Source organism: Pristiophorus japonicus, chromosome 13 (assembly GCF_044704955.1).
Source record: "Pristiophorus japonicus isolate sPriJap1 chromosome 13, sPriJap1.hap1, whole genome shotgun sequence".
NCBI classification, from domain to species: domain Eukaryota; kingdom Metazoa; phylum Chordata; class Chondrichthyes; family Pristiophoridae; genus Pristiophorus; species Pristiophorus japonicus.
Genome location: NC_091989.1, coordinates 110,622,315 through 110,693,668, shown reverse-complemented (window position 1 = coordinate 110,693,668; position 71,354 = coordinate 110,622,315). Strand labels below are relative to the sequence as shown.

The 71,354-nt window shown below is 44.2% G+C and overlaps 3 protein-coding genes across 21 annotated transcripts in view; 1 reads left to right on the top strand and 2 right to left on the bottom strand.

The window, feature by feature from the left end:
- hsf4 (heat shock transcription factor 4) overlaps positions 1–9,620 on the bottom strand; it is an 88,504-nt gene extending 78,884 nt beyond the window's left edge. The window contains exon 1 of one of the 2 annotated variants that reach the window (XM_070897870.1): positions 8,991–9,620. In XM_070897870.1, coding sequence (XP_070753971.1) covers positions 8,991–9,098 — 108 coding nt within the window. In that variant the 5' untranslated portion in view covers positions 9,099–9,620. Of the gene's footprint in view, positions 1–6,335; positions 6,428–8,990 lie in introns of those variants that run through there. The other variant, XM_070897871.1, reaches the window with a different exon arrangement.
- Positions 9,621–11,668: 2,048 nt separating this feature from the next.
- On the bottom strand, positions 11,669–39,560 carry fbxl8 (F-box and leucine-rich repeat protein 8). Of its 10 annotated transcripts, none has more exons than XM_070897881.1 (5): positions 39,384–39,560; positions 30,083–30,148; positions 25,387–25,459; positions 24,534–24,691; positions 11,669–14,706 (listed from the first exon to the last, which is right to left on the bottom strand). In XM_070897881.1, the coding sequence occupies exons 4-5, from the start codon at positions 24,668–24,670 to the stop codon at positions 13,728–13,730; spliced, it is 1,116 nt and encodes a 371-aa protein (XP_070753982.1). In that variant the 5' UTR covers positions 24,671–24,691; positions 25,387–25,459; positions 30,083–30,148; positions 39,384–39,560; the 3' UTR covers positions 11,669–13,727. The 10 variants fall into 10 exon arrangements, with proteins under 10 accessions (XP_070753982.1, XP_070753975.1, XP_070753973.1 ...); XM_070897874.1 differs by having other exon boundaries at positions 24,534–24,746; positions 29,958–30,148; positions 39,384–39,559; XM_070897872.1 differs by having other exon boundaries at positions 24,534–24,746; positions 39,384–39,559.
- On the top strand, positions 39,051–65,210 carry tradd (tnfrsf1a-associated via death domain). 9 transcript variants are annotated; one of them, XM_070897885.1, is made up of 5 exons: positions 39,051–39,178; positions 53,142–53,286; positions 56,672–56,940; positions 58,959–59,211; positions 62,109–65,210. In XM_070897885.1, exons 2-5 carry the CDS (start codon positions 53,151–53,153, stop codon positions 62,402–62,404), a joined length of 954 nt encoding a protein of 317 aa, XP_070753986.1. In that variant the 5' UTR covers positions 39,051–39,178; positions 53,142–53,150; the 3' UTR covers positions 62,405–65,210. The 9 variants fall into 9 exon arrangements, with proteins under 9 accessions (XP_070753986.1, XP_070753984.1, XP_070753990.1 ...); XM_070897883.1 differs by lacking the exon at positions 39,051–39,178 and adding an exon at positions 39,521–39,594; XM_070897889.1 differs by lacking the exon at positions 39,051–39,178 and adding an exon at positions 39,559–39,599.
- Positions 65,211–71,354: the final 6,144 nt, after the last annotated feature.

Sequence of the window (71,354 nt, the reverse complement as noted above, 5' to 3'; positions counted from 1 at the left end):
GTTAAGTCAATAAATCTAGTGATTTGTGGGCTGGCATCAGAAACAAAATAACCATGAAAGTTGCCGGATTGTCGTAAAAGCACAAATAGTTCACTAATGTCCTTCAGGGAAGGGAACCTGCTACCCTCCATCTGGTCTGGCAACACATGACTCCAGCTCACATTATGTGGTTGGCTCTTAATGTATTCAGAACAATTAGCGATAGGAAATATATAGCGTTACACCCAGCTCCCAAAACCACATTTTAAAATATTTTTCATTTATGAAGTGCTTTTAGTATAAAGAAGTGTCTGAGACTGCTTCACAGATAGGCAAAAGGAAACAGATGTTAAACAAGAAAAAGAGAGATTAGCAGGCATAACTGAAATGTTGGTTGGAGATAGGTTTTGAGGTTTTAAAGGTGGAAAGGTTCAGGCAGGCAGTTGCAGGGAATAAGTCCAAGGCGGCTGATGTGCTGCCACGAATGGGGGTGTGGGGTTGGAGGGGAGAGAGATGGGAGCTGGGTAAGGATCATTAGCTGAGGCATTGGACAGAGCTACTGTTCATTCAGCAAGGCAAGAGTTATTGTCTGCATAAATGTAAAGATTCTGTTTGTTCAGCAGGGCTGGGGTTGTTTACTATGTAACTTAGAGTTGGGATAATCACTACATAACTATAGAGTTCTTGTTTAATCAGAAGGGTAAGAGTAACTTATCTAACTATACAGAGCTGCTGTTTATTTGGCAGGGTTAGAGTGCTCACTGTGTTTAATGTGGGGTTAGTCAGCAAATGTGGGGCCATAAAAGGAGAGGAGGTGTGGCGGCCCAGGAGCAACGTGGAGGTCACCTCAGGGAGCAGCACTAGCTGGTGCAGGAGGGAGACAACTTGGAGAAGGGCGACTGGATTGGACATCACCAAAATCCAGGTCGCTGATTGGAGTGTGGGCAGATACAGCAGGAGAGGTGACAAACAGCAGAGGGGCAGCGAGGTCGGGGTGAAGGAGTGGCGAGAGATTGTAGAGCAACGTGATCGGGGCCTAAAAGAGTCGAGGGCCCAGCACGCAGCACGGGCCAGCCCACACTGCAATATGTGTGTGCACTAGGTCCGTGTAGCAGTGTAGGTCCTAGTCGTCTTGGTTAATCCTTGCCACTGGAACAAGACCTAGCTCTGTCAAGCCCGTGTGGTGGCTGGTGTGCAACGGCCACCACACATTAAAAAAATCCAAGCACAGGCATCTTCCACCCTTCAACATGTAGTTCGGGACCTGGAATGTCAGGTCCTTCATTGAAACACCTGTGAACTCATCCTTTTTTGGTATGGGAGCAAGTTATCCTCGATACAAGGGACCGCCTAAGAGTCAGCAAATTATGGTAAATCTCTCAGGCCAAGCTGCAAGGGAGCAATTCCCCCACCTCCGCCCCTCAAGATGTCATGGTTCTTTCACTTCAGTGGAGATCATGATTATAGTAAATGATTTGTCACAGTGCAACATCCTGCAGCAAATATGATGGATTTTCGTCCCAGCCTTGGTTCAGCAGTCGCACTCTCACCTCTGAGTCAGAAGGTTGTGGGTTCAAGTCCCATGCCAGAGAGTTAAGCACACAATAAGAGGCCGACACTGCAGTGTAGTGCTGAGGAAGTGCTGCACTGTCGGAGGTTACATCTTTCGGATGAGACTTTAAACCGAGGCCCCGGCTATCTTCTCAGATGGACGTAAAAGATCCCATGACACAATTCAAACAAGAGCTGGGGAATTCTTCCCGGTATCCTAGCCAACATTTATCCCTCAACCAACATTAAAATAAAAACAGATGATCAGGTTGTTTAGCTCATGGTTGTTTGTGGGATCTTGCTGTATGTAAATTGGCTGCCACGTTTCCTGCATTACAACAGGGACTACACTTCAAAAGTACTTCATTGGCTGTAAAGTGCTTTAAGATGACCTGAGGGCATGAAAGGCACTATAGAAACAGAAGTTTGTCTTTCTGTCTGGATTTCCTAGTCAGCCCCTCCCCTCCCCGCAGTGCTTTAAAGTGCCGTCATTCTGAAAGGCATTTCCAGCTGATTTCTTTAACAAGCACTTAGCTCACCAGCACGGTTTAAAATTACAGTCTGAATGAAAGTGCTGATGTGTGGAACACAAGGGAGTGCACTGTAAAAGCAGCCATTACCATAATTGGCTGATCCAAAACACTCAGTACAGGGCTCCACTGCACCTTGCTTACTACCGCTTTAATTCAGACTCCAACTGTAAGTGTCACTGAGCTAAGTGCTTGCCAATTGTATTATTAGCTGCCCATTTCAAAAGTTTCTTCACTTTTAGATAGGTGGAAGACTAATTTAGCGACATGGTTTAAAGTTTTAACATGTCATCGAGATTTTAAAAAACTCACCTAGACAGCACAAAACGTATCCAGCACACCTGCCCGAGATTTTGACACTTTTTCCGTGCTCAATCACAATGTAGGACTGGTCCGTATTTAGTTCAATGGATTTGCCTCTAATCACACAAAACTCTTCCCGATACTGTGCAACTGAAGTTGGTACTATAAGTGTAGAGTAACTAACTGTTTCTTGGACTGAATCACTGGAATCCTTGCCAGCAACAGAGTGCAATTTTTGTCCTGCTTTATAAATGATTGGAAGTGTTACTGTGAAGCTTTACTGACTGCTTGGATAATCACTCTATGGGGATCCTGGAACTGCAGAGAAAAATCAAGTCAATGAAATGATTTTCTTTTTGTTTCAAAGGTAAAATATTTTCAGACTGGTTAAGCCAGGGTTTGGACATCAAATGGCTGATTTTTAAATGTGGTTTACAGCTCTTTTATTGAGGATGAAATTCTGACAGGAAACAATTCCTTATTATAATAACCTTCAGCCATTTCCAATCCTAAAAAAATTACCTTTCAATATATTTCCCTTCCAATGGTTAATCCCACTGAAGATGTCATGGGTTAAATCTCAGTCACACGCCTCACAATGTATAACTCATTGTTCACAGTGAAAACAGGAAAACACCATAATTAACATTGAACTTATTAAAGGCAATTTTTTAAATATAAGGGGCCCACTAGTTGGCATAGTTTTATGTTTTACTTTGAAACAAACTATAATCCATTCCTCACCTTTACAGATTATTGTTCCATAATCACAGGAGCTGAACCCACAGTAATTCGCCACTACATTGTTTGACACTTTGAGAATGTTGTGCGCTCAAGTCAGTGCTGGGAATGGGGCACTTTACCACTTTTGGGCCAATATTGGCATTTTAAATTCAAAGGCCAAGTATTACTTTGATGCAAAGCTCCCATTGCCCTGTCCCATCAGGCAGACAGTTCACATAGCTGTATTTTATCTCAGAAGCTCAATGGTGCTCACTAGACAATCAGGCTTTGTTTCATGGTGTGTCCAGTGATCAGCCTCCCTTGCTTATATTACAACCGTTTAACTGTGTGAGGATAGACTGAACTGTAAAATGAAGGCAGATGTTTTATACTTCGATCAGTGTGTGTGTCGGGGACTGAATTAGAGAATGAACGTCTATGATTTTACTACAGGTACCCTAGACTCAGAGATCAAACCGCCTCAGGAAACTCAATCATTTGCAAAGAAGGAACTATGTTTTATGAATGGATTATTTCGCGATGTGAAAGCAGCACATGCTCCTCTGAGTTTTCAGGAGTCGTGAAATGTTGCACAACGAGTTAAAAATGTGCATGCGTGTCATAAGAACATAAACAGGAGCAGGAATAGGCCATATGGCCCCTCGAGTCTGGCTGATCATCGACCTCAACTCCATTTTCCCACCCGATCTCCATATCCCTTGATTCCCCTAGAGTACAAAAATCTATCTATCTCAGCCTTGAATGTACTCAGAGACTCAGCATCCACAGCCCTCTGGGGCAGAGAATTCCAAAGATTCGCAACCCTGTGTGTGAAGAAATTCCTCCTCACCTCTTATCCTGAGACTGTGCCCCCGAGTTCTAGACACTCCAGCTAGGGGAAACAATCTCTCAGCATCTACCCTGTCAATCCCCTTCAGAATCTTGTGTTTCAATGAGATCACCTCTCATTCTTCTAAACTCCAGAGGGTATAGGCCCATTCTACACAATCTCTCATCATAGGACACCCTCTCATCCCAGGAATCAATCTAGTAAACCTTTGTTGCACCACCTCCAAGACAAGTATTGCCCACTCATTTAGTCTATCTATATCCCTTTGCAGACTCTTTGTGTTCTCCTCACAGCTTACTATCTCACCTAACTTTGTATTGTCAGCAAACATGGATACACTACACTCGGCCCCTTCATCTAGGTCATTAATATAGATCAACAGATCCACTATAACTCTTTTTCTTAAAAAAAGAAATATTCTTTTCTGCCCCAGTTTTCTCTCCCCTCTCCCGAAGGTGCTGACACTTGTAGGGGTGCAGTTCCATCAGACCTCCAGCACGACTATTTGCATTTATATAGTAACTTATCACATTGAAATGTCTCAAAGTAATTCACACAAAGAATTACACTTTGAAGTTATATCTGTTACGTAGGCAAATACAGCAACTATCTTGCATCACCAACGTCTCACGGCCACAAAGCGAATGATCGGTTATTCTGTTTTTAGGTAGTATGGGTTGAGCCAAGAAAGTTGGGTGGACCACCATGAAAACTAGCTGCTCTTTTTTATGTAAAAAGGTGCCGTACAGCCCATCTGAACAGACAAATGGGACTTTAGTTTAAGGTCTCTTTTGGAGGAAGGGACTTCTGGCAATGTAGCCCTTTCTCAGTACTGTGATAGAATGCCAGCCCAGGTGGTGGACTGATCAGAATTGTAAAAGCCTATGGTATCCAAGGGAAAGTGGCAAATTAGATCCAAAATTGGCTCAGTGGCAGGAAGCAAAGGGTATTAGTCAATGGGTGTTTTTGTGACTGAAAGGCTGTTTCCATTAGGGTTCCGTGGTACTCGATCCCTTGTTTTTTGTGGTATATAATCAATGATTTAGATCAATGTAGGAGATATGATTAAGAATGTTTGCAGATGATACAAAAATTGGCTGTGTGGTTGATAGTGAGGAGGAAAGCTGTAGACTGCAGGAAGATATCAATGGACTGGTCAGGTGGGCAGAACAGTGGCAAATGGAATTCAATCCGGAGAAGTGTGAGGTAATGCATTTGGGGAGGGCTAACAAGGCAAGGGAATACATACTAGATGGTAGGATACTGAGAAGTATAGAAGTGTAGAGGAATAGAGGGACCTTGGAGCGTATGTCCAGATTCCTGAAGGTAGCAGGGCAGGCTGATAAGTGGTTATGAAGACATATGGAATGCTTTCCTTTAATAGCTAAGGCATAGAATATAAGAGCAGGGAGGTTATGCTTGAACTGTATAAAACACTAGTTAAGCCACAGCTAGAATACTGCATACAGTCCTGGTCACCACACTACAGAAAATATGTGATTGCACGAGAGAGGGTACAGGGGAGATTTACGAGGATGTTGCCAGGACTGGAGAATTTTAGCTATGAGGAAAGATTGGATATTTTCTTTGGAATAAAAGACTGAGGGGAGACTTAATTGAGGTGTTGAAATTATGAGCGGCCTGGATAGAGTGGATAGGAAGGACCTATTTCCCTTCGCAGAAGGGTCAATAACCAGGGGGCATAGATTTAAAGTAATTGGTAGAAGAATTAGATGGGAGTTGAGAAGTTTTTCACCTGGGGGTGGTGGGGGTCTGGAACTCACTGCGTGAAAGGGTGGTAGGGACAGAAATTCCTCAACGCATTTAAAAATTACTTGGATGTGCACTTGAAGTGCCGTAACCTACAAAGCTATGGACCAAGAGCTGGAAAGTGGGATCAGGCTGCTTAGATCCTTTTCGGCCGGCATAGACATGATGGGCCGAATGGCTTCCTTCTGTGTGATAAATTTCTATGATTCGATCAGCCCCATCAGGATTTTATGTTTCTTTAAATCTTCTTTGCAGCATTTTAAAAAATCTATTTGGGTTCATGCAATCTGTTGTTACAGTTAAAAATCCCTGATGATGGGAAGATTAAGACAAACCAAAATAAAGATAAAGAAAAAGACTGAGAAATACTGACGGAAATAAGAAATGAGTAAAACAGGCATATAGAGGATGTAAAATTGACAGAAATAGTTGAGAAGAGATACAGAGGCAACAGTGAAAGTATGCAAGCGGCATAGAGAAAGAGGGAGGTTTGAATAGTGAAACACAAAGAATTAGAGAATGCAGGAGAGGTAGGAAAACCCATTTTTTTTAGAATTACTGTCCATGAGCAATAGCACACAAGATTAATTAGTTCAAACGAAAAATGTCTAACTCATCAGTTTGCTCACATTGTCGATCATCCACCGCTTGCTTTTGTAACTAACAAGTCGTAATGTAACATTAGAAAAGTTACATGTATTTACTGTCTAATCACACAAACATTTCAAAGCGCTTCATACAATTAATGTTTCTTGGAGTGCAGTGACTCGTTATGGAGACAAACCAATACTGCCAAACACTTTCGTTCTTGGAAAAACTGTAAATTTGTTTCTCAGCCTCCCACGTCGAGAACAGGCTTCTGATTGGTTGCAAAGTACCTCCTGTGACCAGTAGTTCAACCAATTACATTCTCCAAGCATGAAAATGAACACAATTACATCACAGACCTGACCTATTCTCGCTACTGCTGGGTATTCTGTGGCGAGTGACTCACTGCCTGACTCTCCAAAGCCTCTCCACCACCCACAAGGCACAAGTCAGGAGTGTACTGGTATACTCCCCACTTGCCTGGGTGGACGCATTTGAAATAACATTCAAGCAGCTCAACACCATCCAGGACAAAGCAGTCTGATTGATTGGCAGCCCATCCACTAGGTTAAACATCGACATTCTCCACCACCTCAAGGCTGCAGTGTGTTCTATTTACAGGATGCACTGCAGCATGTCACCAAGGTTTCTTCGGCAGCACTTCCTAAACCCATGACCTCCACCACCAACAAGGGCAACAGATGCATGAAATAACCATCACCTCCAAGTTCCACACCGTCTTGACATGGATATATATCGATCGCTGTTTCTTCACTGTCACGAAGTCAAAATCCTGGAACTCCCTAACTAACAGCATTGGGGGCGAGAGAGAGTCAGAGATGGTGACAGAAAGGGGGTGAGGTAGGGGGGATGAGAGAAGGGGTGAGAGAGAGGGTACGAGAGAGAGAATGAAAGATTGAATTCATGCCTGAATGAAGGAAGGACTGAATCAAGTCACCAATGTGGCGAAGGAATACCTTCTCCACACCTAGTTGACTTTCTCAAGGGCAACTAGGGATGGGCAACTACTGCTAACCTTGCCAGTGATGACTACATCCTACGAATTAATTAAAAAAAGGATACAAAGCCCTAACAACCGAGGCTGTAATAGCGAGAGGAAAGCTGTTCTCCTGCTATAGTGGTGCATCTGTTTCAGTCTTCCTCTTTCATTTTTATAGTTTGTGATCTGCTTCAATCTGGGCACTTTTTCTTTTTGAAGGTTTATTTTCTACCTGCACCTATTGCCTGAGGCAGAGAATCTCTCTCATCATCCCTGTGTATCCAAGCATCACTATCTTTTGGGTCAAGCTCTACAGCTCCAGTCAGTCAGTACCAGAGGAGTGAGCTGAGTCAGGCACGAGTCTGTGGTGAGGAGCAGGTGTGCCACCCTGGGATTGCTGCAGCAGTTGAGACCAGGACTAGAGCTGTGGGAACTAGAACCAGAAACATGGAAGAGTGGAGAGCACCCAGTGCTGTCACCACGCTGAGAGTCAGGGAGCGTGTGGGAGAGCACCGAAATGCTAAAGGCTCAAAAGGAAGAACAAACTTACATTTATATAGCACTTTTCGCATCGTCAGGGCGTCCCAAGCGCTTCTCAGCCAATTAAGTACTTTTGAAGTGTAGGCACTGTTGTAATGTAGGAAAACTATTGTCAACAAAGGCAGGGAGAGAATCATCTGCTGCCTTTGGCCTGCTGTGTGTGGGTGCGTTCTTCATGCCAGGCTGTAGGTTATCGGACTAGGCCCTGGTGCTGGGAGTGTACTTGGGGTTAAGGTTACCTATTTAAGATGAGGTGGGCAGAAATTGGGGCAATTAGAACGAAGGATGAGGATATTTGTGGGAAGGATTGCGATTTTTTTACTTGCTCGATTTCGTTGGTTAATTATGTGGCGTGGTTTGTTTTAGGGTAGACAGTGAGCTGAGTGAGACACTGTCACAGGGCCATATGCCACAGGATTTCCGGGGCAAGGGTGCGATTGGTGATTTTTGTGACTGAATCAGATATGACTATATTATGGTTCCTGGGATCTGGTTGATCCCTACTGACATGATTTGGGGAATCTATTGGTTCCTTGTTCTTGGATCCAATTGGTTAAAGGGACGGGTTGGAAGGAGAATGGTTGCTAGTTGTGTTTGATTGGTGAAAAGGATAAAGCTTTGCCACAACACCATCAGCACAAGGGCACGGCATTTGTTGCTCAAAATGACTGGTACATTGTACACTGCGTTGTAACATTGACTCGTCAACCCAGACTCGCACACGGCGCGGCTGCCCCGGGAACTAAAAAATAGACTTAGTCCAACAAAATATAACGCCGACCAGAGACCTGAAAGCCAAAAGGGATCGCGGATTTATCGCATTTTTACCCATATTAAAAATTCTCAACAACTTGAGCAGGAAAAATAAAATAATTCGCCTCTTGAACGTAGGCTGCGGTAAACTGGGCTACTTTCAACAATAAAGATTTTAAATTAGAGGTGGGTGGAACTTTCAATAACTGATTTTAAATCGACCCTGCGGGCTGGTCTGTTTAAGTAACTGCCCGTGGTTGGGATCGATCGCCTCCCCGGTCAGATAGATGTGCTGGTGTTATATTGGGATCCCGGGTCGGTCCAACACACTCGCTATTCTGAGCAAAAAGACTCCCGCCCTCTCTCTCCCTAATCCACACGTTCTCGGGTCCCAGAGACTCACCGCACTCCAGCAGATCAGATCGTTGGTCTCGGGATCTTCCACCAAAGTCCACAGCTTGGTGAGGAAGGCGGGCACGTTACTGCTGTATCCATCCATGACCCAATACATAGACTGCAACTAGATGGGTTCATCACCAACTCTCAGCTGGCTCCAAAACTGTCCCAGTGCATCAGCATCTGACACTGACCACGGCACCAGCAGTACATCATCTGACACTGACCTCCAGCATAATACCATCTAACACTGATCCCAAATACAATGCCACCTGACACTGACCCATTACACACCACCTGACCCCAGTATGACAACAGCAAGCCATCATCCCCTCGCTTGCACAGTCACTCGGCCAGAACAATGGCCAATGTTCACGCCCAAAACACTGCACAGAATGATGGGCCCACAAAGAATTGCAAGCAAATGCTGCGTTTCAGCTTCATCCAACCAACTGTGGGATCACAACAATAGACTGAGCAGAGGACAAATACAGTGGGTTTCGGCCAACGTTACCGTATTTCTGCTAAAATCACCAACACATGGAAACAATGATGAATTTTAAAAGCTCCCCTCAAACACGTTTTGGGGAAACCAGTTGAATGACTTTTCCCTCTAACTTCTTGTAACAGATTAACCTGGCCGCATGGGAACTCCTCTTACATTCAAAATTTCCAAACAGCTAATTCTATTTTTGTATTTTAACTATTTAATTGGATATGTTATTTAAACTATCCAAAGAGGCAGCCACATGTTCACAAAGTGAAACCCAATGGGAGCAGGTGAAATAGATTCTGCTTCAAACATCCATTCCATGGAAAAACCCTTCACTAAGGTACACAACATCTTTAACGCCGAAAGTCAGCATTCAGCACGCCAGATTACACCAATCCAGGCTGTGCGAGCCTTGATCTGCTTCATCTGGGCATGGGGAGTGCAGAGCGCAGCAGTTATAGTTAGGCCAGCCATTTGCCCGCTCTGATCCCGCTGCCTTCCCACCATATCCCAATCTTAACTTGCCCTTCTGAACGGGTGAGCGGGACACCCGCAGCAGTGGAGTCCCTCTTTAAATATGCATGATGGGGACCCCTACAGCAAGAGCGTCCCCGAATTCCTGCTCCTACAAACCAGTCAGGTAGTGGATCTGGCGGAGACTCTACAACCCTGGACTCCCTGCGTTCGCCAGCAGCTTCAGGACTCACACACCTGCCCACCCCACCCCTCCAAAAGTACAACCTGCAAAATCCACTGCAGAAACTCTCCAAGCTTTCTTGGACAACACCCTCCTGATCACCACCACCAAGGACACGGGCAGTAAGATAATGGGTACACCTTAAGTTCCCCTCCAAGTCACACGCTATCCCGACTTGGGACATATGTTGCAGCTCCTTCATAGTCATTGGGTCAAAATCCTGGAGTTTCCTACCTAACACCATCATGGGAGGATCATCAGCACAAGGTCTGTAGCGGTTCAAGAGGACCCACCACTGCCTTCTCAGGGCAACTAGGGATGGCAGTAAATTGCCAGCATTACCCACAACCCAGGAAAACATTTTTTTTTCATTCAAATTCCCGGGCTATAAATGACAATGACAAAGCACCGGAACTAATCTCCATGTTTTAGGAGATGATGAGGTCCCCTTGGAACACTTTCCATAATGTTTGGTATGTACTGCACCAGGAGGAATATTACTGCACGAGTTGGACTGAGGCAGAACATTACTGGTCGGGATGGCTGTCTGAACCTCTCTGAACTTTTATTGATAAGGACACAAATAAATGAAGAATATTAAAAAGACCACTTGGCCCATCACAGTGATAGTATTGGTGGATAAAACTTAAAAAAAACTTAAGAAACATTGTGTAATCCTGTATATCCCTCTTATTCCATTCAATAACTCACGTCTTCCTGAAATGCAGACAATCACATTTGGCCAATCTTGTGAACGAAAAGCATAAATATTACAAAATGTGAAAGACTATCGAATCCTCATGGGGTTAACGCCTGTGTGGACTGGGTTGGCAGTGTGCACGACATCATTGCTTTGAATAGCCAGCTCAGCAAAGCAAATTCTCTCTTGTGCAGTTTTCCTGCTTAAAGCTGGGATCCCCATCAACGAATAGCAGCATAAATACAAACTTCACGATTCATCCCAATAAAGTTTGTTTCAGTGTGGAGATGTTAATTCACCCAGCAGACACGACAACCAGTAAACGGGACACTACAACCACTGGAGTAAGTGCTCTACCTAATACAACAGAAGCTACAACTGTAGGAGGAAATTTTTCAATGTTCTTCTGAATGTTTTTATTCTAGTTTTATTCAAACTGAAGTATATTCGTAACTCGAGATATGTGGAGCATCTTCACAACCTTTAGTGACTGTAAAAGAAAAGTTATAATGATTCTGCCCTTATATAATGCAGCCTTGAGATTAAAATGTGCAATAGCTTAATCAATTGGGCTGCCAAAACAAAAAACTCAAATTTACACTCCGATTGGACCAATCCAAAATTTATGCTGCAACTAAAATAGCAATTCAGCACAGTTCAGCAAGGGATCTTTGCATAATAGGCACCAGGAATGTGACACATACCAAAACCTAAATGACTGGAAACTTAAGAAATGAGTGTCTTAAAAATTTTTTTGTAAATAAATATACTATACAAAAGTGTTGTATCCAGTAATGTATTAATGTAGGAGTGTTATATCATAGCATATAATATTTGTACCATCACTGACTGATAGGTACAGAGTTCCTCCTCAACAACAACTTGCATTTATATAGCACCTTTAACATAGTAAAATATCCCAAGGTGCTTCACAGGAGTGTTAACTAACACAATTTGACACTGAGCCACAGAAGTAGATATTAGGTGACCAAAAGTTGGTCAAAAAGGTAGCTTCTAAGGAGTGTCTTAAAAGAGGAGAGAGTGATGTAGAGAGGCAGAGAGGTTTAGGGAGGGAGCTTAAGGCCCGGGCACCGCCGCCAATGGTGGAGTTATAAAAATCGGGAATGCACAAGAGGCAAGAATTGGAGCAGCGCAATGATTTCGGAGGGCAGGAGGAGGTTACAGAGATAGGGAGGGACGAGCCCCTTATTCATGGATAGACACTTATCTACAAATGTATCAGAATGGTAAATAAACATTTCAGTTATTTTCAACAATTAAAGGGGACCTCACAGCATGATACATTTTCACTTCCTTCAAGGTTGTGAGAGACAAGGAGCAAGTAGAAAGGTGACCTGGGGAGATTCATGGTACGGGACTGCGGACATCCAAGATGAAAGAAAAGGCTGGTGGTGACGGAGTGAGGCAAGCCAACAGGTCATATCTCCGCTAGAGAAAATCGTTCATAGTTGCATTCCAAGGCTCCTGCTTGGCATCCTAACATACAAGACAATAGTACTTAAGTATAAATGATAAAAATAAAGTTTTTTTTTAATATAGAAAAAGGAGCCATTGTATTAAATCGTGCTATCAGGCGATTTGAATTTTTAACTTATCACAAAGTTATATAAAAGTCCAATTTATAGATTCTAGAGTTTTTGAACTTCCCTTACAGTTAACAGTGATAATTAGAAAAATATACAATGCGGAGATAGCCACAAAACTAAAATGATAGCACTCCTGTGCCATATGAGACTCTTCACACCTCCGTTGACATTCACAAATCAGATTATAACATTCGGTGTCTATGAAAAAGCAAAAACTTTTTTTTTAAATAAGTAAATGAAATCCCATTTCTGGACTCTGCTGATGGTGTGGTTCATTTGTGCGGACATAATCCTTGTATTTTGCAAAATGAAAATGAAGTTAATGAAAAAGGCAAAGATGATGACTATGCAGGGTGAGCGAGGACAGAGTCAAACACTGAACTGTAATACTGTAAACACCACACAAAAAGTGCAACTCTGACTGCACTTGGTATTAAAGTGTCTCTAAACTCTAGCATAGAGGACAAGTCAACTATCCAGCTGGCAACTCGAGCAGTGGTCAGTACTGTACTTTTGCTGCTACACAAAACCGACCACTGTCTGCGTTTTATACTGTCCTGTGCCTCTGCTCTCCTCTACTCCCACTGGAGGCTGCTTCGTAAAAAAAAGAGAACCTGGCTTCTCCACCTGCACAGAAAACTGGCTTTTTATTTTCCAAAATAATAATCATCCGGTGGGCATGCAGAGGAGTAGAGGAACTGGATACCTTACACGATTTAAAAAATATGCAAGTTATGGGCCTGCAAACAGAGGCTGTGCTGGCCTGGTGTGTTACGACTGCTCACATCAAGGTGCAACTTTTGGTCACCATAATTTCACATGATGATGCAAATACTCTGATGTACTTAATTGGTTCTAGTGCATTTAGAAAGGTAAAGAGAGTTCTGCTGGCTGAGCAGGATACGCACATAATGAATGGGCCTCCATCAGAGACACAACCATGTGTAAAGGGTGGAGGGGGGTTAGGAGACAATCGTTCACCCCATCAATCTCCCAATAGCTGCAGTATTGCACGGCTGTTAGTCGTGCGGGGGCCGGCAAGTTAATACTTGCCAGTGCCTTTTAATCTACCAGACCCTTCTGTTCACACTTCTTTCAAAACATACAGGTCTCTCCTCGGAGGGAGCCTCTGCAGAACAGATTCTGTGCTGCATACTTTTGAAGATAAGCTTTATAGAGCAGAATCAATAGAGGATTTCTTTACATGTCAGAAAACAACTATGGTCAGTCCAGCTTGGCTCCCAAATTCACTGTAGAACTTCTGGCAGCCAGGGGTGTGGTTCTTTGGATGTTTTCAGCGTATATTTGCAGAGTCTGGGGCAGTGAAGGAGGAAAGCTTGCACAATGTCCACCGACACCACACAATAACAGTGAATCTCCTCCAAAGACAGGCAGCAAGATGCCAGTCCCATCAAGGCCCTGTTCAGTTCATCTGAGGATGTTGTCTGCAGGACCACTCTTTTCAAAGTACTACTGTAGTTCTGGGAGATAAAGTTGACTTGTTCCACCATAAACGTGAAGGTGTTTAATTCTATACTGGCCACTGGGATAGCAGGCTGCAGGATTTGGGGTATTTTCTTAGCAGGGACTGTATGGTCCAGCTCGATGTCCACAGAGAGAGTTGGGTGTCTCTTTACCACAGCCTCCCACATCTCAGCCGGGATAGCTGGGTTATATTTGTCCATACGCTCACAGTGCAGCTGAAGGAGTTTCAATGGCGGACGTTTGGCATTCAGCAGCTCAGCAAAGACACTTCCTGTCAGGCTTGCATAAAACAATCCCAGAGCAGATAGCTTTGGGCAATATCTCAGGGCCACCTTAAGGGTTTCTGAAGTCACTTTACATACAAATGTCTTATTATTGATGAAAAGACTCTCCAAACATGGACTTCTGCTGGTGACAAGTTGGATGGTGCCATCATCCAAAGTGAATGGCATTCTCCGGAGGTCAATATGTCGGAGATGTAAACAGGAATTTGTTTCGAATAAATTTTTGACACTTTGCAGAATGTCTTGCCCAGAATAGAAGTAAGGATTTTCTCCAGTGCACACAATGGAGAGGGCCAACAGATCTGTTGCCGATTCAGCCATGTTGTGCAGAATTTGAACAAAATTCTTGCGATTTGCTTCCAAAGACTGATCACACAAAATCTTCAGATATTTGACATTACGCTGGAACTGGTGGAATACATGCACATTCTGGTCATCTTCCTCTCCGGAGTACAAGCTGTCACCAAAAACATAGCAAGCTGTTAGTACCAACATACCTCACAAACAAGGCACAATCCAGAGAAAAAACAGTGAATGGAATGTGCTCCTGCAATAAGCCAGGAATGCAACAAGATAGACTATGCACAACAGGGCTGACTGCTCCAGCGGTGCCTACTGTAAGCTAGGATCAAATTGGGGCTTAATAAGGATTTACTTATCTCAAAATTTTGTTTACAATAGACAGACAGCGATGTCATTTCAGAATCATACACAAGCACTGATCCGGCTTATTGTATGTGAATATGGAATAAAAATGGATTAAATGGGGCCACAGAAACAGGCTTCACTTTGCCTAGGTAATACTCCAACTGTTTCCTTTGGACTGACAACAATATCATAGAATCAACCACAATAGTTACATGTATCTAGAATGGGTAGAGATTATCATACAACTATAGAATGATAGAGCACAGAAGGAGGCCATTTGACCCACCATCCCTGTGCCGATCCCTTGAAAGCGCCATCCAATTAGTCCCACTACCCTGCTCTTTCCCCATAGCTCTGCAAATTTATCCAATTCCCTTTTGAAAATTACTATTGAATCTGCTTCCACCACCCTTTCAGACAGAGCATTCCACATCATAACTCGCTGCGGAATTTCTTTCCCTTTATGTTGCCTCTGGTTCTTTTTTCACTTATCTTTTAAATTTCCGTGCATGGCCACGGGATTCATGCAGCTCGGGAACCACGTCATAGAATCATAGAAATTTTCAGCACGGGATGAGGCCATTTCGGTTCATCGTGTCCGCGCTGGCCAACAAAGAACTATCCAGCCTAATCCCACTTTTCAGCTCTTGGTCCGTAGCCCTGTAGGTTATGGCACTTCAAGTGCACATCCAACTACTTTTTAAATATGGTGAGGATTTCTGCAACTACCATCCTTTCAGGCAGTGAATTCCAGACCCCCACCATCTTCTGGGTGAAGAAATTTCCCTTCAAATCCCCGTCTGTCAACCTGAGGCGGGAGTTCTGTGGCCATTGCTACAGCTGATTACTTGACAAGATGAAATGTACAGTAAAGGCTCTGACCTCACAGCTGATCACTTTCCTCAGGCGGAAGCTGTTGCTCAGTCCATTTCCAGCACAGATTCTGCAGGCTGCAAGTGTTTCCAGCAAAGTCTCCATCCAGTGTCACCTCATTGGAAGAACTCTCTCACCATTGACAGAATGCTTCTGTAATCTGTACTTCACCTGCCATCTATTCCATCAACATGGGTGCCGTTTATACTGTCTCACCTTGGTTCTTAAAATCAGATCACAATCAGCCACAACCAGCAGCATCAGGCACACAAGCAGCACCAACACCACCAACCTTCTCCACAATTACCTGATGCTGCACAGGACACATAGTATCAGTACCCAAGCACATTGCTGCGCACGAGGCCAGGGATGGCCTCATCATGGCCAGATTTAGTTATGCTGTACGCCCATATGGCTGCCACAGGTTGGCACCACCCCACATCAATACCATAAAGCATCCCTACAATGACCAAGCCATTTCTTTCACACTCATCACCATTGCGGATGTACCGTTATGTCTCACCATTCACTGCAACTCACTAAGCCACTTCCAAAGGTGCACACAAATCTGTCCAAGATTGGAAAGTGTTGAAAATAAAGATTTTTATGTTTGACACATTATAAAAACTTTATGTAAACATTGGATTAGACACCCAGGTGCCTACCCTTGTGTGTTGTTAGTTGGTATGATTGCACTAGGATGAGGGTGAGTGTGAGGCGTGGCTAATGAGATGGGGATGTGATAATGTAGATAGAGGGAAGAGGGATGGGTGGACATGCAAGATATGTTGGCGCAAGGATGTGCAGGACTAGGGTTGGGAAGGTAGAGTGATGGGAATGTGATGAGAGGCACAGCAGGATGAGGTTGAGTGTGGCTTTGTACTAATGTTTCCTGATCTACTGAGATCATTGAAATGTTTGCGGCACTGCACCCAGGTCCTCCTGACCACATCCCTGCTTGTGACCACCTCTGCAATCTGGCTGTCTTGGTCTCCTGGGGAGGTATCTTCCGCCCATCACCCATAAGCATATGGAGGGAGTCATTGGAGAACCTGGGTGCAGCTCTCTGCCTCTGTGCAGTCTTCGTCAGTATGTGAAGCTCTCCAATGCCATAGGACACTGACAGCACCATGTTAGATGAAACTTCAAATGTAATGTGGTCATGGTCCCTTTAAAGATCCTGGCTGATAACACGTCATGAATTATGTCACCAGACCCGCCCCATCTCATTGGATTGGATAATGCGCTGGGTGGGCTTAATAGGCCCCATTAAGGTAAGTTTATTTTCAACAGCGGGATGGAGCCGGCATGGGGGTCGGGACCTGATATGGCCACCGTCCGCACCGGACCCACCGAGGTAAAGAAAATTCCTGCCTATTCCTCTATTAATAAAGCCAAGGATCCCATATGCCTTTTTAACAGCCTTCTCAACTTGCCCTGCCACCTGCAAAGATTTGTGTATATACACCCCAGGCCTCTCTGCTCCTGCACTCCTTTCAAAACGTACCATTTAGTTTATATTGCTTCACCTCATTCTTCCGACTAGAATTAATCACTTCACACTTTTCTGTATTAAATTTAATCTGCCATGTATCTGCCTATTTCATCAGTCTGTTTGTGTCCTGCTGAAGTCTGTTCTTATCCTTCTCACTGTTTACTACATTTCCAAGATTCATGTCATCTGCAAGCTTTGAAAGTATGCCTTGTGTACCCAATTCCAGGCCATTACTATTTCAAAAAGAGCTGCGGTCGTAATATCGATCCCTGGAGGAAACCATGTTTACCACTACTCTCTGCTTTCTATCCCTTAGCCAATTTTGCACCATGCAACCACTGTCCCTTTAATCCCATGGGCTTCAATTTTGCTAAAAAAAAGATTATGTTGTATTTTATCAAACCCCTTTTGAAAAGCCATATAAGCATCAACCACACTACCGTCATCAACCCTCTCCGTTACTTTATCAACGAACTCAATAAAGTTAGTCAAACATGATTTGCCTTTAACAAATTTGTGCTGGCTTTCAGTTATTAACCCATATTTTTCCACGCGCCAATTAATTTTGTCCCAGATTATCTCTAAACGTTTCCCCACCACCGACGTTATGCTTACTGGCCTGCATTTGCTGGGTTTATCCCTCTCTCCTTTTTTGAAAAGGGATGTAACATTTGCAATCCTCCAGTCCTCTGGCACCACTCCCATATCGAAGGAGAATTGGAAGATTGTGACCAGAGCCTCTACAATTTCCACCCTTACTTCCTTCAGCAACCTAGGATGCATCCCATCCAGACCAGGAGACTTTTCTACTTTGAGTACCTCCTCTTTATCTATTTTTATCCTATCCAAATTTCTCTACTATCTCCTCCTTTATTGTGACATTGGCAGCATCCTCTTCTTTAATGAAGACAGATGCAAAGTACTAATTTTGTACCTTAGTCATGCCCTCTGCTTTCATAAGATGGTCTCTTTTTTGGTCCCTAATCACTCCCCTCGCCCCCACTTCCTTTGACTATCCTATTACTATATATGTTTCAAAAAGACTTTTGGGTGCCCTTTTATGTTACCTGCTAATCTATTCTCTTTGCCTCTCTCATTTCCTTTTTCAGTTCTCCTTTTGTATTCAGCTTGTGTGAGTGCAAAAGCCAAGGTGGAAATGTTTACAACCATCTTCAGCCAGAAGTGCCGAGTGGATCATCCACATCGGCCTCCTCGTGAGGTCCCCACCATCACAGAAGCCAGTCATCAGCTAGTTCGATTCACTCCACATGGTATCAAGAAACAGCTGAGCGCACTGGATACAGCAAATGCTATGGGCCCTGACAACATCTCGGCTGTTGTGCTGAAGATTTGTGCTCCAGAACTAGCCGCACCTCTAGCCAAGCTGTTCCAGTACAGCTACAACACTAGCATCTACTCAACTATGTGGTATTTCCTGTCTACAAAAAGCAGGACAAATCCAATTACCGTCCCATCAGTCTACTCTCAATCATCAGCAAAGTGATGGAATGTGTCGTCAACAGTGCTATCAAGCGGCACTTACTCACCAATAACCTGCTCACCGATGTCCAGTTTGAGTTCCACCAGGACCACTCGGCTTCTAGACCTCATTACAGCCTTTGTCCAAACATGAACAAAAGAGCTGAATTCCAGAGGTGAGGTGAGAGTGACTGCCCTTGACATCAAGACAGCATTTGACCGAGTGTGGCATCAAGGAGTCCTAGGAAAGCTGAAGTCAATGGGCTTCCAGGGAGCTCTACCATTGCATGCCCTTCCTTTCCTCCTTGCGGGAATGTGTCGACTCTGTACCCAAACTATCTCCTTGTTGAAGGCCTCCCATTGCCTATTTACTTTTACCTCTCCAATGGCTGGTGTCATACCTAACACAAAGGAAGATGGTTGTGGTGGTTAGAGGTCAATCATCACAGCCCCAGGTCATCACTGCAGTAGTTCCTCAGGGCTGTGTCCTGGACCCAACCATCTTTAGCTGTTTCATTAATGACCTTCCCTCCATCATAAAGTCAGAAGTGGGGATGTTCGCTGATGACTGCACAGTGTTCAGTGCCATTCGCAACTCCTCAGATTATGGAGCAGTCCATACCCACATGCAGAAAGACCTGGACGACATTCACGCTTGGGCCGATAAGTGGCAAGTAACATTCGCGCCACACAAGTGCCAGGCAAATACTATCTCCAACAAGTGAGAGTCTAACCACCGCCCCTCGAAATTAAACGGCATTACCATTGCCGAATCCCCCATCATCAACATCCTGGGAGTCACCATTGACCAGAAACTTAACTGGACCAGCCACATAAATACTGTGGCAACAAGAGCAGGTCAGAGGCTGGGTATTCTGCGGTGAGTGTCTCACCTCCCGACTCCCCAAAGCCTTTCTACCATCTACAAGGCACAAGTCAGAAGTGTGATGGAATACTCTCCACTTACCTGGATGAGTGCAGCTCCAACAACACTCAAGAAGCTCGACATCATCCAAGACAGAGCAGCCCACTTGATTGGCACCCCATCCGCCACCTTAAACATTCACTCCCTCCATCACCGATGTACCGTGGCTGCAGGGGGTACCGTCTACAAGATGCACTGCAGCAACTCGTCAAGGCTTCTTCGGCAGCACCTGCCAAACCTACGACCTCTACTACCTAGAAGGACAAGGGCAGCAGGCACATGGGAACACCACCACCTCCACATTCCCCTTCCAAGTCACACATCATCCTGACTTGGAAGTATATCGCCGCTCCTTTATTGTCGCTGGGTCAACATCCTGGAACTCCCTCCCTAACAGCACTGTACCTTCACCACATGGACTGCAACGGTTCAAGAAGGCGGCTCACCATCATCTTCTCAAGGCCAATTAGAGATGGGCAATAAACGTTGGCCTTGCTGACGCCCACATCCCATGAATGAATAAAAAAAAAAGATAACGGCATTTATCATAAGCCTCCTTTTTCTGTTTCATTTTAAAACTCCGGGGAGCTCGAGCATTGCATGCCCTTCCTTTCCAGCTTGTAGGAATGTGTCTACTCTGTACCCAAACTATCTCCTTGTTTAAAGCTTCCCATTGCTCATTTACTGTTTTATCTGGTAACTTTTGATTCCAATCCACCAGGGCCAGACCCCTTTTCAACTCACTGAAATGAGTCCTCCTCCAGTTGAGTATTTTCACATTTGGATTTTCTTTGTCCTTTTCCGTAACTATTCTAAACCTAATGATATTATGATCGCTGTTTCCCAAATGCACTTCCACTAAAACATACTCCAGTTGACCCCTTCATTCCTCAGAACTAGATCCAGCATTGCTTCCTTCCTCGCTGGGCTGGAAACACACTGATCAAGAAAGTTCTCTTGCACACATTTCCTCCCCTTCTTTTCCCTTTACACTGGTAGTTTTCTAGTCTTATATTAGGATAATTGAAGTCCATTATCACTACTCCGTATTTCTTGCACCTTTCTGTAATTTGCCTGAAAATGTGATCCTCTATCTCCTTCCTACGATTTGGTGGCTTATTGTATAAACACAGTAGCGTTATACCTCCTTTATGGTTTCTTAATTCTAAACAAATAAATTCTGTCTTTGAACCCTCAAGTACATCATCCATTGCTGTAACAGTACCTTTGATCAATGCTGCCAACAACTCCCCTCCTTTTTTACATTCCTTATATTTCCCAAATATCTTGTAGCCAGGACCGGATTATGGGCCTGGGGCACTGATCCAAATGGGCCCATAGCTATATTTGTTCATGTTCAGTACATTACATGTATGACTCTGATTCTGAGTATGAAAACATAGGCCAGTATATTCAACAATTAAAGCATATATTCTGTGTCAAGTAGGTACATATTCTGGTTGTGGGAACATTGCAATACTAGATTCCTATACAGCCTATTTGGCAGGCCTTATTATTTTTTCCTATATTTATTTGGTGGGTCTGGGGCTGCAGCCCCATCCGCCTCATGGTTAATCCGTGCCTGCTTGTAGCCAGGATTATTAAGTTCCCAATCCTCCCCTTGTTTGAGCCAGGTCTGTTATTGCCACTATATCAAAATCTCATGCAGCTATTTGTACCTGCAGCTCACCAACCTTATTTACCACGCTCCATGCATTTACGTATATGCTCCCTAAACCCACCTTAATCTGCTTTACATTTCTCCCGTCTGATCCCGCCTATTTCTGAACTATTCTTTATTCCAATGCTGTTTGTCTCTCCTCTCTAAGGCTGATGTGCCTCCCCTTTAATTTAAAATATTCAATTATTTTTAAATCCTCACACATGGGAAGTATTAAATAATCCAGAATTAATTCCAGCACTTTCAACTGGGGTTCTCAGATGCTCATTGTGCTTCTCAACCCTACAGTTATTGGCCAATTCTTTCAACTTTCAAAACATCCAGATCTCTCCTCGAACAAAACATCTGCAAAACGGTCTCTATGAAATTTATATGTGAAAGTGTGCACAAAGCAGAGTACGGAATCAGTAAAGGAGTCATTACTTTGTTGCATTCTTAGGTAACATCCTGTCAATCATTTCATTTGACTTTGACATTCTATATACAACTGGAGTGACAATGCCACCAAACATCGTCATGTATGACTGCAATTTCACCCACAGCCATGTATTTAATTTGTGGTTTATTTCAGAGATCCTATAATTTTATGCAGGATGTGCATCTTTTTGTTTCAAACTCTGTATCTTGTGCACATCACACCTATTTAAACACCCCAAAATATCCTCATCTTCACAAAAACATTTTTAAAAGGCATCAATGCCTGTTGGGTTTCACGTGAGGCAGTTTTAGATCCATGGGCTTTGAAATCTCAGTGTAGATATTCCAGACCCATCATGCTGCCAATGGGACAGGATCATGGCGTATACGCTGCTATGTACTTTTTCTGGGCAAGCTAACCTCATCGGATTACATACGTTCCTTGTAAGATTGCCCCAGGCGCAGGGAGCGTGCTGATGTGGTTGCGGAGGCAGGACACGAGGTGAAGCAGCAACTCTTAATGGGAGTTGCAATAAAAACAGCAAATCAAAAATTGGATTGTTGAGCCGAGGAGCAATTCTGGCCCATTTGAAGATGTTGTCTTTGATGTGCTGCTGCAGGAGATGTTTGGAGCTAAGGGGTACCTCAAGGTTTCAGCCGTGGCTCAGTGGTAGCATTCTCGCCTCCAAGTCAGAAGTTTGTGGGTTTAAGTCCATCTCTAGAGCACATAATCTAGGCTGACACTCCAGTGCAATACCGAGAGCTGCACAGTCAGAGATGCCGTCTTTCAGATGAGATGTAAAACCGAGACCCCGTCAGTCCTCTCCGGTGGACGAGAAAGTTCCCATTGCACTATTAGATGATGATCAGGGGAGTTCGCCCAGTGTCCTGGCTAATATTTATCCCTAAAACACCACCTAAAGAAACAGATTATCCGATCACTATTTCATTGCTGTTTCTGGAAGCTTGTTGTGTGCAAAATTGGCTGCCGCATTTCTTACATTACAACAGTGACTACACTTCAAAAATACTTCATTGGTTATAAAATGCTTTGGGACATCCTGAGATTGTGAAAGGCGCTATATAAATGCAAATTCTTTCTTTCTTTCTGATGGGGGCATAAAAATATAGAAAACATAGAAAATAGGTGCAGAAGCAGGCCATTCGACCCTTCACCGCCAGTCAATATGATCATGGCTGATCAATCAACTTCAGTACCCCCCTCCCTCCTTCTCTCCATACCCCCTGATCCCCTTAGCCGTAAGGGCCATATCTAACTCCCTTAAATGACAGAGATACCCGAAAGAGATAGCCAAAGTGAGTGAATGCAGAACACCAAATCCATAGGTTATAGGAGCAATGAGGAAGATGTTTTGATACAACAGGAAGATCAGCAAAGTAAGACTACTCAGAATGTGCCTACTCATAGTATATAGCCACAGGATATATGACACAATGAGATTACTATCAGTCTATTGCAGCTCAATGAGACAGTATGCAAAGTACTCAGACTTTTCAGCTCTTTTACCCCTGCACCCATTACTGCAGCGCAGACTTTATTGGTGCTACTGAACTTTGCTTCTAGCATGGCACATCATTTTTCTATCCCAAAATATGCTGTCAAGAAAAGCTGCTCGCATGCTGCATTGGTGACACCATCTCTGCTCTTCCAGACTCGAAGGGGCCGAAATTCAGTGGTATGCGGCACCCGTTAGCACCGGAGAGGGCCGCTAAGTACCTACTGACGCAGCGGCGCGCTGTCCTCGCCTTCCGAAAACTTCAATGGAGCGATGGGGGCGGCGCTAAGAGGTAGCGCTGTGCACTCTAGCGTCACCCATGTGGTGACATCATCGAGCATGCAATGCTTCCTTGGCACCGCAGCGGCAAAATTGAATTGAATCGCCTGCTTTACCGGCAGGAGCTATTCCTGACAGGGAAAGCAGTCGGTACATCAGTGATCCCGGGGCGGTATCTTCCGGAGAGCAAGGAAAGTTGTGAAATTAAATTAATTAATTAATTTATGGCAGTAGTGGGGAAGTAAAGGTGTAGGTCATTGAAATTTTCACCAACATTTTTTTCTCATTTTCAGGCGCCAGGATGCTGGCATCCTAGCAGAAAAAAATTGAGTAGGCCTCTTGCGCTAGCGCTCCATTGGTGCCCGAGGACGAGAGTGGAATGCTCCATTGGCGTTACACTCTCCTCTTTGGGGGAAAAACTGAATTTTGTACTTTGAGGCGATAGACACTACCCGGCGCTACAGTTATCTGATCTGGAATGCACTGCCTGAAAGGATGGTGTAGGTAGATTCAATTGTAGCTTTCAAAAGGGAATTGGATATGTACCTGAAAAGGAAAAAATTACAGGGCTGTGGGGAAAGAGAGTGGGACTAATTAAATAGCTCTTTCAAAGAGCTGGCATAGACACAATGGGCCGAATAGCCTCCATCTGTATGTATAATTCTAACTATACATTTTGTACCTGCTTATAGGAAAAGACTACACATAATCGACTGGAACAAATGTGTAATGGGAAGAGGGGGCCCCCTAACTATCAGCCCTGGACTCAACACCTATTCCCCAGCAAGGACATTATTCAGCTTGAATGGAACAACATTTATCAAAAAAACATTTTATTTGTTCAGTGACAGCCAACACCAGCATGTTATAAAAATAAAAATCCAGTATTTAAATGGTTACTTGCGATGGGTACTGTACGCAATGACTTCTACCCAGATGGAGAGACAAAAGCAGCAGAATGACTACCCACCTCAGTGCTGTGTAATGCCACACAGTAGGAGAAACAACAGCCTCTGCCCATCTTCTGCAGACCTGTGAGGCCGAGTGCCTCTCACACACCAACAAATAGGAAAATATCATGGCCAGGACCTCCTCGGGGATCTCCATTCTTTTGGAAGAGCCTTCCTACTAGTTAAACACAAACCCGACTCCTTAGTAGATGGCAACTGTGCACAGGGGTATCCTGCAACAATAACAACGTTAATTATTACGTAAGAACATAAGAAATAGGAACAGGAGTAGGCCATATGGCTCCTCGAGCCTGCTGCATCATTCAATAAGATCATGGCTGATCTGATCATGGACTCAGCTCCACTTCCCCGCCCGCTCCCCATAACCCCTTATCATTTAAGAAACTGTCTATTTCTGTCTTAAATTTATTCAATGTCCCAGCTTCCACAGCTCGCTGAGGCAGCGAATTCCACAGATTTACAACCCGCAGAGAAGAAATTTCTCCTCATCTTTGTTTTAAATGGGCGGCCTCTTATTCTAAGATTATGCCCTCTACTCTAGTCTCCCCCATCAGTGGAAACATCCTCTCTGCATTCACCTTGTCAAGCCCCTCAATCTCACTGCAGGATCGTTTCTGAACTGTGTCTAAATCTTTCATTTTATAAAATGGAACTTATCACAGCATGAGAAGAGTAATGTTGCACAGACTATTCCATCTACTCTAGACCACCCAGGGCCAATCAGTACTGCACTTAGAACCATGAGCAATTGGCAGTTTGTAATTCAGTTGACGGGTGCTCCATATTTCTAGCTGACAGGAATTTGTACGTTGTTATAGGTTGTGTGACTCTGTCAGCCTCTTTGCAACATACCTGCATGTTGTCCTGAACATTATCTGTTAGTATTGTGACTTTCCTGTGAGCTTATCCGCTGTTGAATTTGATCCTATAATGAACGATATACAATAAGTAACAGATTGACACAAATAACTCACAAACAAAAAAAAGTCAACAGTGTTGTAAGTTCATTTCGGGTGATGCGTGGTATTTACACCGCATTGGTGATACTTGGAATGCTGGTTGCCAGGATGGAGCATTGTCCTCCGAGATTGTATGATAGAAATCATAGATGTGGTCCCCGCGATTTTCCATTAACAGATGGAGTCCCCTGGATGTCAAGGATGTACAGGATAAGGCAAAAAAGGCAGGCATGTCAGATACCGAGAGCTCAATACTGCAGAAAGCCCAGAGGAGTATAGAAAGTGCAGGGGTGAAATTAGGATAGCAAAGAGAGGGCATGAAAAATATTGGCAAGTAAAACCAAGGAACACCCAAAGATGTGTTATAAATATATAAAGAGCAATAAGGTAACTAAGGAAAGAGTAGGGCCTATTAGTGATCAAAAAGTTAACTTGTATGTGGAGGTGGAGGATGTGGGTATGGTTCTTAATCAATACTTTGCATCTCCAGAAAAGACTGGAATGATGCAGATATTGTAGTTAAGGAGGAGTGTGAAATATTAAATGGAATAAATAAAGTGAGAAGAAATATTATGGGGTTTAGCATCTTTCAAAGTAGATAAATCGCCAGGCCCAGATGAAATGTATCCCAGGCTGTTGAGAAGCAAGGGAGGAATAGCAGAGGCTCTGACCGTCATTTTCCAATCCTCTCTGGCTACAGGGGTGGTGCCGGAGGACTGTAGGACTGCTAATGATGTCCCTTTGTTTAAAAAGGGCGAAAGCAATTGACCAAGTAATTACAGGCCAGTCAGCCTAACCTCGATTATTGGAAAATTTATGAGGGACAGTATTAATCATCATCTAGCAAGGCACGGCTTAATCAAGGACAGTCAGCATGGATTTGTTCAGGGAAGGTCGTGTCTGACTGACTTGATTGAATTTTGAGAGCAGGTGACAAGGAGAGTCGATGAGGATAGCGCATTTGATGTCGACATGGATTTTAGCAAGGCTTTTGACAAGGTGCCACATGGCAGACTGGTCAGAATAGAAAAAGCCCACGGGATCCAAGGGAAAGTTGGATCCAAAATTGGCTCAGTAGCAGGAAGCAAAGGTTAATGGTCAACATATGTTTTTGTGACTGTTTCCATAAGGATTCCGAAGGCTCAGTACTAAGTCCCCTACTATTTGTGATATATAACTGGCTGTGTGGTTGAAAGCTGTAGACTGCAGCAAGATATCAATGGACTGGTGAGGTGAGCAGAAAAGTGGTAAATGGAATTCAATCCAGAGAAATGTGAGGTAATGCATTTGGGGAGGTCTAACAAGGCAAGGGAATACACAATAAATGGAAGGATACTGAGAAGTGTGGAGGAACAGAGGGACCTTGGAGTGCATGTCCACAGATTCCTGAAGGTGGCAGGCCAGGTAGATAACGTGGTTAAGAGGACATATGGGATACATTCTTTTATTAGCCGAGGAATAGAATAGAAGAGCAGGGACGTGATGCTAGAATAGCATAAAACATTAGTTAGGCCACAGTTAGAGTACTGCGTACAGTTCTGGTCACCATGTGACAGGAAAGATATGATTGCACTAGAGAGGATACAGAGGAAATTCACAAGGATGTTGCCAGGACTGGAGAATTTTGGCTATGAGGAAAGATTGACTTTGTTTTCTTTGGAACAGAGGAGGCTGAGGGGAGATTTAATTGAAGTGTATAAAATTATGAGGGGCCTGGATAGAATGTATTGGAAGGACTTATTTCCCTTAGTAGAGAGATCAATAACCAGGGCGCATAGATTTAAAGTAATTGGTAGAAGGATTAGAGGTGAGTTGAGGAGATATTTTTTTTACCCAGAGAGTGGTAGAGTCTGGAACTCACTGCCTGAAAGGGTGGTAGAAGCATAAACCCTCATCACATTTAAAAAGTACTTGGATGTGCACTTGAAGTGCTGTAACCTACAGGGCTACGGACCGAGAGCTGGAAAGTGGGATTAGGCTGGGTCGCTCTTTTTCAGCTGGCACAGACATGATGGGCCGAATGGCCTCCTTCTGTTGTGTAAATTTCTATGATTCTATAAATTGTGAACGTGTGCCCAAGACTTCCCGATACGTGCTCCTGATGAGCAAGGCTCCGTCCTACCAACCCGTTTGGAAAATCACATGTTGGCCGATTTATGTTCAATCTATTGCTCTAAAGAGTGAGATTCGCCATTATTGAAAATCGCAGTGCCCTCTCCCTGACTAAGGGTGGTTGTCCTGCAATGTGGTGCCATTGGAGTTAGAGAGTTATTATTCCACATGGTCCACATAGGATCAATTCTAATATAAAAACAGAAAATGCTGGAAACACTCAGCAGGTCAGACAGCACATGTGGAGAGAAAACCATTCAAGTGAATGATCTTTCATCAGAATAGTTACATTTAATAACAGACAGCAGAATCAAACATATAAACCACCTGAACGTTTCAATTAGATACCAGACTATAACTCTTTCGTGGGAAGCTGTTATTCTAAATGTAAACCATGTCGCCCCACAAGTAGATTCCAGCCTGATCCCCAGGTATCCATTATAAATATACAAGGTGCTGGAACCCAGATTAGATTTTCACTCTCCGTGAATGTGAAGAGGAGAAAGCAATGCAGAGAAAGACAGGAGCAGTCACACAGCAGGCCAGGTTCGAGCTCACAGTGGGGTGCGACAAGTGGAGGGGACTCTGAGATACAGGCAGGTTTGGAGTGGGTCAGAGGGACGGTGCAGAAGACTTTGGTTTGAATTGTGAGCATTTTGTGTTGTGACCTGGGAGAACATGGCTATTTTGTTTAGCAACATGTGTGTTGGTGCAGGGCATTTCAAGAGTTTAGTTTTCATTCAACAGCTGATATATAAATATGGATTGCTTTTAAGAAACAACTGGAGTTTATTCCAGTGCTCGTTACTGCCCACTTTAATTCTACACTGCAGTTGTCAATCACACAAAACTCCAGGTCAGACAACAGTTTACTCTCACTATTAATTCAAAAATGTCAATTCAATAATATATCTCCCTCCTCAAAAGAAAGTAAATGTGTGCAATCAAACACTTCAACAACAAACTCAGTTCAACAGCTGCACTGAAAACAGTTTAAACAATTACAAAGTCAGTAAATGCCTTATTAAGAGGTTTTGGTCTTGCTTGATCAGTCCTGAGCTTTAGGCTAGCTGGCTTGTTGTTCATGGGATTATTCGGAGACTTTTCCACCTAGGGTTCTTGCTGCTGTGCTGGTGTGGTCCTGGCACACTACTTTGTTGAAGAACAGCCATGATTTCTTCTTCTGTGCAGTTATTGTAGCTGTGTAGCTAGGTAGTTTCACTTCAGTTAATCTTCCTGATTAGTTTGAAACTCCTTGCAGTATCACATTTAGATATGCATGTGCATGTCTCTATCTCCACAGGAGGTCAGTAAATCACTTCTCCAGCTCTCCAAAGACAACTTTGTATTTCAATATGAGCTTTCTCCTGTCTCAGATAGGGATTTAATTACTTGATTTGTTTTGAATATCAATCCATCCCATGTGCCCAGTTCATCTGTAAGGTTGTAATATTCAGGGTGCTACTTCTCTTTGTGGCAAGCCAGCCCTTTATTATCATATCGAACATTTTCAGATCTTTGCCTATTCAAGTAGCTTGGTCACTCCATCCTCATAGGGATAAGTAATGCTGCACACTGATCTTTATTTATTTTGCCGTTTTCAAACTTGAGTCTATTCATCATTGTCTCCCTCTCTAGCAGTGTCGGGTATATCAGATCCGCTTAACGTGTTAACAAGGAACATTTCCTTGCCTCTTTCATAGACAACTTTGTAGCTTTGAACATTATTTTTCAACTTGGTTTCAAGTAGTTTGTGATCTCCCTCCAAAGCAGTACCGCTCCAATTTCTCCAAACCAGAAACAGTGGCGAAGAGTTCTTTTTCAATTGTTCCATTAGTTTTTCTCCATTTCCATTAGACTTCTTGAGGCATTGGCTGATTTTTCTGCATGAGATGTGGTCCTATATCTTTTTTAGACATGTCACACTGTGGAATTGCATCCTTAAACAACGGCAAACTTTTTTTGTGATACCATTGGTGGCTGAAAGATGATTTTCTTGACTTCATCCGGGCACTTCTCATGGCAACAGTCCCATGTAGTCATGTTCTTTCTTAACTAGCTCACAGAGAGCAGTGGTTAGTTACATCTGGGCAACTCTGGGCCCACTTGCTGTAGTTAGTCATTCCAAGCATTCTTTGGATCTCTTATTTGTAGCATCTGGTTGGAGTCCATCTTCAGAGAGTTTAAGACCCACATTTTTCATTTCTTGTTCATTTTGATACTTTTTTTATTGGCATTGCTTGATCGGGACCTCCAGATAATGTGGTTCTGTACCTCTGTATCCTAGCCTAAAATGTCATCCACTACAACAGTAAGTAACTCCTGACTTTAAAAAAAAAAAGTGTTTCATACCTTTTGGCATCTCTGCAGCTCACAGCATCTCTAAAATTCATTGTGAGCTGCAGAGATTCCAACAGTAACTATCTGTATCTTCCTAACAATCTTGAAAAGCAGATTCTTCATCTAACAGAACATACCAAATCCCGTTCTTTGGGTCACAGCGGTGAATAGTTTCACTTTCGCTAGTTCAGCCAGAACATCACCTATAGTTGAAAGTACATAGTGATTACATTGGCGGGCACTTAAGTGGTTTTCCATTGATGCAGAGTGACCTTTATTATTTCCTTTCATTACCACAATCATTGAAGTCACCCAGTCAGTCCAGTACATTAACCAGTACAACAACTGTTACATTAACAAGCTCATGAATGTGCTTGTCAACTTCTTTTACAGCTAAACATACCTTCCTATCTGGAAACGGCAGTCAGGACCTTGGGATCAAGTTGCACAGAGTGACTTCTAGCCTCCTTTCTCCATTGAAGGCATCCATCTTACAAACAACTGCCATGTTTGAGAGAATAGGCTGGGAGTTTCCTAAATTTCATTAAGTTTCATTTCAAAATGGATACATGGAAAAAATATTTTCACTGTGTCAGTTGGTAATTCAACATAAAAACCACATATAACTAGGGTGACACACAACATTAAGCAGTGCATTGTGTCCATCAGCACCTGCATCAGAGCGAACATACAGATACAAGGTAGCACCGACAGGATTAAAGCACATTGGGGAAGAAATTGGCATCGTTTGCGCCTCCCATTGGCGCAAATGACTTCTTGTCCAGGAGGGTTGGGAGGGCGCTACCGCCTCCTGCGAAATTGTGTGGGAGTTAGCGGAGGTGCAAACTGGCAGTGCCCCGCTCCCACCAGCAGCACCCCGGGCCGCTGCCTCAGCAACCCATTTTTGCCCCACAGCGGAAATTGGGCTGTGCCCCGTGAGGCTACTGCGGGCAATGTCAGCACCAGCCTCACAGGTCATGAACTGGGCTGCATTCCGCTCACATGGCGAAAAGCAAAGGGGAGGTGCGCGGCGACAGTCTTTTTCCCCGGCCTTCCATTGTCTATTTCGCGGGGTCTATGCCACGATGGGGCAGCCCTGCACTCCACTTCTGTGCTGGGCTAAGGCCATGGCACCGCGCATCCCCGGTGGCCTAGTGGAGGCCCCTTGCCCCTTTAGTGGAAGGGGAGAGGCCTGCGCTTGGATCAGTGCTACTTGGCGCTCCGTGCAGCACTGGAAAATTCATGCGCTTACCGCTCCAGTCCTGCCCCCCGAGAGGAGGCAGTAACCTCTATTTTGCCAGGCGCAGGAAGTCCCGCCTTGCCTCGGTTACCGTCCCCAATCGGGGCAATACCGAAATTCACCCCCATAGAATCTTTCAGAACAGAAGGAGGCCATTTGGCTCGTAGTGCCTCTGCCAGCTCTTTGAAAGAGCTGTCCAATTTAGGCCCACATCCCAGCTTTCTCCCTATAACTCTGCAAATTAGTCCTCTTCAAGAACATGTTCAATCACCTTTTGAAATTTCTTATGGAATCTGATTCCACCACCATTTCAGGTCGTGTAGTCTAGATCTTAGCAACCCTCTGTGTGAAAGAATTTTTCATTTCCCCTCTAGTTTTTTTTCAAATTATTTGAAATCGATGACCTCTGTTTACTGGCCCACTTGCCAGAGGAAACCGTTTCTCCCTACTTGCTCTATCAAACCCCCCTCATAATTTTGAACACCTCTAACAGGTCTCCCGGTTCCCTTTGCTACTTTGAGAACAAGCCCAGATTCGCCAATCTTTCCACATAACTGAAGTCCCTCATTCCTGATATCATCATGGTAAACCTCCTCCGTACTCTCTCCAAGGCCTTGACATCCTTCCTAAAGTGTGGTGCCCAGAATTATACACAATACTCCAGTTGAGGCCTAACCAAAGATTTGTAAGGGTTTAGCATGACTTCCTTATTATGGTATCCCATAAGCTTTCTTAGCTGTATTATCAACGTGCCCTATCACCTTTCAAAGATTTGTGAATGTGCTCCTCCAGGTCCCTCTGCTCTTGCAACCCCTCAAAATAGTTAAATTTACATTATACTGCATCTCCATGTTGTCCATCCCAAAGTACAACACTTATCCGCATTAAATTGCATCTGCCATGTGTCTGCCCATTTCACCAGTCTGTCTCTGTTCTCCTGAAGTCTGCTACTATCCTGCTCACTATTTACCGCGTTGCCAAGTTTTGTATTATTCGCAAACTCCCTATACCAAAGACAAGATCATTTATATAAAACACGAAAAGCAATGCTCCTAATACCAATCCCTGGGGGACTGCACTCCATACTTCTCTTCAGTCAGAAAACCATCCGTTCACCATTAGTCTCTGCCTCATATCCCTTGGCCAATTACATACCAAAGTCCCTTTAATCTCATGTGCTTCTATTTTACGAGTAAGTCTGTTATGTGAAACTTTATCAAGTGCCTTTCGAAAGTCCATGCATACTACCTTCATCAACCCGCTCAGTTATTTCATCAAAAAACTCAATCAAGTTAGTCAGACACAATTTGCTTTTAACAAACCAATGCTGGTTGTCCCTTAGCAACCCATGCTTCTCCAAGTGAGAATTAATTTTGTTCTTGACAGAGTTCTCTAGTAGTGATGCAGATGAATAAGGCCATAAAAAAGGCAAACCAAGCACTAGGGTTTATTTCTAGAGGGATAGAACTGAAAAGTAGAGAATTTACGCTAAACTTGTATCGAACCTGGGTTAGACCGCACTTACAGTACAGGTATTGTATACAATTCTAAAAAGGATATGGAGGCACTGGAGAGGGGACAAAAAAGATTTACAAGGAAGGTACCAGAAATGCGAGGTTATACCTACTGGGTCTCTTTTCTCTTGAAAAGCGAAGGCTGAGGGGTGACCAAATAGAGGTCTTTAAAATTATGAGAGGTTTTGATAGAGTAGACACAAAGTATTTCCACTTGTAGGGAAGAGGAAAGCTAGAGGCCATCAATATAAGATAGTCACCAAGAGTTCATAGGGAATTCAGAAGAAACTTCTTTACCCAGAGAGTGGTGAGAATGTGGAACTCGTGCCACAGGGAGTGGTTGAGGTGAATAGTATAGATGCATTTAAGGGGAGGCTGGATAAGCATATGAGGGAGAAGGGAATAGAGGGTTATGCTGATAGACTTGGATGATGGGTGGAAGGAGGTTCAAGAGGCGCATGGACTGGTTGGCTCATTTCCGTGCTGTATATTCTATGTAGATTTTCCACCACTGACGTTAGACTGATTGACTTTAGTTACCAGGTTATTCCAAACCTAGTGACATAGCTTAATTCGCGTCTCCAGACTGGTAAATGCAAAACATGGGCCCACTCACTCCCGCTGCAATAAAATTCATCATGACGTCTAACTGGAAACAATTTGGTTTGCAGTGCAAGTTGTCTTACTGTTTAGGAATGGATTGAATTGTGATGCAAGGCCTCTCACTATCTGCCTTCTCTGTCAATTCCTTCACTTCTGGATTGTCTTTTTAATGATGTCACACATACCCTTAAAGCCATCATAACTGAAGAAGAATTGGCAACCTTCCAGGGTGGAACAGTTTTTTTTCCACAAATGTGTACCTTTATACTGTTACCTCATGCAGAATTGAAGAAATTATGAGCAATAACAATGGGCAGGCATGTTTTCTGCATTTTTCTGTTCGATTTAGTAGGAGTGGCTGACTTAATGTTACTGAAGAAAAATCTTGAGGCGAGGACTAAACAGTATTTTAATACTTCTTAAGCCCACATTTGCTCACGACTTACTCATGCAATGACAACCTTAACAATAAATCTACAATCAGAATAAACAATCTAATTCAGTAGTTCTCAAAATGTACTTTTTAAAACAACCATCTCCACAAAGAAAACCCTCACATCCTTTAGGGGATGGAGTATAAAAGCAGGGAAGTCGTGCTACAGCTATACAGGATATTGGTGAGCCCACACCTGGAATACTGTGTGCAGTTTTGCTTTCCATATTTACGAAAGGATATACTTGCTTTAGAGGCAGTTCAGAGAAGGTTCACTAGGTTGATTCCGGAGATGAGGGGGTTGACTTATGAGGCAAGGTTGAGCAGGTTGGGCCTCTACTCATTGGAATTCAGAAGAATGAGAAGTGATCTTATCGAAACGTATAAGATCATGAGGGGGCTTGACAAGGTGGATACAGAGAGGATGTTTCCACTGATATGGGAGACTAGAACTAGGGGGCATAATCTTAGAATAAGGGGCCGCCCATTTAAAACTGAGATGAGGAGAAATTTTTTCTCTCAGAGGGTTGTGAATCTGAGGAATTCGCTGCCTCAGAGAGTTGTGGAAGCTGGCTCATTGAATAAATTTAAGACAGAAATAGACAGTTTCTTAAACGATAAGGGGTTATGGGGAAAGGGCGGGGAAGTGGAGTTGAGTCCATGATCAGATCAGCCATGATCGTATTGAATGGGAGAGCAGGCTCGAGGGGCCGTATGGCCTACTCCTGCTCCTATTTCTTATGTTCTTATGTTTAAAGTTCACGGTTCTGCCTGAAAAAACTCTCTTCTTCACTTATTTCTTTGTCACTGTGTCAGCTTGGCTCAGTTTGTAGCACTCTTGCCTCAGAGTCCGAAGCTTGTGAGGTCAACTCCCATCCCAGGTCTTAAGCAGGTAATCTTGACTGACACTTCCAATTCAGTACTGACAGAGTGCTGCATTGCCAGAGGTGCCGTCTTTCCTGATGAGACATTAAACTGAGATCCTGCTTTCCTGTTCAAAGTGGAATAAAAGATGCCATGGCATTTGAAGCAAAACAGGTAGTACTGCTGGTCTCCTGGTCAACATTCATCCCTCAGCCGAAAGACATTAACTGGTCATTCATCTGATTGCTGTTTGTGGGACTTTGCTACGCGTGAACTGGCTGATGCAACACAAGTGAGTACGCTGCAACAGTAATTCATTGGTTGTGAAACTAAAAAATGTGTTTTATAAATGCAAGTTTTGCCTTCCTCTTTGCTCCTTTATTTCTATTCTTCTCCCTCTACCACTTCTCTGTCCTTGAGGCATTAAACGGTTCATGGCACTGTGGGTGGCTCTGCTGCACAGGAGGGCAGGAAAAAGAGTGGGAGAGCTATAGTGATAGGGGATTCTATTGTAAGGGGAATAGATAGACGTTTCTGCGGCCGCAAACGAGACTCCAGGATGGTATGTTGCCTCCCTGGTGCAAGGGTCAAGGGTGTCTCGGAGCGGGTGCAGGGCATTCTGAAAAGGGAGGGTGAACAGCCAGTTGTCGTGGAGCATATAGGAGCCAATGATATAAGTAAAAAACAGGATGAGGTCCTACAAGACGAATTTAGGGAGCTAGGAGCTAAATTAAAAAGTAGAACCTCAAAAGTAGTAACCTCAGGATTGCTACCAGTGCCACATGCTAGTCAGAGTAGGAATCGCAGGATAGCTCAAATGAATACGTGGCTTGAGGAGTGGTGCAGAAGGGAGGGATTCAAATTCCTGGGACATTGGAACCGGTTCTGGGGGAGGTGGGACCAGTACAGACCGGACGGTCTGCACCTTGGCAGGACCGGAACCAATGTCCTAGGGGGGAGTGTTTGCTAGTGCTGTTGGAGAGGAGCTAAACTAATACGGCAGAGGGATGGGAACCTATGCAGGGAGACAGAGGGAAGTAGAATGGGGGTAGAAGCAAAAGATAGAAAGAAAAAAAGTAAAAGTGGAGGACAGAGAAACCCAAGGCAAAAAGTAAAAAAGGCCACATTACAGCAAAATTCTAAAAGGGCAAAGTGTGTTAGAAAGACAAGCCTGAAGGCTCTGTGCCTCAATGCGAGGAATATTCGGAATAAGGTGGACAAATTAACTGCGCAAATAGCAGTTCACGGGTATGATGCAATTGGCATCACGGAGACATGGCTCCAGGGTGACCAAGGCTGGGAACTCAACATCCAGGGGTGTTCAACATTTAGGAAGGATAGACAGAAAGGAAAAGGAGGCGGGGTTGCATTGTTGGTTAAAGAGGAAATTAATGCAATAGTAAGAAAGGACATTAGCTTGGATGATGTGGAGCTACGGAATACCAAGGGGCAGAAAACGCTAGTGGGAGTTGTGCACAGACCACCAAACAGTCGTAGTAAGGTTGGGGACAGCATCAAACAAGAAATTAGGGATGCATGTAATAAAGGTACAGCAGTCATCACGGGTACTTTAATCTACATATTGATTGGGCTAAACAAACTGGTAGCAAAGCGGTGGAGGAGGATTTCCTGGAGTGTATTCGGGATGGTTTTCTAGACCAATATGTCGAGGAACCAACCAGGGAGCTGGCCATCCTAGACTGGGTGATGTGTAATGAGAAAGGACTAATTAGCAATCTTGTTTTGCGAGACCCCTTGGGGTAGAGTGACCATAACATGGTGGAATTCTTTATTAGGATGGAGAGTGACACAGTTAATTGAGAACTCGGGTCCTGAACGTAAGGAAAGGTAACTTCGATGGTTTGAGGCGTGAATTGGCTAGAACAGACTGCCAAATGATACTTAAAGGGTTGATAGTGCACAGGCAATGGCAAACATTTGAAGATCACATGGATGAACTTCAGCAATTGTACATCCCTGTCTGGAGTAAAAATAAAACGGGGAAGGTGGCTCAACCGTGGCTAACAAGGGAAATTAAGGATAGTGTTAAATCCAAGGAAGAGGCATATAAATTGGCCAGAAAAAGCAGCAAACCCGAGGACTGGGAGAAATTTAGAATTCAGCAGAGGAGGACAAAGGGTTTAATTAAGAGGGGGGAAATAGATTATGAGAAGAAGCTTGCTGGGAACATAAAAACTGACTGCAAAAGCTTCTATAGATATGTGAAGAGAAAAAAATTAAAGACGACAAACGTAGGTCCCTTGCAGTCAGATTCAGGTGAATTTATAATGGGGAACAAAGAAATGGCAGACCAATTGAACAAATACTTTGGTTCTGTCTTCACGAAGAAAGACACAAATAACCTTCCGGATGTATTAGGGGACCGAGGGTCTATTGAGGAGGAGGAACTGAAGGATATCCTTATTAGGCGGGAAATTGTGTTAGGGAAATTGATGGGGTTGAAGGTCGATAAATCCCCGGGCCTGATAGTCTGCATCCCAGAGTACTTAAGGAAGTGGCCCTTGAAATAGTGGATGCATTGGTGATCATTTTCCAACAGTCTATTGACTCTGGAGCAGTTCCTATGGACTGGAGGGTAGCTAATGTAACACCACTTTTAAAAAAGGGAGGGAGAGAGAAAGCGGGTAATTATAGACCGGTTAGCCTGACATCAGTGGTGGGAAAAATGTTGGAATCAATTATTAAGCATGAAATAGCAGCGCATATAGGGCCAAGTCAGCATGGATTTATGAAGGGGAAATCATGCTTGACAAATGTTCTGGAATTTTTTGAGGATGTAACTAGTAGAGTGGACAAGGGAGAACCAGTGGATGTGGTGTACTTGGACTTTCAAAAGGCTTTTGACAAGGTCCCACACAAGAGATTGGTGTGCAAAATCAAAGCACATGGTATTGGGAGTAATAAACTGAAGTGGATAGAGAACTGGTTGGCAGACAGGAAGCAGAGAGTCAGGATAAACAGGTCCTTTTCAGAATGGCAGGCAGTGACTAGTGGAGTGCCGCAGGGCTCGGTGCTGGGGTCCCAGCTCTTTACAATATATATTAATGATTTAGATGATGGAATTGATTGTAATATCTCCAAGTTTGCAGATGACACTAAACTGGGTGGCGGTGTGAGCTGTGAAGGGGACGCTAAGAGGCTGCCGGGTGACCTGGACAGGTTGGCGAGTGGGCAAATGCATGGCAGATGCAGTATAATGTGGATAAATGTGAGGTTATCCAATTTGGGGGAAAAACACAAAGACAGATTATCTGAATGGCAGCAGATTAGGAAAAGGGGAGGTGCAACAAGTCCTGGGTGTCATGGTTCATCAATCATTGAAAGTTGGCATACAGGTACAGCAGGCGGTGAAGGCGGCAAATGGTATGTTGGCCTTCATAGCTAGGGGAATTGAGTATAGGAGCAGCGAGGTCTCACTGCAGTTATACAGGGTCTTGGTGAGGCCTCACCTGGAATATTGTGTTCAGTTTTGGTCTCCTAATCTGAGGAAGGACGTTCTTGCTATTGAGGGAGTGCAGCGAAGGTTCACGAGACTGATTCCCGGGATGGCAGGACTGACATATGAGGAGAGACTGGATCAACTGGGCCTTTATATATTGGAGTTTAGGAGAATGAGAGGGGATCTCATAGAAACATATAAGATTCTGACGGGACGGGACAGGTTAGATGCGGGTAGAATGTTCCCGAAGTTGGGGAAGTCCAGAACCAGGGGACACAGTCTTAGGATAAGGGGTAGGCCATTTAGGACTGAGATGAGGAGAAACTTCTTCACTGAGTTGTTAACCTGTGGAATTTCCTGCCGCAGTGAGTTGTTGATGCCAGTTCATTGGATATATTCAAGAAGGAGTTAGATGTGGCCCTTACGGCTAAAGGGATCAAGGGGTATGGAGAGAAAGCAGGAAAGGGGTACTGAGGGAATGATCAGCCATGATCTTATTGAATAGTGGTGCAGGCTCGAAGGGCCGAATGGCCTACTCCTCCACCTATTTTCTATATTTCTATGTAAATCGAGGCCCAGTTTACCCTCTCAAGATTCCATGGCAGTATTTTGAAGAGCAGAGGAGTTCTTCCCGGTGTCATGTACAATATTTATCCCTCAACCAACATCTCTAAAGAAAACAGATTGTCATTGCAGTTTGTGGGAATTTGCTGTGCGCCAACTGGCCGCCGCATTTCCTACCTTACAACAATGACGACACTCCAAAAGTACTTCACTGACTGTGAAGCGCTTTGGGACGTCATGAGATTGAGAACGGCAAGTTTATTTTTCACTCTTCCTCATCTCTTATCTCTCACACTTCCCCTTTCCTGTCTGTCTCTGACTCCTCGCCTTCCTTTCTCAGGGCACTCTCCTTTTCCTGCTGTGTGTTGTCTTTCTCCCTCAAGTTTCTTTCTCTCTCCGCCAAGTCTCTCTTTCTGCTGGCTCCCTTCCATTTTTCTTACCTCTCTTTCTCCTGGTTAGATTTGTCAGGAGGGAAAAGGCTGTTAATGGGATCAGCCAAAGGCCGCTGACCAGGAGCCCCAGAAGCCAGGGATCGCTATCGCTGGCGGCCGAGAAGTGAGTGCAACCACCTGAGCCGGGGCGAGGGGGAGTTTGGGCTTGGGCCCCAACCGCCCCACCCATGCGCAACATCTCAGCCGACAATACAAACTGCCACGTTTTCTAAATAGAGCGGTTTCTAAACCGCTCTACATTGTGGGCTTTGCACGCGTCCATTGCTGCACCGCTCAAACGCTTTGCGGTGAGATCGTAGACTGCTTACCGCACAGGTAGTTTGAATGTTGGACTACAACATTGCAAATGCTCCATTTTGAATGTTTTACCGGACTCGCAGCTCAAACGAGCATTCCCATTCCAATAATCGATGACAAAGTGAAACGGTAGTCACGTTTTCCGAGCAGCTGAACTGCGCAGGAGCAGAAATGATGCGCGCGCGGGGCGGAAGTGGGTCTGAGAAAGCGGCGGAGAGTGTGGTAAGGTAAATGGGGGTCGCCAGGCCCGGGGGTAACCAATCAAGCAGATAGTAAGGCGCAGCTCCGCTTGTCCTCAAGGGACAGGTCGCCCGGAAGCGGACTGTTTTATTCTAAGTGAGACAGGCAGGACCAGTCTGCTGCGCGAAGATTGGATTTCTTGTCTTACCGACTTCCAGTATTTATCCCTGGGGCTCAATGTTTCGCGCCCCAGAGGAAATTTAGCAGTGCTGGTTTTCCGGGTTTAGTAATGAAGGAACATCTATAAGGGCGTTGGTCTAGAATAATGGAAAATTTTAAAAATAATTTATCCTCCTGCTGCTTATTATTTGATGTCTAGTTTTATTGTCTCAAAGTCTGTAACTCCTAGTTTTTGGAAGTATGGGGGCTTGTGGCAATTTTTAACAACGGTGTTTGCATTGAAATAACCCCTTATCGTGTCTCAGAAACGTTCCCCTGCACTTGTTTTGAAGTGTAATCAGTTATGTAGACAATGTCAGCCATTTTTCACACAGCTATGTCTCTCAAACATCACTGAGAGAAATGACTGCATTCTATTTATTTTTTTGATGACAAGGGGAGTGTTGGTTAGTGTCATGTATTCAACTATCATTGTAACCCATGTATGAGCTGATGGAAGTTGTACACCTTGAGAACATTGACCACAAGGGGTGAACTTGTGGGAGACACTCCTAACCTGGACTTTGTTATAAAAGGGGAAGCTCCACCCACCTTCCTCACTTGAGGTCTTGGTAATAAAGGTAACTGGTCACAGAGTGATCTTCTGTCAAGTATGGGTCTCGTGTGCATTTATACTGTATAATAAGGACATATCATTGGTGACAAGAAACTGGGATTTAAACCAGGTGAGCATGGCCACTCACAGCACAGAAGAGAGGTACTGTGTTGGTGATGATTGGGACGACTTTATTGAGAGACTACAGCAAAGTTTTGTCACTAAGGAATGGTTGGGACAGGATTCGGCCGACAAACGCAGGTCTCATCTCCTGACGGTTTGTGGATCCAGAACGTACTCCCTGATGAAGGACCTTCTAGCGCCAGAGAAGCCGGCGGACGAGACGTTCGAAGAGCTCAGTAAGTTGATCGGGGAACACCTTAAACTGGCGAGCAGCATGCACATGGCGAGACACCGGTTTTACACGCACCGGCGGCAAGAAGGGCAAAGCGTTCCTGACTTCGTTGCAGATCTCCGGCGACTGGCGAGCCTATGTAAGTTCACAGATGCATGCAGAGCGGAGATGCTGCGAGACTTTTTTATTGAGAGCATCGGGCATGCTGGGATTTTCAGGAAACTGATTGAGACCAAAGACTTGACCTTCGAAGCGGCAACTCTGATAACCCAGACATTTATCTCTGGGGAGGAAGAGACCAGAATGATGTATGTCAAAAATCTTGGCTCAAATGCGGAAAAAGACCAGGGTGTCAACATTGTTAATGCGGCACACAGTTCTCTAGGCAGACAAGGGCAATTGGACAGGCATGTAGTCAAACCCAAAGGGGGAATTCAACTGAGACAATGGCTAGCTGAACAGCGATTCATGCCATCGCAATGGACAATGTGGTCAGTAATGGGGCCATCAACACCAGTTAATGGTGCGCTTAAGGACAGTTACAGAGACAGAGACGAACGACTGGTAATGGACCTTTTGTTTCCAACAACGGGGCCTCCAGCTCATGCTGGAGGTGTGGAGGCAAACACCCAGCCAGAGCTTGCAGGTATCAGCAATATACCTGCAGAAACTGCAACGTCAGTGGTCACTTGGCACGTATGTGAAGGAAGCCTGTAGCCAGGTTGATGTACGAGGAGGACGGGCCCGATGTAAGCCCTACGAGGCCAAATGAATACTGGGGGAAATCGCTGGAAGCTGAAGTTCAGCAAGTTCATGTGGGGCACATATACAGTTCATATACCAGGATGCCACTGATAATGATGAAAGTGCTCCTCAATGGCATCATCATGGTACATCAGTCATTGAAGGTTGGCATGCAGGTACAGCAGGCGGTTAAGAAAGCAAATGGCATGTTGGCCTTCATAGCGAGGGGATTTGAGTACAGGGGCAGGGATGTGTTACAACAGTTGTACAGGGCCTTGGTGAGGCCACACCTGGAGTATTGTGTACAGTTTTGGTCTCCTAACTTGAAGGACATTCTTGCTATTGAGGGAGTGCAACGAAGGTTCACCAGACTGATTCCCGGGATGGCGGGACTGACATATCAAGAAAGACTGGATCAACTGGGTTTGTATTCACTGGAGTTCAGAAGAATGAGAGGGGATCTCATAGAAACATTTAAAATTCTGACTGGTTTAGACAGGTTAGATGCAGGAAGAATGTTCCCAATGTTGGGGAAGTCCAGAACCAGGGGTCACAGTCTAAGGATAAGGGGTAAGCCATTTAGGACCGAGATGAGGAGAAACTTCTTCACCCAGAGAGTGGTGAACCTGTGGAATTCTCTACCACAGAAAGTTGTTGAGGCCAATTCACTAAATATATTCAAAAAGGAGTTAGATGTAGTCCTTACTACTAGGGGGATCAAGAGGTATGGCGAGAAAGCAGGAATGGGGTACTGAAGTTGCATGTTCAGCCATGAACTCATTGAATGGCGGTGCAGGCTCGAAGGGCCGAATGGCTTACTCCTGCACCTATTTTCTATGTTTCTATTAATGGAGCTAGACACTGGGGCCAGCCAGTCCCTGATGAGTATCAAACAGTTCGAAAGGTTGTGGGTGTCCAAGGCCAGGAGGCCAAAAGTTTTGCCGATTGACGCACAGCTACGGACATATACAAAGGAGATCATTCCGGTGCTAGGCAGCGCCACGGTAGTCGTGACCCACAAAGATTCGGAGAACCGGTTGCCACTCTGGATTGTCCCGGGGGACAGCCCCGCACTACTGGGGAGGAGTTGGCTTGCTGTCAACTGGAAATGGGGTGATGTCAATGCAATTTCTTCTGTAGAGCGAGTATCATGCTCACAGGTCCTGGACAAATTTGACTCATTATTTCAACCCGACATTGGCACTTTCATGGTAGTGATTCACATAAACCCGGACGCCAGGCCAGTACACCACAAGGCCAGAGTGGTGCCGTACGTGATGCGGGAAAAGATAGAATGCGAATTGGACCACCTGCTGAGGGAAGGCATCATCTCGCCAGTCGAATTCAGTGACTGGGCGAGCCCGATCGTGCCAGTGCTCAAGGTGGATGGGTCAGTCAGGATATGTGGTGATTACAAGGCCACCATCAATCGGGTGTCACTCCAAGACCAGTACCCGCTACCGAGAGCAGAGGACCTCTTTGCGACGCTATCCGGTGGCAAACCTTTTTCAAAATTGGACCTGACCTTAGCTTACATGACCCAGGAGCTGGCGAGTGAGTCGAAGAAGCTGACCCACCATCATGACACACAAGGGGTTGTTTGAGTATAACAGATGTCCGTTCGGGATTCGTTCGGCCGCCGCGATCTTTAAGTGAAATATGGAAAACCTCCAAGTCAATTCCAAGGACGGTGGTTTTTCAAGACGATATCCTCATCACGGGTCGCGATACTGAAGAACACCTCCACAACCTGGAGAAGGTGCTATGCAGACTGGACCGGGTAGGGCTGCGACTGAAAAAGGCGGAGTGTGTCTTCTTAGCTCCAGAGGTAGAATTCCTGGGGAGGAGGGTAGCAGCAGAAGGGGATCAGACCTGCGTCCAAAACGGAAGCGATCCAGAGAGCACCTGGATCCCGTAACACGACGGAGCTGTGTTTGTTCCTGGGGCTCCTGAACTATTTTGGTAACTTTCTTCCCAAATTGAGCACGCTGTTAGAGCCGCTATACGTGCTCCGATGCAACGGTCGCGATTGGGTCTGGGGGGACAGCCAGGAAAGGGCTTTTGAAAGAGCACGCAATTTGTTATGCTCCAACAAACTGTTAACGTTATATGACCCATGTAAGAAACTTGTTCTAACGTGCGATGCGTCGTCCTATGGGGTCAGGTGTGTGTTGCAGCATGTGAATGCCAATGGTCAGTTACAGCTGGTAGCTTATGCCTCCATAAGTGTGACCCAGGCAGAAAGTAGCTACGGGATGGTAGAAAAGGAAGCGCTAGCATGTATATATGCAGTTTAAAAAAAAATGCACCAGTACCTGTTTGGCAGGAAATTTGAGCTGGAGACACATCACAAACCCCGAACGTCCCTTTTGGCCAACAACAAAGCCATAAATGCGAATGCATCGGCCCACATACAGAGGTGGGCACTCACGTTAGCCGCCTATAACTACACAATTCGGCACAGACCGGGCACTGAAAACTGCGCCGTTGCACTCGGCAGACTCCCACTAGCCACCACTGAAGGGGGCAACTGAGCATGATGCTGAGATGGTCATGGCTGTTAAAGCTTTCAAAAGCGAAGACTCACTTGTGACAGCCCATCAGATTAAAGTCTGGACAAATAAAGACCCGCTACTGTCTTTAGTTAAGAAATGTGTCCTGAATGGGGACTGGGCAGCCACGTACGGGGCATGCCCTGAGGAATTTAAACCATTTCATAGGCGCAAGGATGAACTCTCGATTCAGGCTGATTGCCTACTGTGGGGAAACCAAGTAGTTATGCCCCAGATGGGCAGAGAGGTGTTTATCAGAGAACTTCACAATGAGCATCCGGGCATTGTCATGATGAAGGCAATTGCCAGGTCACCCGTTTGGTGGCCAGGGATAGATGCAGACCTAGAATTTTGTGTTCGCAGGTGCAACGCTTGTGCTCAGCTGGGCAACGCACCTAGGGAAGCCCCCCTTAACCCCCGGTCCTGGCCCGCCAAGCCATGGTCAGGCATCCATGTGGACTACGCAGGTCCTTTCATGGGGAAAAATGTTTTTGGTTGTAGTAGATGCCTACTCCAAATGGATTGAGTGTGCCATTTTAAATTCAAGCACCTCCTCTGCCATGGTAGAAAGTCTATGGGCAATGTTCGCCGCCCGTGGTCTACCAGATGTCTTGGTCAGCGACAATGGCCCATGCTTCACAAGCACTGAATTCCAGGACTTCATGGCAGGCAATGGAATCAACTATGTCAGAACGGCACTGTTCAAGCCGGCCTCAAACGGCCAGGCGGAACGAGTAGTGCAGATAATCAAACGGGATGTTCAGAATCCAAGTGGGTTTCCTACAAAGCCGCTTATCACGCCTCCTGTTGGCCAATAGATCCGACCACACTCGCTCACAGGGGTTCCACCCGCAGAGCTGCTGATGAAAAGGACGCTCAAAACCAGGTTATCCCTTCTACACCCTACTATGAAAGAAATTGTTGAGAGTGGGCGTCAGTCACAATGTGACTACCATGACAGGAATGCGAAGGCGCGATGTATTGATGTCAATGACCCTGTTTTTGTCCTGAATTACGCTGCAGGGCCCAAATGGCTTGCAGGCACTGTGATTGCCAAAGAGGGGAATAGCGTTTTGATAGTTAAACTTATGAGGGGAAGAGATAGGCGTTTCTGCGGCCGCAACCGAGACTCCAGGATGGTATGTTGCCTCCCTGGTGCAAGGGTCAAGGATGTCTCGGAGCGGGTGCAGGACATTCTAAAAAGGGAGGGAGAACAGTCAGTTGTCGTGGTGCACATTGGTACCAACGACATATGTAAAAAAAGGGATGAGGTCCTCCGAAACAAATTTAAGGAGCTAGGAGCTAAATTTAAAAAGTAGGACCTCAAAAGTAGTAATCTCGGGATTGCTACCAGTGCCACGTGCTAGTCAGAGTAGGAATCGCAGGATAGCGCAGATGAATACGTGGCTTGAGCAGTGGTGCAGCAGGGAGGGATTCAAATTCCTGGGGCATTGGAACCGGTTCTGGGGGAGGTGGGACCAGTACAAACCGGACGGTCTGCACCTGGGCAGGACCGGAACCAATGTCCTAGGGGGAGTGTTTGCTAGTGCTGTTGGGGAGGAGTTAAACTAATATGGCAGGGGGATGGGAACCAATGCAGGGAGACAGAGGGAAACAAAAAGGAGACAAAAGCAAAAGACAGAAAGGAGATGAGGAAAAGTGGAGAGCAGAGAAACCCAAGGCAAAGAACAAAAAGGGCCACTGCACAGCAAAATTCAAAAAGGACAAAGAGTGTTAAAAAAACAAGCCTGAAGGCTTTGTGTCTTAATGCAAGGAGTATCCGTAATAAGGTGGATGAATTAACTGTGCAAATAGATGTTAACAAATATGATGTGATTGGGATTACAGAGACGTGGCTCCAGGATGATCAGGGCTGGGAACTCAACATCCAAGGGTATTCAACATTCAGGAAGGATAGAATAAAAGGAAAAGGAGGTGGGGTAGCATTGCTGGTTAAAGAGGAGATTAATGCAATAGTTAGGAAGGACATTAGCTTGGATGATGTGGAATCTATATGGGTAGAGCTGCAGAACACGAAAGGGCAAAAAACGTTAGTGGGAGTTGTGTACAGACCTCCAAACAGTAGTAGTGATGTTGGGGAGGGCATCAAACAGGAAATTAGGGGTGCATGCAATAAAGGTGCAGCAGTTATAATGGGTGACTTTAATATGCACATAGATTGGGCTAGCCAAACTGGAAGCAATACGGTGGAGGAGGATTTCCTGGAGTGCATAAGGGATGGTTTTCTAGACCAATATGTCGAGGAACCAACTAGGGGGGAGGCCATCTTAGACTGGGTGTTGTGTAATGAGAGGATTAATTAGCAATCTCGTTGTGCGAGGCCCCTTGGGGAAGAGTGACCATAATATGGTGGAATTCTGCATTAGAATGGAGAATGAAACAGTTAATTCAGAGACCATGGTCCAGAACTTAAAGAAGGCTAACTTTGAAGGTATGAGGCGTGAATTGGCTAGGATAGATTGGCGAATGATACTTAAGGGGTTGACTGTGAATGGGCAATGGCAGACATTTAGAGACCGCATGGATGAACTACAACAATTGTACATTCCTGTCTGGCGTAAAAATAAAAAAAGTGAAGATGGCTCAACCGTGGCTATCAAGGGAAATCAGGGATAGTATTAAAGCCCTAGAAATAGTGGATGCATTGGTAATTTTCCAGCAGTCTATCGACTCTGGATCAGTTCCTATGGACTGGAGGGTTGCTAATGTAACACCACTTTTTAAAAAAGGAGTGAGAGTGAAAATGGGTAATTATAGACCGGTTAGCCTGACATCAGTAGTGGGGAAAATGTTGGAATCAATCATTAAGGATGAAATAGCAGTGCATTTGGAAAGCAGTGATAGGATTGGTCCAAGTCAAAATGGATTTATGAAAGGGAAATCATGCTTGACAAATCTTCTGGAATTTTTTGAGGATGTAACTAGTATGAGAATGACATTGTCCAATCATTCCTCAATGAACAGTAGAGAGGAAACTGAAAATTGTCCGGTGATGTGGTTACTGGACACCAGCCTTTTTCACAAGTCCTGATGAGATTTTGGTTTACGTCAGAAAGAATCTACTTGTGTAAATGAAAGGTTGATCGAGAGAATGGGCTGTTTTGTTGTCCACTCCTCTTGGGTGTTGAGTTAAGATTGTTATCCTAAGGAGAAAGTAAGTCTTCCATTTACAGCGCGCCCTTCACGACCACCGGACTTCTCAAAGCGCTTTACAGCCAATGAAGTACTTTGAGTGAAGTTGGGAAATTCATGATTCATACAAAAATGAGACAGAGGGACTAAGGACAGGAATTGTTCTGTGTTAGTGTACCCGACTACTTTTTCATTGCCTGTCCAGGCAAGTACTGACTCGCTGGGTGCCACAAGTTGGAAGTGCTGCAAAATTAATCTCTTCTCCATCACTTGCAAATAGTTCATGTGCCAACCTAAATATGAATTTGTCCACTGGACCTGAGCCTGTTTGCTTATCAAGAAGGTGAGCTCACCACCTGGAAAGGATGTGTCTGTCACCAGTATAATTGGGGAGAAGGAGGCAATGAGTTCCTTGATTTCATTGCTTTCCAGGACCACCCCTCGAGGTCCTGAGCCAATGCTAAGTCAATCTCCCATTAGAAATGGAGGGATCTCTGACTCAGGAAGTTCCGCTGAAGTGACCTTGTGAACAATGAATTTGCCTTGACTAAGGTGCTTGTCACTAGAATATGAAAATATTTTCCTGCAACTATGATCGATGCCTCTCGAAGAAGAGTTATCAGCTCAAATGATGGAGAACTCGTGTGGATAAGCAGCCCTTTCTGAGGTATTATGAAACCGGTTGCTTACAAACGTCATCTGTTTTATCTTTAGACAACACTTCTCAATGTTGAAGTGGAGGAATTATTAACTTGACCTCTCCACCTGCTGCTAGACCAGCTGCTGCTTTGAACCTTCACGCCACTGCATCTGCTTGTTTATTACCAGGGGGTTGGAGTACAAGAGTAAGGAAGTCTTACTACAATTATGGTGAGATCACATCTAGAGTACTGTGGTCAGACCGCACCTGGAGTACTACGCACAGTTTTGATTTCCTTATCTGAGAAAGGACGTGCATGCCTTGGAAGTGGTGCAATGAAAGTTCACCACTAGATTGATTCCGGGGATGAGAGTTGTCCTGTGAGGAGAGATTGAGTAGATTGGGTCTGGCCTCTCGAGTTTAGAAGAATGAGAGGTGATCTCATTGAATGATACAAGATTCTGAGGGGGATTGATAGGGTAGATGCTGAGAGGTTGGTTCCCTGGTTGGAGAGTATAGAACTAGGGGGCACAGTCTCAGGATAAGGGATAGCCCATTTAGGACTGAGATGAGGAATTTTTTCACTTGGGGTTGTGAATCTTTGGACTTCTCTGCCCTGAAGTGCTGTGGATGCTGGGTTATTGAGTATATCAAAGGCGGAGATAGATAGATTTTTGAAGTCTAGGGGAACCAAGGGATATGGCAGGAAAGTAGAGCGAGGTCAAAGATCAGCCATGATCTTGAATGGCGGAGCAGACTCCAAGGGCCCTATGGCCTACGGCTCCTAGTTCTTATGTTCTTATGTAACTTAACAGTTTTTCTCTTAATTATAAAGGCAAACTTCAAGTCTTGCACTACTTACTATCGAAGGCATCTTTGTGAGGTGAAGAATCTTATGAAAATTTGTGACTAGGGTGGAACTGAGCCCTCAACAATGCCTGAAGTAGAATAAGATTCACTTGGGGATTCCCTTGTATTGTGATCTCATTCTCCAATTACAGGGCTCTTTAAAGAAACATTCCCTTAAATGATCCATTTTACCAGCGACTGGCACAAATCACCCCAGCAATGCATGGAGAAAGATTTTGTTTTACTGACATTGTCGATGCGTTCACACCCCCTCCCCCCGCCCGATGCACTTTACATTGAAGGCCGCCCACTACAATAATATCCTCATGTAACTTGTCATTTTATCAGTTTTGTCAAAACTGTGCGTAAAATAGTTTTATATGTTCTAATTTTTTTAATAAACAAGGACAGTTTTCCTTACCAACTGAGGGGCTGCAGCTGAGTCCCACCTGACTACAGTAGATCCTGTTTCCCAGGCAACCGGTGACCTGTTGATGTTTGCAGCAGGCATGCTGACAGGCATGATCAGCTGGGTTTGAGGGGAGGAGAATTTTTACTTAAAACTCCTTTTTAACACTATAGCCTCCAATATTTATATTGCAAAAATATAATCTGTTCTCCACATGTGCTGTGCCCGCCATTGCTCCTTATGACAGATGATGGCGATAGCTTCACAGAATTGCAGTTTTGAAATCATTGCAGAATCAAAGGCCTTGAATGTCCAGGTCTTGTTTTGCTTTTGCCCTCCATTTTGTTTCTTTTTAAATTAAATAGTGGCGGATAGAAGAAGCTTGGAGCTCGATAGTAAGCCTGTGTAGTACTTTTCATTAGGGATTACAGGAACAGAGAATGAGAAAGCAAAATGCCCTACGCTTATTTTTTTGTAGTGTTTTAATTTGGCAATTGACAGTAATGGGTACCTGGGAGTCATCGCAAAGCTGTAGTTGAATAGAAGGGTACAGGTGGTTTATATATACAATCATGGATACCTGGCGGGAGGTACAGGTTGGACTCCAATAGTTTCTGTATACGAAAATGGGTTCAGTCTTGATATCATTTGCTCCCCAGCAGCAGGAGGAGGTAGGTGAGCTCACCTCGAGCTAGAGTCCTACTGATGGCCCTCTGGATCTGTGGCAAGGTCCTTGGCCTCCCCTCTGTGTGCTTGAAATAGCAATGAAGCTACAAAATCTGGTGGGTTTTAATGGTGGGCAAGTTCCTGTCGATCCATGAGGGAAACCGAGGCATTTGATTGCTCGGTTTTCTGCTGGTTACTTGTTTCCTTGTGCTTTTTAAAAAAAAAACACTCTTTTTGATTCTTTGGCATAAAGCTGATCAGATATTTGGTAGCTGGCCGTTTAAGCTAGTTGCGATTTCTAAAAAAGCTTTAGGAGGTGTGACAGGTTTGAAAGGTCCGAAAACAGATGCAAGACTTGTAATTATATCGCCGGATAGATTGAGAATTTTGTTATATGCATTGCACAGAAGAAATCTTTCCTCTTAAAGAGGCTGTAACATTAACTGGTACATAGGCTGGTATGATTCCTGCAAGTGTGCCACCGATGAGGGATAAAAGCCAAATTTTCACTCAATAGGCAGTGCAGTGTGGTGCTTTCAGCTGGGAGAACATTTGTTGATGTAGTACTGTCTTCCTGGTGGCAGGTGGCACTGTGGCTCTGTGTGAAAGCAGGTGTGAAGTCTGGAGAACTAATCTAATAATAGGTTGTTTTTTAAATCTTTTGAAATAGCTCCTGCCCCGCCCCACCCAGGGGTTGTTGCAGATATTTAGTAGAGACCGGAATTTTTCCGTCGACTAAAATTCAGGGCGTTCTTCATCTGAAAGGCAAGGATTGTGCTGGCAAAGCAGTAATTATGTTACCTGGGGACCTTGCTGAATAGGAAGAAGCAGAGACCAGCCTCTGCACAAGGCAAGGTGGCTAAATTACAACAACTTGCATTTATATAGCGCCTTGAACGTAGTAAAATTTCTCAAAGTGCTTTACGAGCGTTATCTGACAAACTTTGACACTGAGCCACATAAGGCGCTATTAGGACAGATGACCAAAAGCTTGGTCAAAGAGGTAGGTTTTAAGGACCATCTTGAAGAAGGAAAGAGTTAAGGAGGGAATTCCAGAGTTTATGGTCTAGGCAGTTGAAGGCATGGCTGCCAATGGTAGGGTGAAGGAAACTAGAAATGCTCAAGTGGCTAAAATTGGAGGACTGCAAACATCCCCTGGGGGGGGAGGTGGGGGGTGGGGGGATGCTGGCAGGGGTGGTGTCGTAAGGTTAGAGGGCTGGGGGGGGGGGGGTTGTCAGGCTGTAGGAGGGTGGTGGTTGGAGGGCTGGGGGTGAGGGAGTTGTATGACTGTAGGATGGTGGTTAGAGGGCTGGAGGCTGGGGGTTTGTAAAGTTTGAGTGGAGGGGGTTGTAGGGTTAAAGCCTGGAGGAGGTTACAGAGATGGGGAAGGACAGGCTATGGAGGGATTTAGCACTAGGATGAGATTTTTAAATTCAATGTAATAAAATGGCAAGAAATTTAAAAAATGGACCTATTCCTCTCTAGGTGTTTTTTTTCAATAGATTATTGGGTGCCTTGGTCCTTCTGTTCCTCTGTAAAGGGAGCAGTGTGCAACATGCAGCTCTTCATCTTTAAAATTTGCAATTTTCTCCAATTAACAAAACTTTAAAGTGCCTTGAGCGGGGGAAAGGCGAGCTTCTCTTCTCGTGGTCGCGATGCTGCTTTTAACGTGGACAGCTGAGGGCAGGCACTGACTGCAGCCTGATTCTCCCCGGCCGAGACAGCATGTTGTGAAGGGCCGGGCACTTCTTGCACTTGTGTCCGAGGCAGGGGACAGCGCATCAGCCGGCCCAGCTGCTCTCTGGAAAGCTGAAGTGTTTTCCCCGCTGGGAGCGGCGCGCTGCGTTGTGTGAGGCAGTCCGTGTGTGCACATCGCCACACTGCGGGCTCCCGGCCCCCGCGGCACTGCCAGAGTCCGCACCGACTATAGCAGGGCAGAGGATAATTCATACAGCGGCTCTGTTTTATCACAACAAATAGCTTGGGATCAGTAAGCCTTTTATTTAACATAAAGAGCATGCCCCAGCATCCCGAAGGGGCAGTGAGAATTGCGATTTGCGTGCTTGCTCTAACTGAGCCCTCGGGTGGAAAGAGCATTGTCTGCCCGAGGCGGGAGCAGGAAGCTTGCTCCATTTGGTTAGCGGATGTACCCAGAGCAGGAAGGTGCCTGTGAAAACATCAGGCGTTGACGGAGCTTGGAGAGGGAAACTGAAAATCCCAAAGTGCTGTGGCCGGATTTGATTTTGCAAGTTTATTGCTGGATCCTGTACTTGCTCAGGTGGAGAGTGGGTTTGGTGAGGAGACACGGGTGCGTTTTGACCTGCTGTATTCGTGGCTGCTCATTGTGGCTGTTCAGTTCTAGGTGTGGGAGAGCTGAGGGCTGATTGGCAGTGGCGAGTCACTGACCTTCCACCCCAAAACACCAGCCAGAATTCAGTCTGGGCGGATGGAGGAAAGTCTTTCCTTTCCGTGGGCCCTAATGTTTCCCATGTTGACATGGGATCGGGCACTGGCAGACCTCTTTTTCAGGTGTGGGCCGCATGGCATATGTTGGCACTGATTGGATAATATCGCTCAGGTAGGCCACAGCATGGCTGGTCAGCGATGCAGCTGATGATATGGCAGGCGAGCCTGAGGTTCAGGCATTCTCTTGGTACAAATTAAAAACAATGTTTTTAGCTTTATTATTTCTTGTGACTGGTATTTAAAAATATATATCTTACTACTGTGTTTCATTTCATACTCTGATCCTTCCGACTTGCTGCAGATATATCACAATCCTGGGAAGCACCCCCTGGGTGATCTGCTTCAGCTTGCTCAGGGTACTTGTGCAATCACTTGTCAAGTCTGGTAACGTGCTTGGCTGTATTATTGGGGCTTATAAATAAGAGCTTGGGTTTGACTGAGCCTCGATTGCACAGTAGCAGGCTTTGGCCTACACAGGACATGGAGGCTGCCGAGTCCAATTTTCGGGGGGCCTATTTTTCATTCAAGGTGGAGAAAAGTTGGTACATTTTTAATATTCTGCCCTTGAGTGCCAGTGGTGTGCTTACTGAAACTAATATACATTTGCAAATGCGCAAGTGGTACATTGAAGATTGGAGAAAAAAAAATTCTAAATACAAACCATTCATTAAATGTAAGTGAACATATTAAGTTTTCTAGTGGCAGAGCTTTACCAATGCACCAATCTCTTCTATTTACATTAACCTTGGGGCTAATGATGCACTCAACTGTCCAATCTTGGGCAACCCTCAGATCTCCAGTAGCTGAAGGTTTTAGCTGTGCTTGTGTTGACTGGGTGTTGAAGGACTTGTATCTCACCGATCTGTGCGTGCGTTCTGACCCACGCTCTACTCCCTGGGGCGGGGTGGGGGCTGGGTGGTGGTGGTCAGTGTGTGAGACAACCTCACTGGTTTGGGTGACTTCTGTTGTGTCTGTTGCAGTGGCTGAGGATGGACTCTATGGCTCCAGCCTGGGTGGGTAGTGTGTTTCTCTTCATCCACTCCGACAAGATGGATCTATCGGCCCTCTACCAGGACCCACCGATACGGCTGAAGATTTATAAAGCTCTGAAACTGGCTCTTGCAGGTATGGTCTGACTTTCAGTTGTCTCTAATGAAATAATTCTTGATTTCTGTGTCGGTTATTATAAATAAGTTGGCCTGCAAGGTGCTTTCCCTGTTGGCCGTAGAGAGACTTTCCGTAGTGGGCAGGGTGTCACTGAGCGAGCTGATTGGTCCATGGGATACGTGATAAACTATAAATCAGTCCAAGTTTAACTCTGCTTTCAACAAGAAGAATGAGAGGTGATCTTATTGAAATGTATAAAATTCTTAAGCTGCTTGACCGGGTTAATGCTGAGATGTTTCCCCTGGCTGGGTAATCTAGAACACTGGGTCACAGTCTCACAATAAGGGGATGGCCATTTAGGACTGAGGTGAGAAATTTCTTCACTCAAAGGGTTGTAAGTCTTTGGAATTCTCTATCCCAGAGAGCTGTGGATGTTCAGTTGTTGAGTATATTCAAGACAGAGGTCACTGAATGTTTTGGGAAGAAAGGGAATTAAGAGGTATGGGGATAGTGCGGGATCATGGAATTGAGGTAGAAGATCAGCCATGATCTTGTTGAATGGTAGGGCAGGTTCGAAGAGTCAAATGGCCTGCTCCAGCTCCCATTATGTTCTTGTGCATCACTATAAATACACTCCCCACCCAAAAGCCATGTATTCTCCTGGGAGAAGTGAAAAATCATGCAGAACCCAGGACAATTGGGGCCAAAAACACCTGGAAAATTCCTCACTGATCCCTTTAGGCAATCTGGCCCTGATTAATGTTATAGATGACCTTTCTTTTGTACGAGGTGATCTCTGCCTCATCCAGAAACAGGTCCAGTTCTCTCTGAAGAAATTCAGTGAATCAGTGTTCACCACGCAAGCCAGCATCCTGGTCCTGGGAAAAGAACCACCTCCAGACATCTAACCTAGTTCTGGCCTTGCATAACTTGAGATTATGACCCCTGGTCCTCCCTAAGCTATTTAGTTGAAACAAACTGTCTACACAAACACAATCTACTCCCTTCATCATCTTATAAACCTTGGTTTACAGTTCCCTATATGGTGTAGAGTTCCAGCCGATCTTGGTAACTAGATTCTTTAAATTAGGTATTAATCTTGTGGCTCTCTTGTCTACCCTTTCTAAAGACTCAATATCGGCAACTATGTGAGGAAACCAAATCTGGACACAGTGTTCTCACTGAGGCCTAACCAGGACAAAATTGTAAGCTTTATCTTGTAGTCAGTTGTCCTGTAAATACACCCTCGCACCCTATTCACTCGGGCTATCACTTCATGGCATTGTAGAGAAGCTTCTCGTGCGGTACCTTACCAAAAGCTCTTTGGAAGTCTAGGTAGGCAGTGTCTGCCGAGTTTCCCTTGTCCATTATCTTGGTGACTTGATTTGGAAGAATGTCTGCCTCTTATAGAAAGAGAGAAAAGGAAATAAAGTCTGACAGCAACAGAGCGATTCAGGAATGATGAGAGATTGTGTTGGAACTAGCTGGAGAACGAGGGAGATCGACAGAGTGGAAAATGAATAAAGATAGATAGAAAACAAAGAATTAGTGGGTGGTAAGCAGGGAAACGTTACAGAAAGAGAGTTTCTTTTTCTTTTTGGGAAATGTTGTAAAAATGTCCAGTTTCTCTTGCTTCCTGAAAACCGTAACATGCTGAATGGCAATTTGGCTGTTTGGTTCCAGCTTTGAGTGGCTGGGGTCAGTTAGCTTCTGGGTGGGCAGTTTTCAATGTGTTGTATGGAATGAAATTCTCATGCATCTGGGTGAAGAGAGTTTGAAGTAGCCAACACAGTTTTCAAAAGGGATGATCATGCCTTACAAACCTGATGTAATTCTTCGAGGAGGTAACAAATATAATAGATGGAGGTAATATAGTGTACATGGACTTCAGAAACCCCTTTGAAAGGGTACCACATGGGAGATTACCAGCGATAAAGGGGTAGGAATTATATTGAGAGACTAATAAAAATTGGTTAGAGGGGAGAAAACATAGTAGGAGTTCAGGGCAACTTTCCAGAGGAATGAGAAGTAGATGGTGGTATGCCACAGGGTTCAGTTACAGGGTCACTTGTGTTCACTGTGCAGAGCAATGATCTAGATATGAGCCTAGAGCAAGTGGTGTGAAATTTGCAGTTGATGGAAAAATAACGGTACACAAAAGCAAAATTTGACGTGTTGTCAGCCTTTGGCAGTTTGGTTCCAGCTTTGAGTGGCTGCGGTCAATTAGCTTCTGGGTGGGCAGATGCTGGAAATCTGAAATAAAAACAGAAAATGCTGGAAATACTCAGCAGGTCAGGCAGCATCTGTGGAGAGAGAAACAGAGTTAACGTTTCAGGTCCATGATCTTTCGTCAGAACTGGAAAAAGTTAGATGTAACACATTTTAAGCAAGTGTAGGGGAGGGAAGTTCTGTGATAGGGTGGGAGGTGATTAAATGACAACAGGGAATGATGGTGCAAAGCTAAAGGAGATGGTAATGGGACAAGTAAAGAAACAAGATGGGTCTAGAAGAGGTATAAATGGGAATGGCAGAATCATCAACAGCTGCCATGTGAATAAATAGGGGCAGAGGTTATGTTCTGAAATTGTTGAATTTGATGTTGAGTCCAGAAGGCCGAAAGATATATAAAATGGGGGAAACAGGCTAAAAAATGGCAGATGGAATTCAATATCAGTAAGTGTGAGGTGATACTTTTTGTAACGGCAGTAGTTTTACTCTGAATGGAAAATAGGCTTGGTGTGTGTAAGAGCAGAGGGACTTTGCAGTCCAGGTTCACAGGATATTACAGGCAGTACCTCCAGTTGATAGAGCGGTAAAATAAGCTAATTCTAAATTTTATCACAAAGAACCGAATATGCAAGCCTAGAAGTAATGATGAGCCTATATAAAAAGACCTCATTAGAGGTACTATGTGCCATATTTGGCTCCACACTATAGGATGCTGTCTGGTATTAAGGAATACAAATATGAAGAAAGACTTGATGATAAATTGGGTCATTTTTTGTTAGAGATATGTAGATTACTGGGCAACACAAGTGTTTTAAATTATGAAAGAATGGTACAGGGAAGATAGAATCACTGGTGAGGGGCCATAGATACGAGGTTAAATGTAAGAGATTTAGAATGGAAAGCAAGAGAAACCTCTTCACACACAGTTGTGAGAATGGAATTCAGTTACAGGGTTAGTGGTTGAGGCAGAAATGTCAACATTCAAGATTAGACTGGATAGGTGGATGAAGGAAAAGGAGAACAGATGAGTAAATGAGGTTAAAACAATTTGCTGGTATGAAGAGTAAATACTGACATGGGCTGGTTGCGTCGAATGGCCAGTTTCCGTGTCTTATATATTTCTATGTGTTTAAAATTTAAAACCCCAAACTCCTCATTTGCGATTCTTTTGCAGATGCCACTGGCGGTGGAGGAGGTTATGAAATCCTGAAAGTTTACGAAAGTGTCTTTGGACTCCAACTGAAATTTACAGAGGAAGTAAAATGCAGGAAGTTTCTTCACAGTTACAAAAACGACAAACTTCATCAGGCTTTAGAGTGTCATTTTCAAAACCAGTCTATCCCGAACACAGCTTTCACAATGGAGCTGAAGGCTGGTATAGTGACGTTGGATGAGATCCTGAATGATCCAGACAGCTGCATCAGACACATCAAAGATAATGAGGTGGGTATAGAATCATAGACCGTGCAGCATAGGAGGCCATTCGGCCCATCATTCCTGTTCTGGCTGCCCAGTTTAGTCCCACACCTCGGCTTTTTCTTCATAACCCTGCAAATTAGTCCTCTTCAACTACATGTCCAATTGCCTTCATAAATTTCCTACGGAATCTGATTCCACCACCCTTTCAGGTAATGTGGTCCAGATCTTAACAACCCTCTGTGAAAGAATTTCTCCTCATTTCCCCTCTAGTACTTTTGGCAATTATTTTAAATCTCTGACCTTTGGTTACTGGCTAGAGGAAACCGTTTCTCCCCACTTGCTCTATCAAAACCCCTCATAATTTTGAATACTCTTCCCCTTTGCTTTCTCTGCTCTAAGAGGAAAAATACCTGCTTCTCCAATCTCGCCACAATGCTGAAGTCCCTCATCCCTGGTATCATCTTGTCAAATCTCTACCCTCTTCAAGGCCTTGACATCCTTCCTGAAGTGTGGTGCCCAGAATTGTACACAATACTTCAGGCTGGGGCCTGACCAGAGATTTGTAAAGGTTTAGCATAACGTCCTTGTTTTTATATTCAATGCGCCTATTTACAAAGGGTAAAATTAGAGAGCAAGCATTGTCTTGCAGGTAAAGGATTTAAATGTCAGCCAAAGCTCAGTGATTGCACTTGTGTCTGAGTCAGAGGTTGTGGGTTCAGCTCCACACCAGAGACTTGAGCACAAAATCTAGGCTGACCTTCCAGTGCAGTACTGAGGGAGTGCAACATTGTCGGAGGTACCGTCTTTCGGATGAAAAGATGAGCGTAACAGATCCCACGGCACTATTTTGAAGGAGAGACCTGGGGCTATATGTCCACAAATATTTGAAGGTGGCAGGACAGGTTCCGAAGGCTATTAAAGAAGCATGTGGGCTCTTTGACTTTTTTTAATAGAGGCAGAGTACAAAAGCAAAGAAGTTTATAAATCTTTACTTTGTTCAATTCTGGGCACCACACTTTAGGAAGGATGTCAAGGCCTTGGAGAGGGTGCAGAAGAGATTTACTAGAATTATACCAGTGATGATGGACTTTAGTTATGTGGACAGACTGTAGAAGCTGGAGTTGATCTACATAGAGCAGTGAAGGTTAAGTGGAGATTTGGTAAGAGGTGTTGAAAATCATGAATGGTCTTGTTGGTGAATAAGGATAAACTGTTTCCTGTGGCACAAGGGTCGGTAACCAGATGACACAGATTTAAGGCGATTGGCAAAAGAACCAGAGGCAACCTGAGGAAACCTTTTTTACGCAGCAAATTGTTGTGTTGTAGAATGCACTGCCTGAAAGAGTGGCGGAAGTAGATTCAGTAGAAACTTGGAAAAGGGAATTGGATTTATATTAAGACAATTTTTTTATCTAGGTCTATGTAGAGTAGGAGAATGAGATTAATTGAAAAACTCTCCCAAAGAACGGACATGGGCACGATGGGCCGAATGGCCTCCTGTGCTTATCATTCCATTGACTGTAAAGCACTTTGGGATGTTCTGAGGACATGAAAAGAGTTACATAAATGCAAGTCCTTTCTTTTATTTGCTTTAATTGATCAAAAACCGTGTGATGGATATGTGGAGCATTGTACATATGCTTGTAAAAAAATAAAGTTTCCTCTTGGAATGTAAAAAAATAAAGTTTCCTCTTGGAATGCGGCTCACAGCCAATAAACAATCACTGGCTGCTGATGTGCCAATATTCAGTATCTTCATAAAAGCAAACTAGTGCAAATGCTGGAAATCTGAAATATAAACAGAAATTGCTGGAAACACTCAGCAGGTCAGACAGCAGCTGTGGAGAGAGAAACAGAGTTAATGTTAACTCTCTTTCTGTCTCCACTGATGCTACCAAACCTGTGTATTTGCAGCATTTTCTGTTTTTATTTCAGTATCTTAGGATGCTGGAAGGAAAACCAAGCCTTATAGTCTTTTGTTCTCCTGTATGCAATTGACCCTGGCCTTTTTTAATAATTCAGATTTTTAACACAAATTTCAGCCCAACCACCTCCGCGACGATGACATTAGCAGATTGGAGGAAGACATCAGGCGATTGGTACTTGAATACAATTCAAACTGCCAGAGCTCTGGGACACTGTGTGGCATTGATGCAGAAATCACATCAGCACCCTCCCCTCTATCGCCATCCTCTCCGCCTTCGAGTCTGTCTCCATCTTCTTCATCTTCCATCCAAGCAAATGGGAGCCCATTGCGCTCGACTGACAGTTTTGAATTTCAAGGTGTTCTATTTGGTAAGTGTTGACCTCCTCAAGTCTGCAGTTATGGAAAAATAAGCATAGTGTAATGAGGAGCCATTGCTGTCATTCTAACTTAGTTGGCCTCCTGGATTGTCACGGTGCAGTGGTCCACAGGTTTTTTTAATGCTATTTTCTTTCTAGTGTTCTCCCCTCCTGCCTTGACTCTTGCTTGCTTACAGTTCCATGGGTGCCTGCAGCTCTCTGGCATCTCGTCCAAATGGCCATTCTTAGTGTGTGAGTATTGGAGGGCATCCTTGCTGAGCATGATCGTACCCCCATCTGATATCCAGGTACCAGCACCTTCATGTGCATGGCATTGAATGCAATCAAAAGGGCTGCTGTTCAGTTTTCATGTTGGGCTATATATTAAATATTGTTTTAAATGTGCACCATGGTTTTTGGAGCCATGTTGTGTAACCCCACCATGTTCTGTAATACTGTGTCTCATGGCTGCTACACCAATTTAATTAACGAAGTTAAGTATTCTTCAAAGGATAATATCGTCAAGTGATCTGGTACGTTTGTTTTCACCATTACTCAGTAGGACCCCTGTGCCCTGCAGTATGTGTGACTGCAACTGGCACAGCACATGGGCCTGGTTCAAGGTCGATGCAAATGCTGCTTTTGAGCTTTCTGTAGGAAGTACAGGTAAGGCATGGGGATCCTCTTCATACAGTGCCTTGTCTGTGGCCCATCCTCCTGGCACATTATCTGTGATTGAGAGTTAAATGTTCAGGGTTTGCTGTAGCTCGGTTAGCTTCCACAAGCAGTCTGTGTCTCCCAATGAACCAATATCTGTTAAGTTACAGCTGTCATCATATCTGCAATGACGTGCCCCAGATTGACTGAGTCTCCAGAATTGACAGTTGCCCTTTTTATTGCGATGTTGGCTTTTGCCAGTCCGATCTCGCAGCCTTAAGTCCATTTAATCCACCCTGGCAGACGTCATGGCATAGTGATCTATGAACATAAGAATATAAGGAGCAGGAGTAGGCCATCTGGCCCCTCAAGTCTGCTCTGCCATTCAATAAGATCATGGCTGATCTGATCTTGGCCTCACCCTCCACTTCCCTGCCCGCATCCCATAACCCTTGACTCCCTTATCATTCAAAAATCTGTGTATCTACCTTAAATACATTCAAACACCCAGCCGCCACAGCACTCTGGTGTAGAGAATTCCAAAGATTCACGACACTCTGAGAAGAAATTCCTCCTCATTTAAATGGGCGACCCCTTATTAAACTATGCCCCCTAGTTCTAGATTCCTCCACATCTACCCTGTCAAGCCCACTCAGAATCTTGTACGTTTCAATAAGATCACCTCTGAGTGGCTGTGTCTTCCCAAGTGTCGGGGTTAATATTGCAAGATTTTAAGGTGGCTTTTACTGTGTAACACACCATCACATCGTTCTTGAGTGTCTGCTTTTATAAGAATAAAGGCATTAATGGCTGGCACTGGTGTTGAGAGCAAAATTATAATCAGCTTGTGAAAAACATTGAACATTATTATTTGAAATAAAATGTATAATTTTTGGGGGGGTTTAATGAGCAATTTGAATCTTGTAAAGCTGATCCAAGGGTGCCTCAGACACATTCCCTCTACAATCTTCAGACTTGTAAAACACAAGCTTGCCACATTCTCGGGAAAATTAAATTTCCCTTAGCAGATCATAGGATGGAATTGTGTTTGTATTATTATATTTTGGATTTTTCCTCTCGTTAGTGACCAATAAATGACTCGTCCATTCTTTGGACTTTTCCTTCTATTTCTGTGCTTGGTTTTTCTATCTAGATTGTCGGATGCAGAAGGAGATGTATTTTCTTCAGTTATTGTAAACTTTATTTCCCTCTCCCAAAACAAAAACTGAGCATTGTTAAAATGTTCCTACTGGAATCGCTGGGCTGTGGTGGTATGGTCGGGATTAAGACCAGTGCCCTTGGAGTCCAAATCTTGTGTATTACTTCCTCAGTCTTTGATCATTTCTGTAATTACATAGAAAAATACAGCATAGAAACAGACCATTCGGCCCAACCAGTCCATGCCAATGTTTATGCTCCACTCGAGCCTCCTCCCATCCTTCCTCATCTAATTCCAGCAGCATAACCCTCTATTCCCTTCTCCCTCGTATGTTTAATCCAGCTTCCCCTTAAATGCATTTATACTATTTGCCTCAACAATACTCTGTGGTAGCGAGTTCCACTCTCTGGGTAAAGAAGTTTCTTCTGAATTCTCTGTTTTTGATTTCTTGGTGACTATCTTATATTGATGGCCTCTACTTTTGCTCTTCTCCACAAGTGGAAACACTCTGTGTCTACTCTGTCAAAACCTTTCAGAATTTTATAGTCCTCCATTAGGTCACCCCTCAGCCTTCTCTTTTTGAGAGAAAAGAGACCTAGCATGTTCATCCTTTCTTGATGGGAATGGTCTTTATCTTTTTTTAAAAGTGAGCTTGGTATTACCCAAGTTGCTAGTTCCTGATTTACCTCGTCCTCTATTCAACCAGAGTGCTGTGGTTGCCCATTGGTGGTTTGGTTTCTTCAAAGTTTCTTAACCAAAAAAACAGACTAAAGGCAGTACTTCACTACACAATGCATTGGGTTGTCCAAACAGCTAGTAAGCCTGGTAACTGTGCTGCCGCCAGGCTTCTCATTTTGAACACTGCCTGAAACAATTTTTAAAGGTCAACACAACAATACACCGAGCATGGGAAAAGCCACAGGGACTGTCCTTCCACACACCATGTGCAATCCGTTCCCCAGAAATCTTGCTTTCCTTTTTTAATTAACCGGTGTTAATAGTTAATTCGGAAAAAGTTAGCACGTTGAAGTGGATTGAATTTGTTTGAGCCAGTTCAATCATGTAGATTTGTTTTTTTATGTTTCCGCCCCAGATGACCATGTTTTGAGTGGACAGGATCACTACATCTTTGCCAAATTTGTGGGCAGGAACTGGAAGCAGGTTGGCCGCATTTTACAGAAATCCTGCCGAGGTCTTCGGGATCCCACCATCGACAACATAGCTTTTGAGTACGAGCGGGAAGGATTGTATGAACAGGCATACCAAATGCTGCTCAAGTTTATCCAGTGCGAAGGGAAGAAGGCTACGATGAGTCAGCTGATCAGAGCTTTGGAGGAAAGTGAACTGGTCGGAGTGGCTGAGCAGTTGCTGAACACCTCGAATAATTAATTAACTAGGAGATAAGTGCATGTAAGGAAAGGCAATGCAATATTTTCTGATGAGGTGCAAAACTGAAGGGAGATTGTGGGCTGGTGAAAGTTCTATTTCTTGCATCATTCTTTCCGATCAAATGTCTTAATCTCGTCATTTATGACTGAGGTGTGCAATGCATTGGAGGAAATCTGCTTCCTTCTGTGTTTAAAGCCATTTATTTTTAGAACAATCACTTGAATCTAGTTCTCATTTTTACATATATCATATAATATTTTAATGAGTGCTATCCAGTATTTTCTGCATTGGGTTGCAAGCCAAGATATGTATGTATTGTCAGATTGACAAGTAGTCATTGAATCTTCTTCAGAACTGTTAATTCTGTTTTCTTTTTAACCTGTACAGTTATGGCGAGAGACCACTTCTCGTGCAGCAATACAAATTTTTATACAATCTCTTTTTATTATCGTGACGGGGACCAAAAATGTTAGCTGTGCTCTGAATTTGTTTTAAAGTTGCTGGCCACTTTTTTTCAAGTTAACATGAGTTCATGAGATGAAGGTCAGCTGGTTATGTGGAATGAGTTTGGGCCGCCTCGGCCTGGCGGACAGAGGCCTGCAGCACAACGTTGTCCAAGAGCAGGCACTAATATTCTAATGTCACTCTGACAGGCCCAAGGATGGCGGGAGATGGATAAAATAACGCAGGAGCTGGTACTCTTCTGGGATTGGGAATGAGGTGCCTTGTTGGGGAAAAGTAGAGAGCTTTTACTCTGCATCTAGCTGTGCTGGAGCTCTCCTGGGAGTTGGGCGCTGACACTGGGTGTTTGAAATGGGAAGAGTTTGATTCCCCAGCACTAGCATCCCTCACTTTGAGCACAACTGTTTTTTTTAAATTAACATGTAGACATTAGGATTGAGACACCTGTTCTCCTCCTCCCTACCCATTAGAATCTGCTTTCGAAACAGCTAAAATCTGAATGATTCATATTATCTGACATGCTCATCCCTGAGCAAGCTAGTGTTTCCCCAAGGCCACAGATAGATTGGATGGGGCAGTTTCAAATTCATGATTTAAAAAGCAAATCCCGCATCTTCCTGAGATTTGCACACCAGCAGCCGGTGCAAACTGTTGGCTCCATCCTCTCAATCGCTCGCGCATGAGCCAACTGCCCCCTTTCAGTTTAGGACTCATCCCTGCTTGTTTGTTTAAAGCATATGAAGAAAGAAATCATGGGCATGGCCCTTGATCTTTCGCTGTCATAGGTCGATTTGTATGTGGAATGAAATCCCTAAAACACCAGTGAAATTCCCAATTAGTTAAAACTGAATTTGACGTATTCAGTCCCCGTAGATCAGTGGCCCAGATCATAGACCGAGAAGGAAGCACTCGAGCTGGCAACGTCCGATGCTGTGGCTCCTTGATGGGGAAAATTGCTCAAAAACAAAGACCTTGTAACTAATGAATCTTGAAGTTTTTTGGCCTCTTCACTCAATACTCTGTGAAGTATGGTAATGGACTCCCTCTAATTGGTGGTAGTGATTCCTGTGGCATCTGGTTTATTGTGCTATTGTGGGAGAGCCCCAGAGGTTATGGTTCTTTTTAATGAGTGAGAAAGTTTGCCGGAAGATTAAATGGAGCTGTACACAGGAAAGTAAATCCTAGGGAGTGTTGCCCTGTAGTGTTTCTATTCATGCACGCATGCAATAATCTCCAGTCCAGAGGGCACCAAGACAATCTGTTTTTGTGTTGCGTGATGACCAAAATCCAGGAGGTACTCAAAACCAGCCTATTCTGACATTGCTTTTTTTTGACCCTTCCATCTGAGGAAGTGACTTTTTCCTGCCCTCAATATCGATATTGAAACTTGAGATCAGCTGTAGCTCAGTGGGTAGCACTCTCGCCTGTGAGTCAGAGGGTTGTGGGTTCAAGTGCACAACCCAGAGACTCGAGCACAAAATACAAGCTGACACTTCAGCACAGTACTAAGGGAGTGCTGCACTGTCAAAGGTGCTTTCTTTTGGACGAGACATTAGCCGAGACCCCATCTGCCCTCAGGTGGCCGTAAGGCATCCACGGCATTATTCAAGGAGAGCAGGGGCGTTCTCCCGGTGTCCTGGCCAATATTTATCCCTCAGCCAACATCACTAAAAACAAATTATCTGATCATTATCGCATTGCTGCAATACCAGCCATCCCATGGGATCCCTGGGTGAGTTTTTCAATGTAGTGCCATTTAGATAGTTTTATACTAGGAACTAGACTGTTACAGTCCAAACACATTTCACATAGCACTTGAGTAGATAAAGTGGACTTTCATTGCATCAGTCTGGGCTGGGTCTGAATCCAGATCCCAAAGGGGAAAAGTCTGCCTAACCTCCTGCACTATCCCCACTCTTTAAAGCAATGTGTCTCAGACTTTGGCAGACTTATTTTGAAATCCCATTTCTTTATCCTCTGTTGGACCATATGTGTTTTATAATTGTCTGTTTCCTATTCAAACTGCATTTATATATACTTGTCTGCCGCCTCGTCGTACTGTAGGTGTTTAGAATACTCATTGAGACGCGATCTCAAAGCCAATTAGTGCTCATTTTGGTATGTATATGGAGAAACCCATGCTGTATTCAGGAGATTCTCCAAACATGCAAACACATTTGCATGGCTGCATCTCCATCTTCATTTTTGCTTTTTCCCACTTGAGGCTCAGTGGGAGAAAAATGTGTCGGGTACTACGTATCTTTTAGTTTTAATGCTGGATCACCTGTACAAATACAAACATTTCATTTACATGTAAGGAAATAAATCTTGGTCTATCAAATTATATTATTGCAGCACTTGTCTTGTTGGCATTTTTCTGTTGAACCTTTGTGCGCCATAGAGGATCTTTTGTCTGATGGTTTACGCTATCTGGAACCCTCAATTTAGATCACAGCTTGTAACTTCATCCCACCTATCAATTACTGTTTGTTTATCCTCACCTCACCATAGTAATACAGTTTAGCTTGATTGGTTCAGGGAAAAGCACGCGCAGGAAAATGTTGTCCAGGCTTTCCAGATGGATGGTGCCACACATGGTGGTCTCCGACAACGTATAAGGCCCCAGGGACTCGGTCTACTAATCTGACCCACCAAGCTATTTGTGTTTCTCTAATTCGGGTTTCCCGGAGCCGAAGGTGTTGGTATCCGGAGACGTACCACTGAAAATTATTGTACCAGGCTGTCCTATCAGGGCAACCGTACCAACATTTGACTGGGTTCTGGGTAGTAAAGCAGAACAAGAAGGCAACCGAAGAGTAGGGGGAATATTTGGGAAACAGTTACCACAATATAATTCGATTGAGTTCTTGCACACAAAAGGGGAAAAAGTCAAGAACAAGGGTACTTGATGAGGATGAAAGCCAATGTTAGTGAGATAAAAAGGAACCAGGTTTAGATAGACTACATGAAAGGAAGAATTGGCAAATTAAACCAGAGTCAGTAAGGGGAAATATTTAAAGAGGGTACAAAAGGAAAGTGAGGAGCATAGTCAAGGCTGGGGCCCCATGGATCCTGCGTTAGACAAGTAGTCAGCAATACAGGCTGATAGTGCAGGCTCCATTCTTTTTGAAACAAATATCCTGAGATAAACGCAAATGATTTTTCAATGAAAAAAATTAATTCTAAATAATATACTCAATACCAATGTAAATACCTTTCCCACTGTAAAGTCACTGTTCACCTCTGAAATACTGAGGTGCTGCTTTTGCTGACTGTTCCAGATTTCAAAATGGCAGCACCATTCCCGCCCACCTAAGATCGAGTAAAACCATCTTCTCCAGGGTGGTATGCAGTTCCGGTGGTATGTCGGTAATATGTCATGGAACTTGCACTTTTTGGGCAGTTTTACATGGCGGACGGTGTGCATACCGCTTGGCGGTATGTCAATGATGAATCTTCCACCATTCGGTATGTCTGGTATGTACCTGTTTTTTGACAAAACTTGTATTTTTCGGTGGTTAGTGGGTGGTATGTCGATTTAATTTTGGGCCCCAAGTATTTATAGAGCAGATAAAAATGAAAGCCAAGATGCACATTAAGAATTATAGGCAAGCTACAGAAAGCCTTAAAAAAAATGAGCAAAAACCAAAGTGCAATAATGGGTTTTGTATAGGCACTTTAGCTAGTATGAAAATCTTTGAGATTAGGGCATGGCCACCAAAAGAAGGAGGAAAACCTGAAATGAGAGTGAGGAAATGGGAGATATACTAAAGGTTTTTTTGCCTGAGTTTTTACAGACGCTTCTCTCATAAAAACCATTGTTGAAACGAGTCCATGAATTTTTTTTTTTAAAACAAAATTAATTGCTTGGAAAAGAGCTATTAAAGGGTATGGGGACTGAGTAGGAGTATGAAAAAAGCCAGACACAGAAATGGCCTACTGTAGCATTCTACGTTTCTTCAAAGTGCCACATAATAGGCTTGCTGACAAAATTGAAGCCCATGGAATAAAAGGGACAGTGGCAGCATGGATACGGCTAAGTGACAGGAAACAGCATAGCGTTGAACGTTATTTTTCGGACTGGAGGAAGGTATACAGTGGTGGTCCCCAGGGATCGGTTCTAGCACCACTGCTTTTCTTAATATAATGACTTGGACTTGGGTGTACAGGGCACAATTTCAAAATTTGCAAATAACACAAAACTTGGAAGTATAGTGAACAGTCAGGAGGAGAGTGATAGGTGGTGAAACATGGCAGATGAGTCAAAAAAATGTGAAGTGATGCATTTTGGTAGAAAGAATAAGGAGTGGACGTATAAACTAAAGGAGGTGCATGAACAGAGAGACTGGGGTATATGTGCATAAATTGTTGAAGGTAGCAGAGCAAGTTGAGAAAGAGGTTAAAAAGGCTTGCAGGATCCTGGGATTCATAAATAAAGATATAGAGAACAAAAGTGTAGAAATTATGATGAACCTGTATAAAACACTGGTTTGGCCACAACTGAAATACCATGTCCAATTCTGGGCACCACACTTAAGAAGGATGTGAAGGCCTTGGAGAAGGTGCAAAAAAGATTTATGAGAATGATTCCAAGGATGAGGGACTTCGGTTATGTTGATAGACTGGAGAAGCTGGGGTTGTTCTCCTTTTAGAGCAGAGGAGATTGAGAGGAGATTTGATAGAGGTGCTCAAAATCATGAGGGGTCTGGACAGAGGAGATAGAGAGTAACTGTTCTCATTGGCAGAAGGGTCGAGAACCAGAGGACACAGATTTAAGGTGATTGGCAAAAGGCAATGTAAGAAAAAACTTATTTAGGCAGCGAGTGGTTAAGATCTGGAATGCACTGCCTGACAGGGTCATGGAGGCAGACTCAATTTCATCTTTCAAAGGGGAATTGGATAAGTATCTGAGTAACTGTGTTTCCTAGATGGCCATATTAACAGCACATAAAATAGGTGCAAACAAATAAAGGAGGCAAAGAATTAAGGCACAAAATTGGAAGTTGAATTTGATGCAATAGATCACCTACATCAAAAACAAAGTGTCTCAACAGTTGGCTCAGTATGTCAGCACGAACATCGACACATGCTTTAAATACTGTGCAACATTCAATAATCTGTTCATGCTATATGATGCTCACAATCATTGCATGAAGTGCATGTTGCCCAAACATGATCTGTGGCTTGGCAAATTTGTCTCAAATTTGGGCAATGTCTCTCTGGGAACATCGACACTGAATACCGCATTATTCAGGAGAAGATGGATAAGAAGGAAGCTTGAATATATATCGCCTCATTACATCTCTTGTAAAAGTTCCAAAGTGCTTCAAATACAATGAATTACTTTGAGTTGCCGCAATCATTTTGCACAGTAAATGTTTCACTGTTAGATCTCTTAATTTCCAATGAAATACGAACTCCGATGGTAGTTTTAACTTTTTAATCTTGGCAGAGAGTAACAAGCTGCTGGCTGATTGCCAGTTTCTTTGTCTTACTGAAACCACATGGTCAAAATGGCTGTATTTATACCTGGATCAATTTACAGAAAAGAACTCACCTTCTTTGACCTTATTGGCTCAATTGAAAGTCTTTTAACGTTTTAATTGGCTCGCTACCCAAGGTCCGAAAATGTCAAGTTGATTGATGGCTTAATGCAACATGCTAGCACTCACGTAGCATCTCTGACTTGTCTGTGAATTTTCACAGCCTGTCTAAATGCAGCCTGTTTGAATTCTCTATCAATCCCCCCTTTGATTCTTTCACAAACTGAATCATAAAACATCAGGTATCACTGGTTAAACATTCTACAAAATAATTTCATACATGTTAATAGAGTTTCCTTCTAAAATTTGTTGATGTGTTTCGCCACATGTGCCGACTAGTAGCTTCCACACAAATTTACACCAACCCGAGTTCCATCGTGGCCACAATGGAAGTCTGGTTTTAGTAGGTTAATTAACCTTATTCCAATTTAATCCAAATCAATATCTTAATTCAACCAGTAAACCACCTTTCCTTAAGCATAACATAACCCTGTGCCACGTACAGACGGTCTGCTGGGACCTGCAAAGTGTCTCACCTGCGGGACAGCAGCTACAGCCGCCTGGTCGCAACAACATTTAATCAACATAAACAAACAATATAAAAGTAAAAGGTATTTACATGTAATTCCCTTGCTACCCTACTATTTCCCTTTGGTGCAGAGGGTCAGCTAGTAAGAAGTAGGTCTATGCCTAGAATACCTACAATCAATAATACAGTAAATTTATACATTTTCGCGAAAAGTAATTGTCCTTATTAGATTTCAGCTTCAGTTACAGGTGCTCGTTTAACGTGTGAAGCGTGGATCCAGGCTTTCTTTCCTTGGACTTTAACCGCTGCCTGGGTGGTCAATAACACTTGATAAGGTACCTCCCACTTGGCACCCAAAGGTTCTTTATGCAACTTTTTCACATACACCCAGACTCCTGGGATGATGTCGTGTCCTCCTTCGGGTGGATTACCCCAAGTTGCCGATACCTGTCGGGAAACCGAACTAATACCATTGGTTAAGTTCTGACAGTATGATAACAAAGTGTCACTCATTAAGTGAACATCAGCTTTCCGTAAATCGATAGTTCCTGGCAGCGACATGGGTCTTCCTGTTATAATTTCAAATGAGCTTAGACCTATAGTTCTGTTCGGGGTTGCCCTAATGTTACATAGCACTATTGGTAGTGCCTGGGGCCATGGTGTTCCTTCTTGGTGATATTTGGCAAGCCATTGTTTCAGAGTACGATTCATTCGCTCTATTTGTTCTGATGATTGTGGATGATAAGGACAGTGTAAATCCCCCGTAATGTTCAGTAACCTACAGACTTCTTGGCAGACAGCACCTGTGAAGTGTGTTCCCTGATCTGCGTCAATACTATTCGGGACTCCCCATCGGAGAATGTAATCCTTACACAAGACCTTTGCAGTGTGATTGGCTATGGCTCTTTTAGTTGGGACAGCTTCTACCCATCTAGAGAATCTGTCGGCCATGACAAGAATGTTAGTGTATCCTTGGCATGAAGGAAGAGATATATAATCAACCTGCAGATGCTGGAATGGTCCAACAGGGGCAGGGGGCCTCAGTTGGGGCATTACCGTGATGGGTCCAGAATTATTTTTCTGGCAGACCACACAGCGGTCTGTTACCAGCTGGGCATGTTTTTTAAATCCCCGACCCCACCAGCTTTTCTGGAACCGTGCCATCATCTGTTGTGAGGCCAAGTGTCCCCACGAGTGGATCTGTTGGGCTAAAAAAGGCATAAGCGCTTGTGGTGCGACTGGCTTGTCAGTAACTCTTTGTCTCGAGACACCATCTTCGCATAGCTTAATTCCTGCCTCAATCCATGTCCATTTTTCCTCTCTGGAGCACTCGCCTTGCATTGTTTGAAGATCTCGTGTCAGAGTCCTGAGTGCTTTCAATCTGCACATCTGTGTTGGTTCTTCTGGAGGAACGCCCTGTGAGGCGGCATCTTTAGCTGCCTGGTCGGCTAGGGCATTTCCCTGTGCTTCTGTGGTATTTTCCTTGGTATGGGCCTTACACTTCAGAAAGGACACTTCCTGAGGTAATTGTATGGCCTTCAGTAAGTCTCGGACGACTTTTCCATTTCGGATAGGTGTACCAGCAGCAGTGAGGAATCCTCTTTTCTGCCATAACATACCAAAGTCGTGAGTGACTCCAAAAGCATAACGCGAATCTGTGTAGACATTAGCTGTCTGTCCTTCTATTCGACATGCTTCTGTCAGGACCCGTAACTTGGCCTGTTGTGCTGACGTTCCTCAGGGTAAACATCCTTTTGCCACTACCTCATATAAGGTTGGAACTGCCCATCCTGCTTTTCTGGTACCATTGTCAACAAAGGAGGAGCCATCTGTAAACAGGATGAGGTCTGGGTTGTGCAGAGGCTCCTCTGCTGCTAAGGCTGCTTTTTCTGTTTCTTTTAAAATCTCCACGCAGTCATGCTCTTCACATTCTCCCCCCTCTTGCTCCCTTGATTCTGACATCGGGAGCATAGTTGCGGGATTAACCGGGCTGGCCCAGACGATATGGAGATTAGGAGCTTCCAAAACTGCAGTCCAGCGGGTCTATCTTGCTGCTGTCACCTGAGACATTCTATTCATAGACAGCAAAGCGTGTACGGTGTGGGGACACTTGACAATCAGCATTTGGTCGAGGACTAGACCCGCAGTGATCATTACCGCTCGACATGTAGCTTCCATGGCCCTTAGGCAACTTCCCCATCCGAGGGCTACCGCATCCAGTTTTGCCGAATAATAGCCAATAGGTCTTTGCCGATCCCCATGTTCTTGTGTCAGTATAGCTGTCATATATCCTTCTTTCTCATGAACAAACAGGGTAAATGGCTTGCCACTATCGGGGATTCCCAGAGCCGGTGCCGAACACAAAGCCTTTTTCAAACTCAGGAAGGCCTCTTGCTGTTCCTTAGTGAGGGTGATA

Coding starts and splice junctions, on each gene's coding strand:
- tradd (XM_070897883.1), top strand. CDS start 39,544: ATGATGCGCGCGCGGGGCGGAAGTGGGTCTGAGAAAGCGGCGGAGAGT. Junction 39,595..53,141: donor AGAAAGCGGCGGAGAGTGTG/GTAAGGTAAATG, acceptor TGTCTGTTGCAG/TGGCTGAGGATGGACTCTAT. Junction 59,212..62,108: donor ATTTCAAGGTGTTCTATTTG/GTAAGTGTTGAC, acceptor TTTCCGCCCCAG/ATGACCATGTTTTGAGTGGA.
- fbxl8 (XM_070897881.1), bottom strand. CDS start 24,670: ATGGAGATCCCCGAGGAGGTCCTGGCCATGATATTTTCCTATTTGTTG. Junction 14,707..24,533: donor TGGCATTACACAGCACTGAG/GTGGGTAGTCAT, acceptor TTTTGGTGACAG/CTTGTACTCCGGAGAGGAAG.